Raw genomic sequence first — 60,580 nt, 5'->3', positions numbered from 1 at the left:
GCTGCAGGGAAACCAGGGCCAGAGCCCAGCCAGGAGCGGGGGAAGGATGCTCAGCCCCAAACAGGAGGGCTAGCACATGCTGCTTATTCACCATGTGGCACCTGGGCCTCTGGAAAATCCAATTTCACTCCTCAGCGCCTGGTCCTGGCAAAATAAAGAACGCATTCATTAGTTTTGGTGATTTTGCAAAGGTTAATGGTAAATTTAACGTGAATTTTCAAGTTTCCTGGTGGCTGCAGGATGCCCACATCAGCCACTGCAATGGCAGGAATGCAGCTCAGAGCCAGCAGAACACACCTGGATTTGAGCAGCCTGGGAAGGTCTCCCTGTCACTCCTTGGGTCAGCATCAGAACCTGCAATTAAACCTTCCCACTGGGGCAGGACCTGTGGGATCATTCCATCCAGCCCACACGGGAGGGAGGGGAAAACATGACTTCAAGTAACCTTTAGAAAGCACTGAAAATGGCAAACACAGGCTGGAAGTGAGAGCAGCACATTGCAGAGACGGCCAGGACTGTCTTTGGGGGAACTGTGCACAGCTCACAGAGGAGCTGGGTGGCTCCAGGGGCTCCAGGGACATTTTAACTGTGTCCCTTTGCTCTCAGCAAAATGTTGCTGTGCTCGGCTGGGTCCTGGTCAAAAGCAGAAGCCTGGGACTTCTGGGAGGTTTTTCTTTCCCCCTTTCTTTAGAACTCTCTGCAGTGAAGTCGTTTTTAACCCGCTGAGACATTAACCACCAAGTGCCTCAGGACCTTTCTGTCTGACCTGGCTCTCCGGGGCAGAACTGCAGCTATTGTGCTAAAACCCATTACAGAAGAACTTTTATTTTTTTATCCAGTGAGAAAACGAGCGGCTTGTGTGAGGCAGAGGGGAGAGGAGAGGGGCGGGAAGGCTGCAAACATCCCGAATTAGAGCGACGGCCGTGGAGCCTTCCCAGCCCTGCGCCTCTCCCACACTCCCATCTAGCGGCAGCCTGGGCTCGGGAGCGCTCCCCGCCCTCCTCATCCTCATCCTCATCCTCATCCTCATCCTCATCCTCATCCTCATCCTCATCCTCATCCTCACTCAGCCCATGTGCACCCAGTCACCGCTCACTCTGTGCCCCAGTTTATACAAGAGACGTGCAGCAACCACCACGTTCACTGAAATTACTTTATTGCTAAAATAGTTTTACATTTCAGCAAGATAACCAACCTGCCAACACGGTGCTTCTGCTCCTCCTGAAAAAGGAGCTGCAGGGGTGCCTTGAAGACGAGCTGCTGAAGTAACTGTGCTGGTCAGGAGGCAGATGTTGTCACATCATCCAGATGTTGTCACATCATCCAGATGTTGTCACATCATCCAGATGTTTGCATCCAGTGCGGTTTGGGCTGCATTAGGAACTGGGCTCTCTATAACTCACCAGCTGCATCAGAACAGAGTTTTAGAAAATGCGGTTTACAGAACCTGCTCCCCCTGGTTCCCAATGAGCTCCACAGGGGTGCAGGAACATCTCTCCTCTCATTTCCAGCGGAAGCAGCAGGACAGGGCCTGTGCTGACACTTTCTGCTCTCACCCACTCGAGGGGGGCAGGAGCCCCCAGCCCTGGGGGTCCCCAGGAGGGGCTGGGGTCCCTGGGGCTCTGACCTGCACACACAGAGGATGGAGCACCCAGGGGCCTCTTCGATCCTGCTCCTGGGAACTTCATAAACAACGGGGATTGAAGAATACAAGGAACAAACCCAAAGTGAAACAGAAAACCTCAGCTGAGCAGGGACCACCAGCCAAAGCCAGGTTTGAAACCAAGGATCATCCTCCAGGGCAGACAGAGCTTGGGATGGAACCAAACTTGTGCACAGCAGAGCCACTGTACAGAGGGAATAGCAGAGGAAATACCTGCAGCAGTGCCACCTGTAAAAGGCCAAGAGGAAACACAGGAGTTGCCTGCTGTCCTTTGGGAGGGCTGCATTACATACAGCACAGGGTATTGGGGGCACCTCAACAAACCCCTGAGCCACCAGGATGGGAGAGGAACTCCCAGAACAGGGAGCAAACCCAAAGGCTGGAAAGGGTAACAAAAACACAGAAACAAAAATGAAAATGTACTAAAATTTAATCATTCATAAAAGCTGTAATTTAATCTGTGACAGTAAAACACAAGAAGCAATATTAGAGTTGGTTTAGTATATTATATATTTTTGCTTTTAAAGCCATAGAAATCAGTTATCCCAGTTTTTTTCCTATAAAAGACCCATTTTTCCAAAGCATTATGCACAAACATTTTTAATTAGAATACAATGGCAGAATGAAAATAATGATATTCTGTAACTTTTAAATATAAAATGAAGTCAATGACTCAAAAAGTTATTTGTTGCAGTGAGTTCAAAGGGAAATTCTGGATAATATATATCTATAGTTATAGATATAAAATATAACAGTGGAACATTTTTAGTGCTTGATGGGGAGAAATTATGATAAAATGGTCAATATGAATTTTAATTATAGTAGCAATCTCTAACATTTGAAATGCATCCATGCCCCTTGGGATAATCATATGCTAGAGTCAATTATATTTATTTTCACATTTGTTAATTGCTATTGCAAAGGAGGAGGAATATTGGCTTTAATTTCCAAGAGATATACACAGAGCAACTGCTTTTTCCAGGGACTGTGTGCAAACCATTTTAAGATCTAAATTCTTCCCGCAGGATATAAAAAACAGGAGAAGCTTCTTCCGATATGTTACTCATTTCCATAAGGTTCTGAAGTTGGGAATGCTGGCACTTTCCATTTAGGCAACAGTTCTTCATTCCTGCAATCTGGAGAAGTAAAAGAAAATACAAATGGAGATGATGGGGGGACATTTCTTACTCTGCTGGGGCCAGCAGTGACCTCCAAGGCCTGAAAGCCAACGGCCCAGAGGCAGCAGAGGAGCTCCTTTTTCCCAGAACTCTGGGCTGTTCCTAGGCACAGAAAGCAGGAGACTGTGGGAGGGTAACTCTCCAAATGCTGTGTTTTATCAGGGCCAGAGCAGTGCCAGCCAAGTGGGGACATTTCTGTCCCAAACCTGGAGCCGCAGAGCTGCAGTTCCCTTCCAGAGCATGACAGAACAGCTGTGAGCACACAGAGCTCCCTGCCAAGACACACAGGAAACCCCAGCAGCCCCAGCACAGATTATTTACAGCTCTGTCCACTCTTGGTGTGCTTTTTGGTTGGGTTTGTTTTGGGGTTTTTTATGCTTGTTTTGGTTTGGGTTGTTTTATTTTTTCATTTGTGTGCCACTGAACCCCATGTCCCATCCAAAGCCATTTGCAATTGTCCCCAAAGGCCCCAGCATGGGCACAGCAGTGGCAAGAGCAACACCAACATTTCTCAGAGGATGAAAAGGCAGCACAAGCGAGCCCTGGGGCTCAGAAGAAAGCTCCTGCTCAGTCACAGCCCAGGAGCAGCAGCAGAGGGAAGGGCCCTGCTGGCAGCTGCTCTGCTCACCTGGCCCAGGTGGGACTCAGGCCCCTCTTACCTGGCTCAGAGCTGCTGCATGATGGAGCCTAAAGCAGCAGACATGATTTCTTTTTAGGCTTCTTCTTTTCCACTGGTGTTTTTCTATTTATCTGTCTGACCAGGTCATAAAAGATCTGCAAATGAAAAGCACAAGCTGAAAAACCCAAGCGATAAAACACGAGCTGTCAGAACTGAGGCAGGCCGGGGAGCTGACAACTCTGTCCTGGTGGCTGCAGTTATGTAAATTCAATTAAACTGCTTGGATTTATTACATGTTCCTCAAGCACCTGCTTATGAAGGAAGAAACCCAAAGCTCCCATCAGAACACAAGGGAGCTGGAAACTCAGTTTATCAGCACCAAAGCCTTCAGAGGAGCAGGAGCTTTGGAAAAGTGGGAGAAAATTGGGATTTACATGGGGTTTTTAAGACAGGCAGAGCATCCTCAAGGATCAGCGGCCCAGGGCACTCCCTGCAGGGAGGGGACAGCCCTGTCCCTGTCCCTGTCCCTGTCCCCGGGCTGGCCCTGCCACCAGGGCCTCCTGCAGCTGCACAGCCTGCTGAGAGCTGGGAGCTGTTTTCCCAGCAAGACTCAGCCCATTTATAGCAAAATGAGCTTTGCAAAAATGCTTGGAGCGGGGTCACAGCATTGAGGAGAAATATTTCAACCTTCAGAGGGCTCCACCCTTGTCCTTGTTTATTTTTTCCCCTTCCTGGAGTGGCTGACAGCTCACAAATTCTTGTTGATTCCAAAGAAATTCACAAGACAAAGAAGCAGTTTGTAACACACTGTAACAACTGAAATTTGAGAGTTTCCTTTCTCATAAATTAGATTATTTAGGTGCTGGTAGTGACTGTGAGTACAGCCATCTGCAACAAGGTTTCAGGAATGCCACCATCCCTAAAAAGAGTCAGCGTGCTGCAAGAGCATCTCAGAGGTCACCAGAAGGTCACCCGGATTAAAAACTTATTATCTGAAAGGTTTGGTTCACATGCAGCAAATGCATGTAGGAAGTTATCACTCTTCACCTAGATTTTAACAAATTTAGAAACTCCAAAAGTAGTGAGAAAGCAAGAACAAAGCCCAGAGGAATGCAAGTGCCTCCCCAGCGCAGGAGGCAGCAGGACAGAGTCCCAGTGCACTGAGCTGCTTCTTTCACAGTTCCTCTCTTGGATTCCCTCAGCTTTCGTACTTCTCACAGCTGGGCAATATCAGCTGGCAGGAAAGCAGGACACGAAGATCACGAGGAGAGCAGGAACTCATCCTCCAGACAAGCACATTCTCCTCCCTGCTGTGACCTCCTGGGGGCCGCACACCCAGCAGGGACAGGCAGGATCCCCCCTGAGGGCTGGGGTGGCACCCCAGGACCCCCTGGCCACGGGGGGAGGCCTGAGCAGGGTCAGTGTGCCCCCCAAGTGTGGGAATGCTCACAGCCCTGGCTCTGGCACCTCCCTGGGCATCTGCTGGAGGCTGAGCTGCTCCTTGCTGCATCCCAGCCACACACAAATCCCTGCGGGCAGCAGCCTGGCTGGCTCAGCTCTGCTGCTCCTGAGCCCTCGGCCAGGCCAATCCCAGGAGCTGCAGTTCTGTTCCTGGGGCTGCCAGCCCATCCTGAGCCCTCATCCCAGCCCCAGAGCTGCAGTTCTCAGTTCCTGGGGCTGCCAGCCCATCCTGAGCCCTCATCCCAGCCCCAGAGCTGCAGTTCTGTTCCTGGGGCTCCCAGCCCATCCTGAGCCCTCAGCCAGGCCCATCCCAGCCCCAGAGCTGCAGTTCTCAGTTCCTGGGGCTCCCAGCCCATCCTGAGCCCTCATCCCAGCCCCAGAGCTGCAGTTCTCAGTTCCTGGGGCTCCCCTCCCTCCCAGCCCACCCTGCTGGCTGCCAGGCCAGCTGGGCCCAGGCCAAGTTCCTGCTGCTCCTGCTGATCCCACAGCCCTGAACGGTCCCAGTTATCAGCTGGAACCAGCCCAGCCCTGCTGCACGAGGTCACCTCAGCCTTTGTGCCTGCAGACTCGGCCTCTGGCACAGGCAGATAGCCCCAGCACAGAACAAAACCTGGTGCCTGATGTGGAGCAGAGCTGCCCCAGGCAGCCCACGGCCCCCGGCAGCAGCAGCAGGAGCACCCAGAGCAGAGGGGCCTCAGTTAAACTCAGGGAACTGCTCAGGTCTGGGTCTGGGCATGGTTTCAGCAAGCTGGGGCTTACAGGGGCTGTGATGAGGCACCTGCAGCCAGAAATGCAAATATTCCAAAATCAACAGCCAACCCCACACAAGGCAAGGAGCACAACGGGGCATCACCCACACTGGGAATGGCAGCAGTTCTTGCGGCAAACATTCTCTCCAGATAAAGCTTATCTAAGCTGAAAGTCACCCAGCTCAGGGCCCTCTGCTGCTCATGGCCCCTGGGAGAGGCTGTAACACACCAGCCTGGGGAGGGACCCTGGCTGTGCAGAGAAAAGGGAGCCCATCCCTGGGCCAGACACAGAGTGCCTGCCACGCTGCATGCCTGCCACCCTGCATGGCTGCCACGCTGCATGCCTGCCACGCTGCATGGCTGCCACGCTGCATGGCTGCCACGCTGCATGCCTGCCACGCTGCATGCCTGCCACGCTGCATGGCTGGGATGCTGCATGGCTGCCACGCTGCATGGCTGGCACGCTGCATGGCTGCCACCCTGCATGGTTCCCTTCCCCAGCCCACCCTGGAATGCCCAGCTCAGACACACAGGGTTCAAAATGCCATGTTCATGCTGGGAACACACACAACAGGAGGTGCTCACCTCATTTACGTTGATTTTCGACTTTGCAGATGATTCTAGAAAGGCACAGTTACACCACTGTCGTGCTAAGTTCTGCCCCTGCTCTTTGCCCACGACTCGTTCTTCCTCCAGGTCACATTTATTGCCAACCAGGATCATGGGAACCTGGGGAGGAGCAACAGGGGGAGAAATCCATCAGCAAGGTCATGTGCAGGGAGCTCTGTGCTGCTGCGGCTCTCGGGATGAGCAGGGAAATGCAGGGGGGGAAATGCAGGGGGGAAATGCAGAATGGGAAATGCAGGATGGGAAATGCAGCAGGGGAAATGCAGGATGGGAAATGCAGGATGGGAAATGCAGCAGGGGAAATGCAGGATGGGTAATGCAGGGGGGGAAATGCAGGGGGGGAAATGCAGAATGGGAAATGCAGCAGGGGAAATGCAGCAGGGGAAATGCAGCAGGGGAAATGCAGCAGGGGAAATGCAGCAGGGGAAATGCAGGGGGGGAAATGCAGGGGGGGAAATGCAGGATGGGAAATGCAGCAGGGGAAATGCAGGATGGGAAATGCAGGGGGAAATGCAGGATGGGAAATGCAGCAGGGGAAATGCAGGATGGGAAATGCAGCAGGAGAAATGCAGGATGGGAAATGCAGAATGGGAAATGCAGGATGGGAAATGCAGGATGGGAAATGCAGGATGGGAAATGCAGGATGGGAAATGCAGGATGGGAAATGCAGGATGGGAAATGCAGGATGAACTATGAGCCCAATAAAAACCAGGAGACAATGGTGAAGTGGCTCTGCCCCTCTGCAGTGCCTGGCACAGCTGTGGCCCTCCCAGGTGTCCCCAACAGGCACAGAAGGAGGTGTCCCAGGCCAGTCTGGACAGGCTTGGAGCTCCCTGGGGCACTGGAGCTGTCCCTGCCCATGGAGGAGCTCTGAGGACCTTTCCAACCCACAAGCAAGGGAACAAACCGCCAAGATCTCTCCTAGCAGCCCAGGTGCCCTGCAGGTGCCAGGAGCTGCCCCAGCGCTGGCACAGCTGCAGCTCTGGCTGGCACGGCGGGGAGCAGGGCAGCACAGGAGGGCAGTGCCACAGCCCAGCACCATTTCCTGCTTCCTCACACCCAGGGGAAGCAGAACAACCCCCAAGAGCTGCTGATCAGGGAGTGCACCCGCTCCATTTCCTCCAACATTTCATTCTGTGAGCAGAAACCCAGTCCTGTCCAGCTGGGCAATAAATCACTACCCCGTTCATCTGGTGATTTACAACACACTGTGTGTTTTTAATCTGCTTCAGTGTTAATATTTGTGGTCTCTTCCTGACACAACTACACTCAAGATTAATTTTTCTCCTTAAAACTCCCAGCCATACCCATTAGAGAATGATCATATTTTTATTTTTGAGACATAAATTTTCCTTATTACATCAGGAACCTGAAGCCACAGTACAGATGAAGCAAATGCAGAAAAAGCTCATTTGAAATCAGATCTCCAGGCTCTATCAGCTTAGACAGAGCTGTAAATATCCTGTTCTTTAGAGTTTTCTAGACAGTTAAGAGAAAATTTCTCATACTGAAACATGAAAATGTGTTATGAACATGTTCAGCAAAAAACCAAAGTGTATGAAGATGCGAAATAATAGGGCAAAAAGTGATACTGAGATGAGTAAGCACTACAGGTTTGAAGACATGAAACTGTGTAAGATTATTGCAGAGGTCTTAATGGTTTATCCAAAAATGGAGTTTGGTGAGCAACTACCTTTGATCATTTGCTGTTAGGTGTAGGAGATTGGAATTTAAACTCTTCCAGATACAGATAATGTAATGATTGATGTACTGGGACTTTAGACATGTTCTGGTGTGAAAGACAGAAAGGAGAACATTTCCTAACTCAGGAAAATGCAGCTTAAACGTTCAAGAGGTTCTCAAGCTTGGCGTCAACAGGAACACACACAGCAAATAAACGCATTTTACCCATGCCCTCAGCTCCTGAGGCCCAAGGGAAAGCGGCAGTGTCTGCTGGGGATGAACCTGCCCAGCTCAGGGCACAAATTCCCCTGTGAGCCAGCCAAGCCCAGCTCAGGCTCCTGCAGCAGGGATTCACCCCACAGTAATCCCTGCCCCAAGGAAAAGCAGTTTTGCACCAACAAAAGCAGTTTTGCACCAATAAAAAGCAGTTTTGCACCAACAAAAGCAGTTTTGCACCAATAAAAGCTCAGCTTGTTAAAGCAAGGAGGGCCCAGGGCCACTGCAGCCAGGGAACAGCACAGGACCACGAGCCAGGGGACAGAGCCACCCTCACCTGAGCCTGGCACATCTTCTGTCACACCCCAAACCCCCCACAGCTGATCTGTCCTTACTTTAAAAGAGCTCCAAACACCCAAAACAGCCCAAGGCTCTGTCAGGCCCCTGATGGTTTCGCTCACGCACTGTGTGACCTCCTTGGGGGACAGATTTTGCCACAGCTTTGAACTTCCCTTTCCCACCTCTGGAACCAGCCCTGCCAGTCCCCAGTGCCAGAGAGCTGCAGAGCTACTGGGAACATCCTCACCACGACTGACTGCCCCTGGGAACATCCTCACCACGACTGCCCCTAACTCTGAGGGAAATGAAGCACAGCTAAAGCACAGAGAAAGAAAATTGCAAATCCTGGAAAGGAGTTTAAAGGAGAAAAAGTGAAGTCATGCTGCTTTCAATCAACTCCCAGCATTCCAAAAGACTGTGGCTTCCAGGACACGGGAAAATCAGATTTTGGGATGCCCCTTAGCAGGTGCTGTGCCTCAAACACCACCACTGAAAGCTGCAAGGCTCTGAAAACTCCCTCAGCACTCCCCAAGGAGATCCTCTGAAAGAAGCTTTGTATGTAAACACCCAGGCTGTGGTGGTTTGGGAGCAAAGCTCCTTAAGCACTTGCAGAAGGGAACCCAACCATGTTCTACTCACATCCTCAGTGTCCTTCACCCGTAGGATCTGTTCCCGCAGGTCCTGGAGGTCGTTGAACGTGGACTGTGCTGTGATAGAATATACTAGTGCAAACCCCTGCCCATTCTTCATGTACAGGTCCCTCATGGCTGTGAATTGCTCCTGCAAGCAAACGTTTTTTACAGGAATTAGCTGGAGAATGCAGCTAATGAGCAGTTCCAAAGGAATACTCCCATTGTACTGCAGACAAGAATGCAGTGCCACAGATGGATTTACATATTTACTGCTCACAGAAACCCACTGGAGCATGGAAATTGAATAAAAGCATTAACACTCTCTTTCCCTTTGGTTTGGGTTTGTTTCGGGTTTTGGTTTTTTTTCCCTTAATAAAGGGTTTCTTGGAAAAATGGGGAAAAGCTGAAGAGCAGCAATAAAACCATGTCTGCATGGTTTTACTGACTGAAATGCCAGAACAGGCTGGACAGTGCCAGCTCAGAGCCCCAGCAGGGCCAGGACTTTTACCAGACCCACCAGCAACAATTCCTGCCCCTGCTGCTGAGGATTTCCAGGGCTTTCTCACTAAAACCAACCTCCAGGGAGCACCAGGTGCCTGGGACGTGCTGCCAGCCCCCCAGCGATGGTTTGTTGGGCAGGGCTGTGCCAGCTGCGGGTGACACTGGAGGGACAGCAGGGCAGTGCCAGGGCAGCTCTGCTGGTGGCACCTGCTGGGGAGCAGCCCCTTGGCTGGCACTGCCTGCAGCCTCTGGCCCTGTGGCCACTGGCAAATTCATGATTCAAACCCTCCCAGAGCAGAAAGCTGACACGGGCACGGCACAGGAGGCACCAGCCCCTGTGTGCCAGCACTGGGGAGAGCTCACCAGGCACTGGCACCCACCTCACTGCTGAGGTTGTCTAACAAAATCCTGCTTTTAAATGGCTGCAGCTGATTTACCGCCTTTGCCTGGGCAGGATTTCTGCTCTTAAGGAAGGAGCTGCACAGCAATGAGATAAAGAAATGGCACTTACTGTCCCTGCTGTGTCGAGGATCTCCAGCATACACTGCTGACAGTCTACTTCCACTTGCTGGGGAAAGAGGGAACAAAAGCTCAGAATGAAGGCTCTGCAGTGGGACAGGCAAGAGGAGTCTCAGCTCCTGCTGCACCTCTGCACAAAGGGCTCTCAGCAAGGAGCACCTGCATCCCCAGGGCTGAGCAGCTCTGCTCTTAGAGGATTAACCATGCCCCAAGCCAGGCATCTGGGTCAGCTCACATGCTCCAGGACTCCCTTCATTAGCAAGGCTTAAATGAGCAGCTCACTGTAAACATCTCAACTTAAGTGAGATTGGAAATATCTCGACTTAATCCACTCCTGCAAATCAAAGCACCTTAAAACTTGAATTTTTCTTTGCTGCCCGGAGAGAAGGGAGTAAGGAAGAGAAGAAAATGCAAAATATTTCAGGATCCTCAGAATGAGACTTTGCACATCTTCCACTCTCTGAGAAATGTCTTGGCTCTAACCAGGGTAATTCCAGGAAAGTCAAGTAAATTTAACAGCAGAACTCACGGCACAATTTAATTTAATTATCACAGGCACAAATGTCACAAGTTTTTAGTGTATGTTTTGGTGCCTTTAATGTGCTGACACTTCTGCTAATCCGTGGAACAATGGCTCACTTGACATCCATGCAGGGAAGAAAGCAGCTCTGTGCCTGGATTATGTAACAGCTCAGGGACCCTGCAAGGACTTCTGCCCAGCAGCTCCAGCCCTGCACCCAAAGCAGCCCCAGGAATTCCCTCTGTGAGACTTGGAAGAAATAAAAACCATGGTGCTTTACCTTTCTGTATGAATCTTCTATTGTTGGGTCATATTTCTCAACAAAAATTCCCTGAACGAACTGTACAGTCTGGGGAGGAAGGGAAGAAAAAAATCCCAAGTGAGCTGAACACAACCAGAAACATTCACCAAAGAGCACTTCAGGAAAAAGTAACAGCAGTAAATGTGCTTTTAAAAGTCAATAGTGAGGACCAGAGAAAAAGACATACAATTTCTATTTTGAAAATAAAATTGCCCTGAGTGTGACAATCTGACTGACACGTGACACTCTTGATCTCTGGTGGACTTTATCTTCACCTATTATAGGTGAAAAGAAAGGCCCTGGGAGAAGCTGCAGATCTGGGGGTGGTTTTGGGTTCTGTGTAGATCCAAGACTTTTGGAAGTTTCCTCTGTTTGGGGGGTGCAGCCCAGCTTTAGTTTCCAGCTCTCTGCAGAGCTCTGCACCGCTGGGCACCCTTGTAAATTGTGTCACTCTGCCCCTCCAGAAGAGTTCTAGCCTCAGCAATGGGATAAAAGTGCTGTGCAGGAAACAAAGGTTGCTGAACAACTGTGGCTTTGTAACTGTGAGGGGTTTCTGCCACTCCATCACTGCCACCAGAAGCAGCATCAGCCCTGGGCTGGCACAGAACAGTTAAAGCAAGGAGGATCTGCAGTGGAACAGCCCCAGTTTGCCACTGCACCCAGGGCACACAGGGCTGGACAGGAACACCAGGCTCTTTGTTGCACAGGTCAGTCCGTGCACTTGGGAGAATGAAATTTAAAGTGACCCCAAGATTATCTTAAATCCCACCTTGTAACCTCTCCTCACTAATGCTTGTAAATAAGTACACAGACTCTGTGAAAGCTAAATATTATCCACTCCTAGCTGCTAATTGGCAATTACTGTGTGCTGCTATAAAAATAATGGATCATGAATTACCAAATTCATGCATTTGAATTACCAAATATGCTGACTTAGCACCCAGCCTGTCAAAAAGAATTTCACTTTTGTTTACCAGACTATTTGGGTATTTGCATTTCAGCTGTTCAAAAGGTCAGGGATGGTGCTGACTCAGACTTCACATCACAGAGAAGTATGTCAGATGCTGAGTAATTTTTATTTACAGCATACTACTAAGTGCCCCACTTCACCCAGTGAGTCTTTCAGTGCCACATAAGAAAATTAAGATAATCAGGGAAGTGCTGGTGGAAAAAGCAATACAGATTGCTTACACTGCTGTGGAGGAACAGAGCTTGTAAAAAAATTACACCTTGTAAACACCTTGTAGTGATTAGGATGGGATTGCTGGAAGAGTGCATAAATTTGATATACGAGTGAGTAATCTCTCCTCCTGTTCACTGGCATTCTGCAGGTGATTCACCAGGATTGTCACCTGGCTGTGCAGCAGAATAAACAACGAGGCAGGACATGAAAGCTGCTCAGCCATTATCATGCCTGTGACAAGGAACACTGCAGCTCCTTGTTGCAGATAACTCACACTTGACCAGTTCTTTGCCTCTCTGCTGGAGAGAGCTGCTTGACTGGTGAGTGATAAATGGGTGACAGGAGTGTCTCTCTCAGTGCTTCGCTATCAGCTCTGCTGTGTAAAGCTCTCCTCGGGAGCAGGACAAGCACTCCAGGAGAGCAAAGTGCTGCTCCTCCCTCTCTGCAGGGGCTGTGGATGCTGCTCTGAGCCAGCTGCTGACTCAGGATGGAAAACCCAGAGCCCTGCAGGTGTGCAGGGCTGAAGCCCAGCTCTGGGACTGATCCTGTGATGGACTGCAGCCAGATTCCTCCTGCTGTGCCACTGCCCTCGGGCCTGCAACGCTCACTGATACTCAGCTGTGCACAGCACCCGTGCAGGAGGCAGACATGACACGCTAATTAGCAGCAATTAATCACCTCTCCTGAACCATGACACAGCTCCCCAGCACTGGCACAGTGGCTAGTGAAGTCCTGGCACATTACAGAAGTGACCCCAGAGCAGCAGCGCCCTGGTGTGCCGGGAGCCAGGCAGCTGCAGGGCTGCGAGGGCTCAGGGCTGCCCCAGACTCACCAGAGCAGACTTGCCCACACCTCCTGAACCAAGGACCACCAGCTTGTACTCACGCATGGTGTGGGCTGTTCAGAGAGCAGCGACCTGCAGGGCACAGAAAGGGCAGAGTTAGAGCACAGAGCTGGGAGCTGCCCTGAAAGCAGCAGCACCCTGCACCAGTCGTCCTGAGAGTGGGAATGCCTTCGCTGCCTTTACTGCCAGCTTGGGCTTCATTTTCCTCAGCATTCAGGCTGAGAAGGCCACGCTGACAGCCCCAGGTCAGGGGAAATGGCCACAGCTGGGTCCTGCAGTGCCAGAGAGGAAGAGGATGGACAGCAGGGGACAAAGACGGGGGCTGTGCCGGGCACCACGAGCTGCCACTGCCCGTCCTCTGCTTCCTCAGCATTTCGTGGCACCAACCCGAGCACGGGACAGGAAAATCAGACCAGAAAGAAGCAAGTCAAGAGGTTTCCTTCTCCCCTCCACCCCCAGCAGGGAGGGATTTAGGTCAGTGTTTTCTCTCTGGAAAAGGTCAGGCCCAGCACACGGCTGCCAAGGCAGAGCTCTCTGCTCGCCCAGCACACACTCTGCCTTTTTATGGAAATCTCCCAACTCCCTCAACTCACTACGCAGCAGCAGCAGCAGCAAATTCTCTGCTCCTCGAGATTCCCCGACAAATAAGGCAAATGACAAAGGCAGTGATAAACACTGGCCAGAGTGTTTACAGAGCAGGCAGGCCGGGCTGTCCCTGCAGCAAACAATGAGCTCAGCACCGAGCCCCTTCCGCAGGGCTGTGCTTCCTTCCCAAGTAAGGCTGCACACACACACACACAGCAGGCTGGGAGCCCGGGCAGCCCCCACGCCCAGGCACCTCCAACCAGCCCTGCCACGGGATTGCGGGCTCCCACATACAGCCCTGGCAAAGGAAAACGCCCTCCGAGGGCTTTGGGAGAGAAATGCACCAGGAGGCTGTGAAGAACAGCGGTGTATTTTGTGTTTTCAGCTGTGCTATGTGGACAACTCCCTGCCAATCTGTCTGGTGTGATCACTGAGTCGGGGCAGGGTCTCTTCTGCCACTGGGACTCCCAAGGGGAAGATGTAAAACAGAGCCCAGAGGAGCCCCGTGTGTGCTGCTCACCCACCCCCAGCCTGAGCTGAACTGGGACCAACAGCAGCTGGGGACCCTCCCCAGACACCCCCCCAGCCTGTCCCACGGGCTGAGTGTCACCCAGGTACGGGTTTGAACAAAAACTCAAACATCCCACGGGCAGCTGGAGAGGGACACAGCTTTCTGTGATCAGTTTAGCACAACTTCAAACTCATTTGAAGGCAGAATAACAGAAGGAAAGGACTTGCCTGTGCTGAGGCTCTGCAGTCACACAGCCAAGGGAAGCTGCCCTTCCTTCCCCAAGCCTTGGACAGGGAGCAAGGCTCAAGCAATCAGCGCAGCCCCTCGTTTTAGGCACCTGGAGGAGGCTTTTCTCCAACTCCTGAAGCCCATGTGAGCTGCAGTTGCCTAACTGCAAACTGTGAAACCAACTCAGACTGAAAGGGATTTTCCAGAATCTGCCCAAAGGCAGAGCAGGCATGGCTGTGCACTCCAGGACACTGACAACAGCTCTGGCTGAATTCTGGGAACTGTAAGCTCTTCTGCTTGACCATTTCCCTCAGAAGTGACATTCACTTCCTTTCTTTCTAAAATTGTGATTTTGAATGGGAACTAGAGGGGAATTCCAATTAACAATTCTTTCCCCCTTGATCCCTAGAAATTAAAAGCTGATGCATTTTTTATAAAGCATAAATGAAACGTATTGATCCAGTTTGTCTTCATTTCCCTACAGTCCCACAGCCAGTTCCACCACAGAAAACCCAGAAAGCAATCTAGCTAAGGGTTAAATTTAGCTGTGAACTATTTCACTTCTTATTTATAGTAGAAAATACTTGTGGGAAAGTTTAAGCTGGGAGCAGTACAAGACTAACTTCTCATTTCTTCTCTACAGTATTTGCTGATTTTTTTTCAGGTGCAACAGGAAACCAAGATCCTGAAAGGCACGAGCCTTATTACTGTAAACCCCACATGCCTTAATTATCTTGTAGCTCTTTCACAAGTATGTTAATGTTATCTGTTTATACAACATGAATAGAGTGCTCAAGAAATTACTATGCTGCATCCCAGCCAACTTTTCATTTGGCAACTGCTGAAGCCCACCTAAATACAGTCAGACACAGCAGCATTCATTTCCATCCAGAGCTCTCTGTAGCAGTCACATGCTGTGAAGGAACAGCTCCATTTCCAAATGGAATTGGACTATGGCTGTTAAGTGTTCTTTAGAGTCAGGAGAAGAGTATGATCACTAAAGAGTGCAGAAAAATTAACTGTAAACGTTGTGAAACTGGTCACATTAGTTCAGAATGCTGTAGTGCAAAAATAAAGCAAAAGCTGAGTGTGTCTCCTTGCTCCCTTGGCCAGGCACAGCCCCTGAGCTGCAGCAGGACAAGAGGGGCACAGAGCTCGAGTCCCCCAGCAGGACAAGAGGGGCACAGAGCTCGAGTCCCACCCCAGCAGGACAAGAGGGGCACAGAGCATGAGTCCCCCAGCAGGACAAGAGGGGCACAGAGCTCGAGTCCCTCAGCAGGACAAGAGGGGCACAGAGCTCGAGTCCCACCCCAGCCCTGCCCTGAGCTGCAGCCCCTGTGCCACTCCATGATTCCCCAAACCACCTGCATCACCTGCAGGGCAATAAATCACAGGGTTCTGCATCTGTCATCACCAAAAAGCTCTGCTCCTGATCCACCAGAATCCAGCTGTGCTCTGCGTTCTTTAACAGCAGCATCTCTGCTGCTGCTGCTGCCACCAACAGTGCCCAGGCAGGGACAGACAGGGACTCTCAGCCAGGCACAGCAGCAGCCCCAGCTGCCGCAGAAAAGGGAAGGGCTGTGCCCTGGAGCAGACAGAGGTGAAGAGCTGCAGCTGTTTGTGTCAGTATCCAGAGGCAGCGCAGGCACAGCATCCCTGAGCAGGACCTCGGTGATGCAGACACAGCTGGAGCTCCAGCTGAAGAGTGGCTGCTCCCTGCAGCTGCACCTTGGCTCACCAGGCCCTCGTGCCCTGTCCAGCAGCACCAGGCATCCTCCCCCTCCTGCAGCAGGGCTGGCCCAGGCAGGAAGGAGCACACTTGAGGGTATTTCCCAACACAGGCTGGGGGAGGCCCTGGGGACGAGGGCTGAGGCCCCTCAGGACACAAAGCTGATGCAACAGTGAGCTGGTTCTGTTTCTAGAGTTTCAGCAGCTCATCAAGAAGTTCATAATTTGGGCAGTGGGGAGAGAGAAGCGTGAACCAAAATCAGCAAACACAGCACTGAAAGAGAGAGTGCAAGAGCTTCACTTATCAATTACTCACTCCAATGTGCACAGAAATTTCATTTAAAATATGACGAGAACATTAAAAATCTCTTACCTTGGCATAAAAGATCTCTCATCAGTGTTAGCAGCTCTACTGAAGGTTCTTCCAGGCTCCCCACGAGGAACTGAAAAAAAGAAGAATTTTAAAAAGAGTTAATAGCTTTTCAAGTGTCAGCATTTGTGAAGCATCTCTGCAGTGCTTCAGCTCCTGCACCCCCAGCACCCAGGGGCTCTGCTCTCTGCTCGGCCCCAGGAAGATGCACTGGGATAGAGGGAGAGGCAGGCAGCAAGGGCCACTCACCTGGCTGTAAGGAAGGAAAAAGGAATAACTCCTTGCTTGCTCATCACCCACACCTCCCCGTCTCTGAGTTTCACCAGGAAAGCGGAATATTGAACGTTTCCAAGGGAAGAGCGGGGTCAGCACTGTGCCCATTTGGGAGAGAAGCACAGATGTGCTGAAGGGCAGCACCTCCAGCCAGGGCTGGCAGTGCCACCCCTGTGGCCGTGCCCTTCCCATCTCCCAGATGAGAGGCAGATTCCTGGGCTGCTGCAGCCACGTGTCCTGGTTATTTTTATCCTGGCAGCTCAATGCTGAATCGTGGCTACTGTAAACAAACCTGGTTCATTCTCAACTTGGAAATGTTCTCCGTGCCAGTTTTCTTCAGTTACTATAAACTAGGCCATGGAAAGTGGTGGATTTTCCTTTTTTAAAAGTGTCAACTAAACATTGCTCAACACTCTACCAAAACCCCTCCATTACTCAGAGCCATGTTGGCAAAACAAACCCAAACCCAGCACTTGTGCAAGGGGAAGATTTACGGCGATCAAAACCACACTTGAACTGACAGATTCCCTCCAGAGTTAAAAAAGAGTGCAAACAAACAGAGAATGATGCAGCAGCAAAGGCTGGAAACACCAGGCCCAGGATCTCCCCTTGAACCAGCCCTGGCTCTGCCCAAGGACAGCTCCACTCAGCACCTGCTCCCCCATTTGTTCTACACCGTGTTCAGGGCTGCTAAATGACTCAGTGATGTCTAAAGCACATGAAATACTTGCCTAATGCTCACCAAAGCTGTCATCAATTACACAATGGCTCCAGAGCCGTGCAGAGAACAGGGATGTGCACCCCAAAGGATAAAGGGGCTTGTGGAAATCCCACAGCTCAGGAACAGGGATGTGCACCCCAAAGGGGGATTGTGGAAATCCCACAGCTCAGGAACAGGGATGTGCACCCCAAAGGATAAAGGGGCTTGTGGAAATCCCACAGCTCAGGAACAGGGATGTGCACCCCAAAGGATAAAGGGGCTTGTGGAAATCCACAGCTCAGGAACAGGGATGTGCACCCCAAAGGGGGCTTGTGGAAATCCCACACTCTTTAGCAGATACCGCCCTTGAACAGCAGCAAGGCAAACACTGCCAGAGTTTACCCTGCTAGTTAGCAAGGAGTGTTTAATTAATAAAATCACTGCCATGGACTCACTGGTTCACAAAACGAGCCCCTTCTCCAAGGCAGTCAAAGTCCCTGGCTTCAGGGCACAGGGAAACCTCCTCCACCTTTCCTGAGGCCGCCAGCACCAGAAAAATGAGAGGGAAGAGAAAAACAAAAGCCTAAAAGACCAGACTAAGCAGAAAGCAGGACTTCAATGTGACTTCAAAAGCACAGTTTGACAAACTTCCGCTCACAGACTCTGCATTTACTTTCTTCCTCATTATCACTGCGGTCTCTGACACCAAAGCAAGTGTGTTTTAGGTATTAACATTACATAAGAGGTAACATTTTATAATTTGTGCCAGAAATCTCAGCCTCAGTTTTGTAATTTTAACACCAAAATCATTATCATTTCCACTGCCTGCTTTCAGCATCAAATCAAATACCAATCAAGGCAGCCAACGTGTAATTAGCTATGCACAAGCCTGCTGTAGGATGAGTCAGGACCCCACTGAGGGGCATTCCTGATGCTGGAACACACAGGCTGTCCCTTGTCCAAATCATCAGTAACCCAAGTGTAAATGTATTTTCCTTCTGTTTTTCAGGTAACAAATAACCCCAAAAAGACCCAGCAAGAAGCACACATAGAAAATAAAGCTGGTGACAAGCCAAACATGCAAACAGGCACGTGAGAGCACAGGAGAACAACACTGGCCAGAGGTGTTATCTGAAGAGCTCCATCAGAAAAGACATGAGAGCAGCCTTCAAATCTCGCATCCATTCCAAAACCTCCTGGCCCAGGTGTGTGCAGCGCAGAGCCACATCCCCATCACCGCTCTCTGCATCACCCCACATCTCCTGGGGCCGGGCAGGCTCCTGAGCCAGGGCCATAAAGGCCTGGGCAGAGAGTAAAGTCCTCCAGCAGCAGAGCCCTGTGCTGGGCTGAGCTGGAGCTTCCAGCAAATTAACTGCAGCCCACACAAACACGGCACAGAGACAAACTCCTTGGAAAACAGCAATAATTCTGTCATTGGAAATAGTCATTTTGTGCACAAACACTCTGGGATTGATCCTCCTCAGCCAGTAATCTTTTGTGCAATCAGCTTCACACTGAACCTGCAATTTCAAATAACATAATGTTAACTTCTATGGAAGTGGCTGCCTAATTATTCACTGGAAATTGCTTTGCTATAGAAGCTCTCCAGGCAAGGAACAAGGGCTCTGGGCAGCTAAAGCCTGCCATGCTGAAACGGCTAATTTATTTTTTGTCCTATTGCTCTGCACTTGCAGAAAGTTGCTAGGGACATGTGCCAGCCAGACAAAGGCAGGGGAAAGGAAGCCAGCAGCACAACTCAGAGCCCAACACACTCTGCATCCCCAAATTAGAACAAAGCCCTACGTCAGGGGCTGGAGCTGGCAGCTCCCCTCCAGCCAGACTGCAGCACTCTGCAAATTAATGCCAACGAGAGCTGCAGGCAGGACACAGCAGTGAGCACACCGAGGCAAACACAGCCTGCTCAGTTCCCAATGCCTGCTACAGTTTGAGGGCAGGGATGGCAGGGATGGCAGGGAGGGCAGGGATGGCAGGGAGGGCAGGGAGGGCAGGGAGGGCAGGGATGGCAGGGAGGGCAGGGACTGGGAGGGCAGGGACTGGGAGGGCAGGGACTGGAAGGGATGGCAGGGGTGGCAGGGGTGGCAGGGGTGGCAGGGAGGGCAGGGACTGGGAGGGCAGGGATGGCAGGGAGGGCAGGGATGGCAGGGATAGCAGGGATGGCAGGGGTGGCAGGGAGGGCAGGGACTGGGAGGGCAGGGATGGCAGGGAGGGCAGGGATGGCAGGGATGGCAGGGAGGGCAGGGACTGGGAGGGCAGGGATGGCAGGGATAGCAGGGATGGCAGGGGTGGCAGGGAGGGCAGGGACTGGGAGGGCAGGGGTGGCAGGGAGGGCAGGGATGGCAGGGATAGCAGGGATGGCAGGGGTGGCAGGGAGGGCAGGGACTGGGAGGGCACAGCTCCTCCCAAGCAGCACCACAGCCACATTCACCATTTCTCCTTTTCATGCAGCCCCACTGGAGTAGTTCAGCAGAGGGCTTTACACCATTCAGAGTTCTCCACAGCATTTTTTTGAAAGAAAAAATAAAAAAACCACTTCCTTTCCCCCTTCCTCATCAGCCAAAGACGTGAACATTAAAGGGCAAATCTGCCATTAGACACAGCAGCCGCTCAGGGCACTTCCTCCTTTTGCTGCCTATCACATCCACAACTTGCCACTGATTTTTAAGCCCTATAAAGTTTTTCATTCCTCTCCATTTCCTTTAGTGGTAAAAATATTCTGACCTTTCATAAAACAGATTAAATTCCAGACAGACCTGAGGAGGCTCAGTCGTAGCAAAGACCAACTCCATTCTACTTGGAAGGAATAATTCGTTGTGCTGATAGTAGCTTGGCAACATTCGCCACTATTCTTCCTGGTTTATATAATAAGAGTAAATAAGTGACATGAGGTAGATAGATTGCCACTGAAAGTTCAGCCTGCACTTTAATTATTTCATTTCTGCAGCAGTAGTGACGAGACATTGCCCATAAAGCCCAGTTTGAGCTTTCTTGGTCTCCAGCATAAAAAATATAATGGAGAGAAGAAGCTTCCAGGCCACTAAGGGTTCTTTGAAACCTCTCAATGAAGTTGCAGAGGTTCCAACTGCTCTTCCCATGTATTTCAAACTGGCATTGGGTGGGTTAAGATTAGGTATTGGGAAAAAGCCTTTAAGGGCAGTGAGGCCCTGGCACGGAGCAGCTGCGGCTGCCCCTGGAGCCCTGGCAGTGCCCAAGGCCAGGCTGGACACTGGGACAGGGGAAGATGTCCTTGCCATGGCACTGGAGGGGCTTTAAGGTCCTTCCAACCCAACCCATTCCACGATTCTGTCATTTACACCCAGCAGTGATAAATCCTAAGACTAACACCAAGCCTCTAAACACGGGGCACGTCCCATCTCTTCAGGAGACCGGGCTAAGTCACAAATCCCAGAAAATACCGAGACTCTTTAAACCTGCCTGGCACAGCTGCAATAATCTGTGTTTGTACACTGGCTGTGAGCGTGCAGCCCGTTCTAAAGGTCAGCTCTGCATGTGCAGCCCAGAGATTTTCACTTGCCACAAGCAACCAGCCCCCCCATTCCCACGCAACCGCCGCTCATTAAACGCCTCTTTTAACAACAATTTCCAGAATGAAAAGCCCCACTGACCATATGGCCACTTATTAATACTACATTTGTTTATCAGTTTAAATAAACCCCCTGCAGCAATGAGTATCCGTGTAATGAGGACTTAAACACAGCTCACAAGGGATGTCCTGGCACTGCCAAGTGGGACTGCACCTCCTCAGTGCTTTTCAGGGCAGATTTCAAGGCTTGATAGGAACCTGAATGGCAGTGAGTGCACAGAATTAACTGCAAACAGAGGGGAAAGTAACAGTTTCATTACGTTTCGTAAAGAAATTAAGTTATTTAATGTGGCGCTTAATCCTCCAGTATTTAGCTCAGCCCCTTAATGCTGCTTCCTGGAACCTTGGGCCAGAGTGGGGGTGGAAACTGAATTTTCTTCTACAGAGAAAATGAAACTTTCTTCTGTGTGAAGGCTTTAACTGAAGGAATATTCAGACAGTCATTAACACTTCAGTGGCAGAGCGAGAGCTTCGAGCCAGAGGAGTTTTAACCAAACCACTGCCAGCCCTGGCCTCTGCACCAGGGCTTCTCTGAAGCTTTCTAATCCTCCTGAACCTGCTTAAAAGGGCAAAACTCCTTTGACAATTCATCCTGGAATTTCCTTTATGGTGAATAAAAGGTGACATTAAAGGAAACAGCTCTGATAGTTTAATCAGTTTTATACGAGCCATTTCAGTATTTATAGGTCAAGCTTGATTACAACCAAACCAGACAATTACAGAGCTGCCTTTAACCAGCAGCAAGGCCAGGGCTGGGGCAGCAGAGGGGCTGGATTTGACTCAGGAAGGGAGGACACATCACCCTGAGCAGCACCAGCAGCAGCCACTCCTTCCCTGCACCTCAGCAGCACTACTCCAACAGCAACCAAAAGAGCCTTATTTTTAGGATTTTTAGGATGTGCCTTTGAAATGATAAGACATAGGGTAAAAGGAAAAAAAAACATTTCTCCCACATGAGTATGTGAATTTGTCAAACACAAGGCCTGGGGACAGGAGGTTCTGCACTCTGCAGGACCTGGGCACACAGCTCACTTCATCTGAGTGCTAATTGCCATCTCCACAAGTTCTGTGCCTTCCTCGTGGTGAGAACACCTTCCACCAAAGTCAAAACTTCCTCTCATCTGTTTTCTGGAGTAAATCTGCAAACAGAGCACCAGCCCAACCCATGCCCTCAGCACAGTGCTAGCACCATGGTTTTAAAAAGTTCCCAAATCTATTTCACCTTCCACCCATGGAGATGCAGGGGATGTGAACCTGGCATGAAAAGGACAAGGGGAGTTACAGCAAGAAAAGGACAAGGGGAGCTACAGCCTGAAAAGGACAGGGAGAGTTACAGCAAGAAAAGGACAAGGGGAGTTACAGCATGAAAAGGACAGGGAGAGTTACAGCAAGAAAAGGACAAGGGGAGTTACAGCCTGAAAAGGACAAGGGGAGCTACAGCAAGAAAAGGACAAGGGGAGCTACAGCATGAAAAGGACAAGGGGAGCTACAGCATGAAAAGGACAAGGGGAGCTACAGCAAGAAAAGGACAAGGGGAGTTACAGCCTGAAAAGGACAAGGGGAGTTACAGCCTGAAAAGGACAAGGGGAGTTACAGCAAGAAAAGGACAAGGGGAGTTACAGCCTGAAAAGGACAAGGGGAGCTACAGCAAGAAAAGGACAAGGGGAGCTACAGCATGAAAAGGACAAGGGGAGCTACAGCAAGAAAAGGACAAGGGGAGTTACAGCCTGAAAAGGACAAGGGGAGTTACAGCCTGAAAAGGACAAGGGGAGTTACAGCAAGAAAAGGACAAGGGGAGTTACAGCCTGAAAAGGACAAGGGGAGCTACAGCCTGAAAAGGACAAGGGGAGTTACAGCCTGAAAAGGACAAGGGGAGCTACAGCACCCAGCTCTGCAGGTCAGCTGCATCCTCCTGACGCCTGCTAAGCCACCCAGCTCACATTTGCTCTGGTGCTGAATGGATTTGGACTCAATTATTGTGTTTGTGACAAGGGTTTGGGCAAACAGCTCATTTAACACAGGCTGCAAAGTACTGAAATCACAGAAAAAAGGACAAGACCCACTTTCTCAGAATCACACCACCCAGGAAAGTGCCCTGGAGCATTACAACATCTGTTTGATCATTTCAAATGGGATTCCTGAAAAAGCTCTGACTGCATTCTAGTGATCAATACGCCAATGCAGTGTATTCACAAAACAAGGCAAAGCCGTAATAATATTGTAACCTCCACAACTTCATAAGTGATCTGATGAGTTAAAAGCCCTAAATGCATAAATATTTCATGAGAAAGGCTGTCTGGAACCACTTCAGTCTGTATCTTGAATCTTAATGTTATTTTCAGCTACAATTAGCGTTATAATCTAAAGCAGAAAGCAACAATTGGCTAGATTTATTTTATCTTCACCCATATTTACTTCATCAATCCAGCAAGTTTTCTGTTCTTCAGGCCTGATACCCAGTAACTGTTACTCTGCACAGGACTGACAAACACATCAAATCTCAGGGTAAAGCAAGATGTGCTGGAATGAGACTGTTACACAAAAAAAGGAGAATTGCACCAGAAATAGCCTTACCCAGTGAACTATGAGTTACTTTTAACCATCACGTGGTGAGTGGCATATAAAAAGATATTATTCTGCATGTCAGCTGTCTGTAATGAAAGTTTTCCTCTTCTCAGCTGCCCCTCCCTACAACTTCAAGTTTATTTGCATGAGAGAAAAGAATATTGCATAAAAATACAACATAAAAGGCACTGCATCCAATGCATGCAGCTGAAGTGCTCCTCCCACGTCCCCGCTGCTTTCCAGACTGAGGGTCTGTTTCCAGGTGCAAATGTGGGAAATGCCTGCTTGCACCGAGGCTCCTGCCTGGGACACAGGGCATGCTCAGCCTGCGCTGCCCTCAGCTCACACGCAATGCCCCACTCCAACATGACAAGTTCACATTTTTGCAGCATTAGAACACTGCAGAACACAACATCAGTGAATCCAACAAATATTTCCACTAAAAAAAAAAAAAAAAAAAAACCCAAAACATTCCAGGCAGCCTTGAATGTGCAGTCATTGACCAGGGCAATGCAAGTGTCTGTTTTCCTGCAATGCTCCAGCAAGCAGCAGTTATGCAACACAGCCCATTGACAAACACGCTCCCAGGTGCAGAACATTCCCAAAAAGCAGGGTTCTGACAAAGCAACAATTCCTACCACAGAAACGCTCGCCCTGCTTGTTACATGGAGCACATTTCTCAGTGCATTTTGCCTTTGAATAAAGATTTGTTTCAGCCCCAACACAGCCGCTGCTGTGGCCACATCCAGACCTCTTGCTTCAGTGTCCCAGATGGATTTAAGTATTTTCCATCTTATCAATATTCACAATAAATAACAAGCCACAATGCCTCGGGCCACCTGCTCAACAGGACTGCCACTGCCTGGCTCCCCACATTTTGAGTTAAACAAAGTCAAAGAGGTGAAGAGCCAAGCCAAGCACCTGCAGCCACGGGCTGTGAGCAGCCCTGGAGATTCCTTTTGGGCTGTTTTTCCTGTTACCTGTTTCTTCCCTGGTAAAAAAGCCCAATGCAGGGTCAGAGTCCCCCTCAGACTGGTGATTCTGTTCACCAAAAGAAAGCAACCAGCAGTTTCCAAAACATACCAAGAGCATCTGGACTTCTCAACCAAAAAAATCCAACAGGCGCCTTTCCCTGGGTTCAGGTGAAGCCAGGGCAGCTGCAGTGAGGAAGTGCCTGTTCAGGTAGAGCAGGTATTTCCCAACTCCCAGTACCTGCTGGAGCACTCGCAGCAGGGAGCAGAGCACACATCAAAACATCAAAACACCGTCTTTATGTGGCCACCCGACCTGCTCCAGCAGCTGACACGCTGAGAAAGAGCCCCAGCCCTGCCCTGGGCCCTGCTGCCACAGGAGAAACAGAACCAGGCAGTTCTGAGCTCACCTTCACCCAGGGCTGCTGCCTGCACAGGCCTTTGAGCACAGCCTCAAATACAGAACTTACAGACCCAAAATGACTGCAGATCCAGTGAGGGATGGGTCCTGGTGTCCCATTTTCTCCCACACACACCCCTAAGGATCTTCCCACAGCACATGAATGCAATTTAAGTTTAAACACAGCATTTCAGATCAGGAATGTAACGCTCAGTGCCTCCTCCTTGAGCACCACCCTTCTTCCCACAGCCTCCTCATTTAAATATTGTTAAATGGCTTGCTCTACACAACTTCATTACTGCAGCATTTGCAAGGGAAGAAGTGATCTCTCAGCAACCAGTTCCTGTCCCTCTGCAGATCAAAACTTGTTTCATAGCAGACCTGGGAGTGAAATGGCACCAGAGGTGCAGCACAGAGTGCTTCAGTGTAGAAACCTGGTACCAAGAGCTGAGCAGGCCCACGTGTGCCCTGACTGATGCTCTGCTGTCACTGGGTCCCCTTTTCTTCAGAGGGGAGCTCAGAAAACAGGCACTAATTAACAAAATTATGCTATCACAGGAAATAACAGGAAGCTTCTCATAATGAGCCATTTAGCTCTGAAGGGTTTCAGCCAGACATGTCAAACCAGCTCACAGAGGATGTCAACAGGCACCAGCACAGCTGAAAAACAACCAGCAGAGACCCTCAATCTGCTGCAAGAGAGAGGCAGCTCCAGGTAACTCTCATGAACACGGGCTGGTCCTTGCAGGTAACAACCTGGTACCTCTGAGACCCAATGTCACCTATCTGGAACTACTCTGGCACCAGAGTGAGGCGCAGGGCACGCTCCTGCCAGCTGTGCCAGCCCAGCAGAGTCACCACAGCGCCCTGCTGCAGCACCAGGCTGAAGGACCCTGCCCTGCTCAGGCCTGGCAGCAGCTGCAGGTTCCTGCTCTCTCCTCCACTGGCACAATTAACGTCTATCTTCTCACAGCTCTTTAACCCCTTCTGCTCTGCTGTCACAGTCCAGCAGGGCTTCACTCACCCAGCGCAGACAGTTTTTCACTCTGATGTTGGTGCTGGAGACCTGAACTGCAGCAGCTGGGTTCCCACTGGGCTCTTGCTTCCAAGAGGCTCTGAGTGCTCAGCAATGAAGGTTCCACAGTGGGAAACAGAGGATTCAGCGTCTGCCTTGCCTTCCTCCCCTCCCAGGGGTGAGTAACCCACCACAGCTCCATCCCACCACCTCCACTGAAACCTCCTGAGCCTCATGCTGCCTTCCAGGACCTGCAGGGAGCCCAGGGGAAGGATGGAGAGGGACTGTTCACATCTCACACAAGGTCTAACATCTGAGACAGGCTGGACCAAGCAGGAGAGCTCAGCAAGATGAACTGCTCTTTCTTCTTTCCAAGAAGACTTTGGGACATCCTTACTCATCTCTGCCATTAGATGTCATGTTTCCAGCAGCAGCAACTTTCCTGAAGAGCAAACACAAATGCCTACAGGAAAATTTCACCCTGGGATTTAGAAACACCCTTTAAAGAAGACACTTTCATTACAATTCTGTTTCAATTCTAATTAACTATTAAATAAAAAAGAAAATAAATAACTACTTCAGCGCTCAACATAAAATGAACTGAGGCTATACTTAACCACCATCCTCACTACCTCGTCTTCAAAAAATAAACCAACAACCCCCAAAACCAAGGCCAAAAAATCCAAACAGCACCCTTGGACTTGACCAAGTTTCAAATGTTGTGTCTCTCTTGAATCTGCTTCTGCAGAATTAAATACACAAAGTTATAAGAAGTGACTGATGTTCAACACTAATGTGGCTCATCAGAAATGAAAAGAAAGTGATAAAATAGTAAGTCTCCCATATTACCCTAAAACCCAAAAGTTTTGATCAGGATCCACAGCCAGAGCCAGCTAAGCTGATTTTGGCAAGGTTGAAAGTAACACTGGATCAAGGATAATTCTGAACTTCAAACAGCTACACAGAAAAAACACTTCCAATATAAAGCCTAAAGGTTTGACCTTATGTATGTTCAAAAGATACACTTTGTTTTCTCTAGGAAAACAGATAACAGGTTCCTGTTGTCAGAGCGTTAGGATTCCTCTTGAAGATGATTTTTTAAAGTCTGCAGAGCTGCACAGAAGCAATCTGTTCTCTAAACACTGAGCACGAGTTCAAAGTGCCACTGAGCGCGCTGTGCACGTGCAGGGTACAAGAAAAAGCACTGCAATATAAAGTACAAACAAATGCTTGGAGTTGTTTATGCCCAGGATGATGATTCAATATACAATTAAAACGTTAATGTTCAAGTACATCCACGTTACCCTCCTGCCATTTAATTACTTTACAGTTTTTTTAAGAACAGTCCTCAGACTGGCTGAGCAGCCACGAAATGTATCACTAATAACCCATGTCTGTATATTTGCAACTTATGGCTTCAAATATAAACTGCTGCAACGCTCTGTGTAAACACGAGCCTCCAAACAAAAGCATTAACCTGTCACTGGACTTGCGCTGTGCGAGTAATTCAGCCCGTTTGGCAGGAGATCCTCTCAAACCTCCAGCAAAGCTACTTACCCTGAAAACAGCCACGCCAGGGCCAGGACACGTGCTGGCAGGATCCTTCCTGGGAGCCCTGGGTGCCAGCCTGGCTGGGACAGCGCTGGGCCTGGGCTGGCACCGAGGGTCCCCCAGCCCTGCAGTGCTGGGCATCCCCAGGCACAGGCTGGGAGCGGGAGCTGGGCATCCTCACACACAGGCTGTGAGCAGGAGCTGGGCATCATCCTCACACACAGGCTGTGAGCAGGAGCTGGGCATCATCCTCACACACAGGCTGTGAGCAGGAGCTGGGCATCCTCACACACAAGCTGGGAGCAGGAGCTGGGCATCCTCACACACAGGCTGTGAGCAGGAGCTGGGCATCATCCCCAGGCACAGGCTGTGAGCAGGAGCTGGGCATGCCCAGGCACAGGCTGGGAGCAGGAGCTGGGCATCATCCTCACACACAGGCTGGGAGCAGGAGCTGGGCATCCTCACACACAGGCTGGGAGCAGGAGCTGGGCATCATCCCCAGGCACAGGCTGTGAGCAGGAGCTGGGCATCATCCTCACACACAGGCTGGGAGCAGGAGCTGGGCATCATCCCCAGGCACAGGCTGTGAGCAGGAGCTGAGCATCCCCAGGCACAGGCTGGGAGCAGGAGCTGGGCATCCTCACACACAAGCTGCCCTATAGTACTGGGCATCCCCAAGCACAGGCTGTGAGCAGGAGCTGGGCATGCCCAGGCACACGCTGCCCCACAACTGCTGGGCATCTCCACACACAGGCTGCCCTGAGCAGGAGCTGCTCTGGAGCAGCTCTGGAGCGATAACTCTGCTCCCCACCAGGATCAGGCAGTGCCAGCACTGCGCATGAAAACAGATTTTTATTTTTAGAAGCGGTGCGAGCACAGCACTTCCTGCCGGCTCCACCTTGAAGAATGACAGACGCTCTGTCACCCTCCATTCCAAAAGCAGCATTTCACAACTTCTGCTACCTGCCACAACACAGGGAGGCAAGGGACAATCTGCCGAGAGCGGCAAGTGACAGCTTCCCAGTTTGTAACTTGGCACTAAGAACTTCTGTTGGAATATGTTGCCAGTCTTCGCTCACGTCAATAAATCGATGCCTTTTTTCCTGCCACGGGGATGAACAGAACATTAAATGTTTTTATTTATGACACTGATTTTTTCCATAGCAACCGGATGTGAACACGGCATTCCCAGAGCAATGAAGTCACTATAGCAACATGATAATGATGTCAGAATAATCAGACAGCATTTCATACTTGTGAAATACGTGGCTTCTGTGAATTCAGAAAGTTGCAGAGACCACAAGAGCAAGAGTGCTCCATCTGGAACTTCCCTTTAACTTGCCTGGTTTTGGATAACTTCTCATTAAAGGCACAGAGCTTTGCTAATGCACCATTTTCTGTTTCTCCAAGCTTCATCCATTACTTCCTGAAACTCTCACAAATTCCCGCATTAAAACCCAAGGATCCGCTACACCAGGGAGAATTACTGGCACACCATTTCAGCATGAGAAAAGCAATGACACAAATCACAACAGTGAAACATTTCACAGCAGACAGGCACTGTCAGCTGAACAGACGCTCTCCTCAACTCATCAAATAATCTGGTGTCTCTTTGCGGGGAGCAACACAACTGCTCAGAGAGAATTACAGCAGCAACAGAAATTACAGAGTGCCGATACAATACTCTGAAGGCAGACAGGCGTTTTCAAGTCAAACAACTATTTTAAGAAATATTATCTCCCCTGTCAAGCTACTGAAAGGAAAAAACCCAGAGTTTTCATGGTTTGCCCTTCCTGTTTGCAGCTCTTTCCAAGCTGTGCGGAAAGCAAGACCCAACTGCAGCTCCGCGTCAGTCGGAACTGGCTCGCTGTGTCCAAACCCCAACCCTCCCAGAGGAGGAATCCCTGCACCAAACTCACCCGTTCTGGACCTCAAATATCGCCAGCAAAGACACCAATTAACGAGACGTACCTAAACACCAAAGTTTCTCTATGCAGAGAACAGTTTCTCTTTAAAGCGACTGAACAAAGTGCAAGAACCCTTTTCAGAGCTGAGGTGGTCTGAGACAACCGGTCCTTGGGAGTGGAGGAGAATGATGGGCTGGGAGGATGGAACGGAGGGTGAGGATGGGCTGGGAGAATGAGGACGGAGCGGAGGATGAGGACGGAGTGGAGGATGAGGATGGAGCGGAGGATGTGGACGGAGCGGAGGATGAGGACGGAGCGGAGGATGAGGATGGAGTGGAGGATGAGGATGGAGCGGAGGATGAGGATGGAGCGGAGGATGTGGACGGAGCGGAGGATGAGGACGGAGCGGAGGATGAGGATGGAGCGGAGGATGTGGACGGAGCGGAGGATGAGGACGGAGCGGAGGATGAGGACGGACCAGCCCGCTGCTCCACGTGGCTCACGGGGTCTCCCCCTTGGCTTGTCCCACCTGCTCAAACCTCCTGCCGCCCATCCGGGCCGCGAAGCGGAGCGGCTCCTGCAGCCTGTCCCCTGTCCTGCCGTGCCCTGTGCCCGGTCCTGCCGTGCCCTGTGCCAGCCCACCGTCCGTGCCTCCGGCCCCGCTGTCCCTTCACCTCCGCACAAGCCCCTCGCCCCTTCCCAGCGCGGGGAGCGCGGGCCGCCCCGCACGCACCTGACCGCAGGAGCACCGCGACAATTCCGCTGACCGCCCGCCCGGTGCCGCACAAGATGGATGTCCGGCGGGGCTGGGACGGGACCGGCCGGCCAGGACGGGGCCGGGGCCGGGCCAAGCCGCCTCCCCCGCGCTCCGGCCGGGCCGCGGGCAGGGAGCGCCCGGCGCGGCCCCGCTGCCACCGCCCGGCCCCGCCGGACTCCGGCCCGGCCCCGGCCCCGGCCCCTGCCCCGCTCCGCCCGGCCCGCGGCCTCGCCAGGCCCCGCCGGGACACCCGCGGCCGCCGCTTCCCCGGCGCTGCCCCGGCCCGGCCCCGGCCCCCGCCGCCTTCCCCGCTCACCGCCGCCCCCGCGCCGCCTCCCGCCGCCGCTCCGCCGCCGCTGCGGGCCGGGGCTGCCGCTGGCGCTCGGCTGCTGCCGCGGCCGCTGCTGCTGCTCTGCGCGGCGGCGGCGCCGCTCCGCTCCGCCCTCCGCCCTCCGCGGCCCGGGGAGGAGCCAGCGGCGGGCGGGGACGGACGGGCCCGCAAAAGTTCCGGGAGGCCGGGGCAGGTGCGGGGAGCCCGGCGGGAGCGGCTCCGGGCCGGGGATGCGCACCCGGCGGGACCGGGCCGGGCCCCTGGTGCGGGACTGGAGCGTGTCCGGGGCAGGGCGCGGAGCTGTACCCCCTTTAAATTGCCCTTAATTCGCTTCAGTAGCGTTCGTGGGTTTTCCTTGGAGAAGAACTTGGAAGGGGCTGGAGCGCCGGGAGCGGCTGGGAAGGGGCTCAGCCGGAAAAAAGGATGCTCCGGGGGACCCTGTGGCTCTGCACAGCTCCTGCCGGGCAGGGACAGCCGGGGGGATTTGGGGTCTCATCCCAGGGAACAGGGACAGGAGGAGGGGGAACGGCCTCAGGCTGGGCTGGGGAGGGGCAGGGTGGATTTGGGGGGGAATTTCCCCATGGGAAGGGCGGACAGGAAGCAGGGTGACTGCGCTGAGGGTGTTTCCATAGGGAAATGATGCTGCATCGCTCACATGGGACAGGACAAGAGTCACCAGGAGGTCACTGAGCGCTACCACACCGCAGGGCTCAGGAACAGCACCACACCACCTTCATCCCTTAAAAAGCTTCTCTTGAAACACAACACTTCAAACACTTTATTTGTTTAGAAAAGCGTGAAAAGACAGAACTGTAACATTGACGTGAAGTACACATGCAATTGACAAGAAACAGGCAAAGCGCGGGAAGGGGAAACGGCGCATGAATGGAAACAGCACGAGAATGTCCTGATGGTGTTTTTGTCACAGGTTTGTAAGTGACACACGGGGAGGATCAGGTCAGGAGTCCAGCGCAGTCACTGATCGCTTCATCTGCCCCAACTTCAACTACAATTCAGCTCGGCACACTCCAGAAAAGCTAATGTCAACAGTCAATAAATTTCAGGGCTTTCTTTCCTCATGAGGAATGTACAAATACCCCAGGAGGAGCTGTAGTCGCTTCCATGGTTGGAGTGCCCGGCTCCCCATGAGGTGCAGAGGGATCTCTTGTGTTTCCAGGCACTGTCACCTCTCACATAACCAGGGACAGGAGCAGGGCTGGCTCTGGGGATGCTCCTGGTGAGGCTGCAGAGGACAGTGCCCCAGCAGCAGCAGCAGCACACACCCACGGGCCTCCCCACACTCCTCCATCGCTGCTTGCAAAACTTCAGGGACACGAGCGCATTCACTGAGGTCTGAGGCTACAGCAACAATAATTTAGCAGTCATGCTGTCTTTCATCCAGAACGCCAACAAAAATGCTAAATATTATTTGTCTGGCTGTACAGAAAACAAAGATTGAATGACTTATCCAAAATCCCCAGCAGTGAGCAGCCAGGAGAGCTCAGAGTCCCCACTCACCCTCTGTAACTGCACCTGCTGCAGTTCTCCCTCTCACAGCTTTGTGTGTGCAGCAGAAATAAACACCCAGCGCAGGATTTTGCTTCCAGGTACAATTTGTGGCTGCTGATAGCGATCTGTAAGTCCCTGTTTTTATGGCTGAAGAGGTGTCTCCCTCCCTGGGGACCACCGTGAGCAGGTGAATCTCTGTTTGATGGGAATCTCTGGAGGCAGGGTGATGTCAGTGAAGGATTTCCACATTTGTCCCTGCAGGCCTTGGCAGCCCCAGCAGTGAGAGGCTCGGGCACAGGGGGACAGTCGGGGTGACAAAAGCATCTGCCTTCAAGGATGCTCAGCACTCGTGGTTGAGCAACTCGTTTCTTCAGAGCACAGACGTTATCGTGAAATCTGTGAACTTAGGAAGTTACTGCTCAATGTTTAAAAACATGAGGTGTGTCTGGCAAACAGGTAGGGGCAAAATATCAGCAGTAACTTCTGTTTTAAAAGCTGTGTAAAAACATATTCCTGTGGGCAGAAACTGCAAGGGATGCAATTCCCTTAACAGGCTCAGGGTACATGGAAATGTTTGAGCATTCTGCAAGGCTTTACCCCAAATTTCCTTGGAAATTAAAGCTTTAACAACCTTTGCCCCAAATATCAACACATTTGCAGCTTTTCCCACTGAGCACTGGCTGAAGAGTTTTATTGTATCCAAGAAATCACACACTTATCTCTTTCATGGCTTGTGGAGCATCTTCCAAGTTTCAGAACAATAAGGGTCCGGGCACACTGAGGGCCTGACTCAGCAGGACACAACTCCTATTTGATGTGAGTTCTGGGAAGGGTGACTTTTCCCCCCATTTTCTGCAGGTTTGAGTGGAAGCTGATAACATTTATTGCTGAGTCAGACTTTGCAAGTACATGAAATTAGATCTGGATGAATGTGAACCTGGTTGTGAAATGATCAGAAGAGGAGAAGCAGGTCCAAGTTCAGCTGAAATCAGAGGCACTTTTCCTAGTGGCTCCAGCAGGGAATAAACGTGGATCTCTGTTCCTCCCAGCCCCAGTCCTGCCCTCCTTCAGGCAGAGCTGTTTCACTCCTGCCTGCTGCTCTTATCTCCCATCCAGCAGTGGGTTCTGGTCAGCAGACCCAGGCTGTCAGCAGGCTGTTACCTCCCGTGTCCACACCTTGGCTGTCCGGGGGCATTTCCCCATTTCTAACAAATCCCATCCTTGCAGGGACAGCCCCAGGGAGGGTGACAGCCCTGGCAGCTGCCTGGAGGGGCAGAGCCTGCTGACAGCCCCGGACCAGGGCTTTCCACTCCGCACCAACAGCAGCAGCGCGGGGTTATGAGGCAAAGAGAATCGATTCTCTGCATCCTGTCACACACAGGACACAGCCTGGAATGTCCTGGACACAGCCCAAGAAATCCAGTGACCCTCCACACTGCAGTTTTATTGGAAAATGGTGTCATTTATCACAGCCCATCTATTTATACAAAACAGGAGTTGCCACAATAACTTCTTTCCCACACTCTGCAGTATAAATCCATTTATATTAAATTACATCAAGATTTCTCTCCCCTTTTCCTGCTATATGGCAGCAGTAAAAGACTGAAAGGAAAACACTTATTTATCCCAGAATCTGCAGCAGGATTGCAATTTTTCACCTGCTTTTGCAGCTGAGTTGCAGAGCTTGCACTGAGGCTTCTGCAGGCAAATTAATATGAAGCAGAATCCCTCAGGACTTCTTTTATTCCAAAACAATAATTGCCCAATTGGATAAATTATCACAAGTTCAGCTGATGTAAATATGTAGCTAAGGCCCATTTGCTGATTTAATGAAATTCAGAAACAATTTGTGATTGCATAATGACCTTGGATTCCTGGCTGATAGAATCAGAGGGCTGGCAGTAAATGAAAGTGGGTTTGACACCATGCAGGCTAATAACACATTATCCTTTTGCTCTGGCTGTCAGAAGGGAAGGTGCTGCCTCCATCCTGGGCCTGTCCTCAGTGCCTGAGCTGAAGCTGCACGAGGAAGGAGCTGGTGCCCTCTAAACTTACCAAAACCATTCTTTAGACTCCAGTCAAGGAAGAATCAAGAGAAAAACGCTCACTCCAAAGACCTCAGCACAAGCCTTTGAAGTGCAAGCATAATATTTTCTTTACAGATGAGATTGCAGTGTATCATTATGAATAATGACTTAATGATGTAATTAACAGTGAGCACCCACATGGCTGCCAGCAGCTGCCCTGGCTGAGGGTCACAGAGCTCACACCTCACCTCCCACGCTGCCCTTGGCAGGGCTCTGAGCAGAAAGGATCATTTAGCAGAGCCCAGCACCCCAAGCTCTGTAGGGCAGAAAGGATCATTTAGGAGAGCCCAGCACCCCAAGCTCTGTAGGGCAGAAAGGATCACTTAGCAGAGCCCAGCACCCCAAGCTCTGTAGGGCAGAAAGGATCATTTAGGAGAGCCCAGCACCCCAAGCTCTGTAGGGCAGAAAGGATCATTTAGGAGAGCCCAGAACCCCAAGCTCTGTAGGGCACGAGAGGCCCAAGCCCTGAGCCTGTGCCCAGGGCACACAGGAGCAGATTCCCTGCACAGCCCATCCCTGCTCCCACTGCAGGTCTGTTCCAAGCCCACTGCCCGCCTGGCTGCAGCTCCCAGGTAATTAGGCAGATGAGCTGGGAGCTGTGGGATCTGGGGAGGGATCCGAGGTCCCGAGCAGGGCTCTGCCAAGGTTCCAGCAGGTTTGCAAAGGGAAAGCCTGGACTGGCCCTGGGCAGCCACAGCAGGAGAGGCCCAAGCAGGAAAAACTGGGACAGCAGAGCTCAACACGAGCAGTAACAAGTGTTATTCCTTCAGCTGACAAACGTTGCTCACTGCTCAAAGGCAGCTGCAACCACACATTTTGTATTACCCAACTCCTTCCTGTGCAGCCCTGTGGAGCCAGGCACCGCTCACCTCGTGTGCCTCCTCCATTTCTGGGTACCAAACCTCCTCCTCCTCCTCTGCTGCCTTCACCCATTTCACCTGTTTCAGCTGCAGCTGCCTTTTCCCTCTTCTATTCTGTAAAATCCAGGCAGTAGAGTGGGGGCAAGTTGGGGGAAAGGAAAGAAAAAACCAAAGATAAAATGAAAGTTAACATGTAACTGCAAGAGGAAGTCAGAGACACCCTTTGACTGGGTTTGTGGAACCCACACATTGAGACAAACATTGCCTTGAAATAAAATGTCATATATATATTGAAATGAGAGAGTGCCTAACTCAGTAAGTAATCCTTCCCATGTCTCCTTTCATGAGGTTTCAACACTTGTTTTCTTTAAACAGTCACACAAGGACTGTATTGTAGCCAAGGGGCAATTTTTGATTAGCAGCTAAAAGCAGCAATCCAGGCATTTGTCTATCAGCTCCTGGAGCCCTGCAAGACCCTTGGAGGTTCTGCATTCCCTGTCCCAGTTAATGAGTGGTTCCACTCGGGGTCAGGGCCAGCCTCACCCAGGGGTCAGCCCTGCTCGTGCCCCAGGCCAGCAGCACAGGGCTGCAGGACAGGGTTTGTAAAGGCGTCAGTGAGGGAATGACGAACTCACCTGTACCTGGAGAGGAGATGTGTGCTTCCAATTAGTGCTGCTCTGCTGTCCTAAGAGGACTGAATCATGGCCCGCCTTGGAGACCCTCCAGCACCTTCATTCCTGCTGCTGCCAGGGGTGAGCCTGTCCAAAAGCAGCTGTGCCAGAGGCAGCTCCTGGGCTCCCTTTAATAGCTGCTCCAGTCTAATTATGATTGCAGTAACACTTAGACTTTTGACAGCACTCTTTGTCTTCCGATTACTTCCTGAGCTCAAGTGAATGACCCTGGCTTTGAGCCCCTTTCTCGGGAAGAGCAGGTATTTTCCTTGGGGAGGCTGAACCAAGCAGAGCTGAACGGGAGGGAGCACGGGGCACCTGTGTCTGCTCCCAGCTGAGCTTCCCCTGCCCCCAGTGCCGGCCTGGGTCCCAGGGCAGCAGCAGTGCCACAGCCCGAGCCCAGCTCTGCAGTCGGCTGTCGCCTCCTCCGCGGATCCTGAGTCACTTCCACTCCTGCAGTGACTCAGAGGCTGTGCCTGGAAAGGCTGGATGTCCTGCGTGCCTCCCACCCTGCCCTGTCCCCCCGGGCAGGGGGCAGCGGTGCCAGTGCACTCGGGGATCTCCTTGGGGCACCCTGGGGCACCCTGGACACACTCGGGGATCCCTTGGGGCACTGGGCACACTCGGGGATCTCCTTGGGGCACCCTGGGGCACCCTGGGCACACTCGGGGATCTCCTTGGGGCACCCTGGGGCACTGGGCACACTCGGGGATCTCCTTGGGGCACCCTGGGGCACCCTGGGCACACTCGGGGATCCCTTGGGGCACTGGGCACACTCAGGGATCTCCTTGGGGCACCTGGGCACACTCGGGGATCTCCTTGGGGCACCCTGGGGCTGTGGAGGGAGCTCCCCAGGAGCTGTCAGTGCTGTCTGTGCGTGGCTGCAGCCCAGCTGAAATCCCAGTGACATCCTCGAGACGTTCGGGTGTGCTTTGGCTCCCAGCACTTCCCTGTGTTGCCCTTTGAGAAGGGAGTGTTTGCATAAATAGCAGCTGATGCATTTGCAAATCGCCCGTCTCGCAGCCCAGCGCAGCGCTGGCAGCGAGCAGCGATGGAGCAGTTGCGTCTGGAGTGAGAAATGCAGCAGATGGGGCTGCAGGCCGGGCAGGGAGGGTTGTGCCTCACGGGCTGGGGGTGTCCCAGCGCTGTGGCAGGGATGGGAAAAGCCCGAACCCCTGAGAGCGGAGCTGCCAGGCCAGCGGTGTCCCAGCGCTGTGGCAGGGATGGGAAAAGCCCGAACCCCCGAGAGCGGAGCTGCCAGCCCAGCAAGACCTGAGCAGGGGGGACAGCCCAGCCGTGGTGCCCCTGGGGCTGGGTCCTGCCCGTCGGGCAGAGCCCACTGGGAGCCCCAGCTCTGCACCCAGGGCTTGGTGGGAGGGCTGGCATGAGGCTCCAGGGCTGTTTCCCAGCCAACAAACCTGCCAGGGATGAGGGCACTTATCTGCCGGATCTCACGTTTACCCTAAACAAAAAGTGTCCAGGAGCTGCTGCCCCGTTTGATAGATCAGGATGGGAGCTGAGCTCCCGGGCTGGCGGGGGCCGGCTCCTACGTTTGCCTTAATGACAGAAATCTCCACTTGTCTTTCCAGAGTTACAGAAACCGCAGAGGTATCAGAGCATTTCATCGCTTGTTTTACTGCCTGGGCTGTGTGTTGTGGCGAGGAGCTGCATTCCAGACTGACGGCTTCTCCCGATGGCTCCTGTCACCGCCCCGATGGCTCCTGTCACCCTCCGATGGCTCCTGTCACCGCCGTGCGCTGCTGCGGGCACCTCCCTGTCCCAATAGCTCCTTGGACATCTCAGCAAGTCTTTGGGCACCCCGGCAGCTCCTCGGACACCCCAGCAGCTCTTTGGGCACCTCCCCAGCCCAGCAGCTCTCTGCCCACGCTCCCTGCTCCGTGCTCGGTCCCTGGGCAGGATGCGGGGCAGCCCAGCCCAGCCCAGCCCAGCCCAGCCCAGCCCAGCCCAGCCCAGCCCAGCCCAGCCCAGCCCAGCCCGGCCCAGCCCAGCCCAGCCCAGCCCTGCCCGGTGCCCGCAGCCTCGGGCCGGGCTGGCCGGGACCCGCGGGCTGTTCTCCGCCTCCTGAGACCCTGCAGGCACCCACTGCTGCCTCTGCCGCGCCCACGGGGCTCCCGGGCTCCGGCTGTCCCGGGATGGGTCACTCCCTGCCCTGTCCCTCCCCTCCCGTTCCCGTGTCCCGGGATGGGTCACTCCCTGCCCTGTCCCTCCCGTTCCCGTGTCCCGGGATGGGTCACTCCCTGCCCTGTCCCTCCCGTTCCCGTTCCCGTGTCCCGGGATGGGTCACTCCCTGCCCTGTCCCTCCCGTTCCCGTGTCCCGGGATGGGTCACTCCCTGCCCTGTCCCTCCCGTTCCCGTGTCCCGGGATGGGTCACTCCCTGCCCTGTCCCTCCCGTTCCCGTTCCCGTGTCCCGGGATGGGTCACTCCCTGCCCTCCCCTCCCGTTCCCCCTGCTCGCGCGCTCTCCGTGCCCCAGCCCCGCATGGAAACCTGGGGCCGGCGGAGCTTTCCTTGCTGCCGGAGGAGCCAAGGCCAGCTCAGCAGTTTCACCCGCCGTGTTTGGGTGGGATGGAAGGGACGGCAGCTGAGCAGATGGAAACAATGACATTTTATCTCTGTCCCGTCCTTCCCCACGCGCGGTTCCCATGCAGAGCCCGCAGGGGCTGTGCCAGCCCAGGGCTGCACAAGGGCAGAGCTGCATCCCCTCACCCCAGGAACACGCTTCTGGGGTTATTATTTACCTGGGAACACGCTCCCTTTAAATTCCCTTCCACTGCAGCGCTGGGATTCCTTCAGACAAACCTTAACTCCAGGTACGTCACGGTGAGGCTCCAAAACTTGCAGCCAATGTTTCAGAATACTTTATTTCCCTCAAATCAGGGCAGCAATCCTGGCAAGAAGTGTCATTAACAAAATAATTTTCTACAGCAATGAGAGCTCTGTGTGTGTGTTTTGTTGTAAGGAAAAAGAAATTCCTTTTTTTTCACTAAGGAACCAAAAAACATCTCTGAGTTAATTGTAGAACAAAAGAGGCCTTGATTTCTGCCATCCATCATGGGAAAGGTTGGATCCAAATACACATACATTAAAAATAAAAAGGTATGAACAACGCTTCCTTCCTAAAGAGCTTCCCTGGCAAACCTGGCCCGTGCTGGCCCCCAGAGCCCGGCTGCCTCCAGCTCATCTTCCTGTGGCGGAGCCGAGCTCCCGGGGCACCCCAGGCACCTCTCAGGAGCTCTTCCCTGGAAAATGGTTTGTTTTCAGCCCATCCTTGATCAAAGAAGGGCCCACAGGCTGTCCTGGCTGCCCTCGGTGCTGCGTCACCCTCGGTGTGGGGTGGCACTGAGCCTCCTCCTTCCTTCTCTGCCCCTTCAGACAGCCCTGACCTTCCCTGCGGAGCCCAGGGCGCAGGCAGCGAGCCGGGGGAGCCTGGGTGGGATCAGCCTGGCCGCTGGGACCCCTCTCCTCTCTGGTTTGGGGCCAGCAGCTCCTTCCCCTCCCCAAAGGGCCCGCGGGGTTTCATTTGTCCATTTGGAATTGCAGCTCCTCGGGGGAAATCCTCTGCTTCCACCTCCCAGGGGATTAGAGCAGCCACAGGGCCAAATCCCCTGCTCATTACCCGGGTTAGGCTGGGTAAATAAATCCTGTTAAGCCATTGGGGCCACTCCGGGCTTACCCAGACAGAAACGGCAGCACTATAAATAAGGTCTTGCTTTGATTAGGGAAATAAAGGCAGGAAAAAAGCACTTAAAAGATATCCAGAGGAAATATGAGCTCTGCCCCCCCAGTCATGCTGACAGTGATGAATTAGTCCACGAATGCCAGTCAGAGAGTGAGTCATGATTCATAAATAAATTACAACAGATATTCATAGAAACATAGAATATCCTGAGCTGGGAGGGACCCACAAGGATCATCAATCCAACTCCTGGCCCTGCACAGGATGACCCAAAATCTTAGGAAATACCTTGGTAATATTCATTTAATCTGGGACATCTGTGGCCTGAGATGCCGCTAAACACTCGAAATTCAGAGTAACTCAGTGATCCTGCATCAAGCACACATACTTACTGTAGGTGATAGAGCTGATTGCTGGCAATGTCCACTCCAGCCTTGTTGGAGACACACTGCTTTGGAGGAGCTGCTGAATGGGTTTTACAGCCCCTGTTCGCAATCCCTGACAGGCAGGGCAGTGGCAGCGGGTGCTGCCTGTGCCAGGTGAGCTGTCCCCTCCTGAGGATGCTCACTGGTGAGAGAATGGCCCTTTCCTCCCTTTCTCTTCAGAGAGAGGCTGCCTGTGCAGTGCTTTGCAGCTGAACAGTTTCCTGGTGTTCAGAAATAGGAGCTGGGAAGGGAGCTCAGGGCCTTGGCTTGGTTGTTTCATCCCGTCCTGCCTCCCCCAGCCTTGCTGCAAAATTTTGACACGCAAAATTATCAGTGGAAGAGTTTATAAAATGTCAAAGCAGTTTCTCTCCTGTCAGCCAGACAATTTGTGCAAATAGAGCCTCTCTAAAGAGCCTCCTGCCACTCCAAGCTCCCTTTCATCTCCCCAGGATTTATTGTATGCCATTTCCATGGAATTTCAAACCAGTCTCCAGTGAAGAGCGAGGATGGAAAGTTCTGTGCTGTGCAGTGGGATCCTGGGTCTGCTGTCACTGGCAGGGCTGGGCAGGGGCTGTGGGGCACAAACCCGGCTGATTTCCTCCCACAGGGGCTGTGGGGCACAAACCCAGCTGATTTCCTCCCCTCGCACGCAGGAGGTGGCTCTGCACGGCTCTGCATGGCTCTGCATGGCTCTGCATGGCTCTGCACGGCTCTGCATGGTTCTGCACGGCTCTGCACGGCTCTGCATGGTTCTGCATGGCTCTGCAGAGGGCTCTGCACGGCTCTGCATGGCTCTGCACGGCTCTGCATGGCTCTGCATGGCTCTGCACGGCTCTGCAGAGGGCTCTGCATGGCTCTGCATGGCTCTGCATGGCTCTGCATGGCTCTGCAGAGGGCTCTGCATGGCTCTGCATGGCTCTGCATGGCTCTGCACGGCTCTGCATGGCTCTGCATGGCTCTGCACGGCTCTGCACGGCTCTGCACGGCTCTGCATGGCTCTGCACGGCTCTGCAGAGGGCTCTGCACGGCTCTGCATGGCTCTGCACGGCTCTGCGCCAGGCTGGGAGGGCAGCTGTGGGAATGGAACGTTCCAGGCAGTCCCCGGTGAGCCAGGGCAGCCGTGGCACCCCGGTGATGCCAGCCTGGGTGCTGGGCAGGATGGACGGGATAACCCTGGCACGCTGCTGCCCGGGCTGGCACGGATCTGCCTGTGCAGAGAGGGGCTGGCATCAAACAGGGCCCTGTGCCGGCTGCTCTGCCCCCACCCCACAGCCGCACCCTGAGAGAGCCCTAAAAACTCCGTTACAGTGCAGGTAATTTTAAAAACACACCAAAATTGAATGAGTCCAAGCCTGTCCTGCGGCCCTGCCCTGTTTGCACCCGGATGGAGCTCCAGGCGCGGCCGGGGGAGCCGGGTGGAATCCCTCCCAGCAAAGGCCTGGGCTGCGCTGGTTTGGCAGCCGCAGCTCCTCCCACACGGGCCCGGCAGCACCGGCGAGCTCAGCTGCCCCCCGGCTCTGGGGCTTTGAGACCCAAATCCTCGGGAGAGCCCGAGCCCAGCACGGCTCAGGCTCGGGGAATGGCATGTGGAGGGGAAGAGCTTTCCAGATCTGATTCTCCTCTGACCATTTGCTCTTGACAGCAGCTGAAATCATCTTTGGAACCAGCCCTGCACTCTAAGGACAGTGAACTCTGCCTTTCAGCACAGCTCTGTGCCAGAGGAGGGCTTCCTTCAGGTTTTTGCATCTGTGAGAAAAGCCAGCAGCGGTTCTCCAACACCACTGTGCCCCCATTGGAGGGGCAGGGGAATAAATCCCAGACGGGGAGTTTCAGAGGGAAGCCCAAAGGGCTCTACTCCTGTCCGGCCCTCCCAGCTCTGTGTAGAGCAGATTGACCCCCCTGTTACCATGGATGGGGAAACTGAGGCACAGTGACAGGGCGCTGTCCCCCACGCCAGGCTCCAGCCTCTCACTCTGGTTCATAATGCAGCAGCCCACAGTCCCCGAGCTGTGACTCTGCTCCACACTCACATCCTCCCCCTGCCTGCCTTCCACTTCCTTCCCAGGCAGGGAAGAGCCAGGACAGAACTCTCCACTCACCACTGCTTGCTTTAGGAGTCGCTTGAGATTTTCCCCTATAAAGTAAACACTACATTTTGAAATCCAGAAAAAACCTCCTGCACACCTCCTGGCACAGGAGCAGGAGCTGCTGGGATGCGAGGAAGGAGGGGCACAGGTGTCCCCAGGCAGGGAGGGTGGCTGTGGCACTGCGTGAGCGGGGACCCCGAGCCCCCCGTGCCAGGCAGGGCCTCCCGAGGGGCTCAGCCTGGGGGAGGCTGCCCTGGCCTCCCTCCAGGGCTCCAACCCCCCAGAACAAAGGCAGACGGGGCTGTTGTTGACTCACAGGATAAGATCATTGTTGTGGGACATTTTTTTTTCTGTGTGTCACTTAGACATGATTTTTTTCTAGCAAATTTGCTCTCCTCCCCTCCGCCCCCAAAGTGAAAAGGGAATCTGTGCTCAAAGCCGCAGCTGAGATTGCAGAGACCTTCCCTTCCTGATCCTTATCTCAGCAGGATGTAGGAGGATCCCTCGGGAGTAGCTGGAAACCTTTCGCTGGAGCCATCCAAGAACCGAGCACAGCCTTTAAATGGCAAAACCATCGAGTGCTGGGGGATCCGAGAGCTTTAACCCCATCTCAGGGTGACATCCCCGGGGCTCTCCCGATCCCAGCCTGCCCGGCACGGGCTGCTCCTGGAGCCGCCTCAGTCGATAATAAAAACACCCCTTGGAACCCCAACTTTGGAACCCCAGCCTTGGAACCCCAACCTTGGAACCCCAGCCTTGGGACCCCAGCCTTGGAACCCCAGCCTTGGGACCCCAGCCTTGGAACCCCAGCCTTGGAACCCCAACCTTGGAACCCCAACCTTGGAACCCCAGCCTTGGAACCCCAGCCTTGGGACCCCAGCCTTGGAACCCCAACCTTGGAACCCCAGCCTTGGGACCCCAGCTTTGGAACCCCAGCCTTGGGACCCCAGCTTTGGAACCCCAACCTTGGAACCCCAGCCTTGGGACCCCAGCCTTGGAACCCCAACCTTGGAACCCCAGCCTTGGGACCCCAGCTTTGGAACCCCAGCCTTGGGACCCCAGCCTTGGAACCCCAACCTTGGAACCCCAGCCTTGGAACCCCAACCTTGGAACCCCAGCCTTGGGACCCCAGCCTTGGGACCCCAGCTTTGGAACCCCAGCCTGCACCAAGCCTCCCCCTGCTGTCCCCAGCCCCGCTCCCGCCCCGGGCTGGGTCACAGCGGGCTGCTCCTCCCTGCAGGGACGTTCAATCGCTCTGGCAGCTGTAAAACCTCCAGGCCTGCGTGTCCTGAGCTGGGGCGGAGGAGGGCAGCGGGAGAAGGGCCCCGGGGTGAGGATGCAGGGCCCGAGGAAGGGATGCTGCACCCCAGGGCAGAGGGAAAGCCCTGCCCGTGCGGAGACAGCAGAGGGCACAGCTCATCCTCCTCCGGGGACACAGGAGTCACAGCAGCCGGGCTCTGTCATGGTTAGCGCAGGAAACAGATGCTGCCTGCTGAGGAAGCACCTGAGGAGCATCAGAGCACCTTGTGCCCGCCCCGGCAGGAACCTGGAGGGAACAGGGGGTGCTGGGTGGAACCCCCCGGCCTGGCCCCATCTGGGCTCGGTGGCATCGCCCTCGGACACTGTGTCCCCACAGAAAAGCGCCTGCCTTGGAGGAAAAGGCAGGGGCAGAGGCAGAGCTGTTGAACCTGAGCTGCAGGAGCAGATCCGTGAGCCCCCTGTGCAGGGGCTGCTCCATCCTCCGGCTCCGCTGCCCGGTCCAGCTGGGCCAGGGTGGAGCCTCTGCTCCAGCACCTGCCCTCTGCCTCTGCAACTTGCTTTTCTTTCTCGTTATCCTGCTCTGATTTGATTGGGAATTAATTTTTCCCCAGGTCCAGTCTGTTTTCCCCATGTTGGTAACAGCAGAGTGACTTCTCCTGGTCCTTACCTTCACCCTTTGGTTTTTAAATGCAGCCCCTTCGCCACCCCGGAGCTGAGCTGCCTCAGTGTGACTGACAGTGACTGACAGATTCACTGCACTGATAAGTGGCTGAGCTGCCTCAGTGTGACACTGACAGAGAGATAAAGCTGCACTGATAAATGTCCCCTTTGCAGCCAGCTGCTGTTGCCATTTTTGCACCTCTAAAAGCGCTTGAAAGAGGAACCTGTAGAACGATTTCTTTATAAGTTGCTGGTAAGGACTGTGGGAGGACAGTTCTCCCTTCCACACAGCTTCCCAAGGCACTGGGAGGCTGCGGGAGGGATGCAGTGAGCTCCAGGAGGGGTCTGCAGAGAGGGGAACAGCTCCCGGTGCTGAGATAGCAGCAGGTATCTGATTTGCTGCTGGGGACATGAGATAGCCCAGAGGTGTGGGTGTCTGTCAGAGAGCCCCGGAACGGGCGAGCACAGCCTGAGGATCCCCGCGTGGCCGTCGATGCTCTCACGTTTCTGCAGCTGCAGAGCTCGGGATGCCCAACAGCAGCCTGGCCCTGGGCAGCCTGGACGGGATTTACATCGGCGCCGAGTGCCTGCTGGCCCTGTTTGCCACGCTGGGCAATGCCCTGGTGATCTGGGCAGTGAGGCTGAACGTGGCTTTCCAGAACACCACGCTCTGTTTCATCGCATCCCTGGCGCTGGCCGACGCTGCCATGGGGCTGCTGGTGATGCCCCTGGCCATCGTGGTGAGCCTGGGCACGGCCATGCCCACCTACGGCTGCCTCTTCATGTGCTGCCTGATGCTGGTGTTCAGCAACGCCTCCATCCTGTCCCTGCTGGCCATCGCCATCGACAGGTACCTGCGAGTCAAGCTGCCCACCAGGTGAGGCTGCCCCACCCCGCCTCCTCTGCCCTCCTTTCCAACCCTTCATTACTTTGATTACTTGAAATGGATGCTTGTGCCTCAGAGCCCACCTGGGATGAGCTTTCCAGAGAGCTGGGGGTGCTCATGGAGCAGCTTTTCATGAGCTGGATAGATAACCAGCTCAGCTCGGTTATCCTCGATCAGAGTGCGGCCACAGGATGCATCTGTGGGCAAATTGTTATATTTTCAGCACTTTTGGTAATTGCACAGGATGCTGAGTGTGTTATAGGGTTTTTTTTTAGGTTTCTGAGGCTCGTCTTTTAAATAAAATTCCTTTAAATATTTGCTGAAAATACAAAAGTGGTAACAAACTTATTAACAGTTAACTCACTGTTAATTGTTGTCACTCACTGTTTACATTTAAATGAAAAGTACACAAGCTAGAAAAGCAAAGCATGACCTCAAGCATCCAAGAAGTCATGTTTTATAATGGGAAAGGACCTGTGAAGCTGAGGAATTAATTTTAGCCCTACAAATGGCATAAGCCAGATAAAAAGAGGAAGGTACACCCAAGGAAGCCAAGAAATAAGATAGGACTTCCAACAAGAGCAAAGCAATATCCTGGCAAGAGGAGAACTAGGATCATAATGAAACAAGAAATAAAATAGGTTAAACATCCAATTTTAAACATGGGAACTCAAGCACAGTTCCTACTGATGCTGCAAAGTAAGTGCTTCAAATGAAGAGGTGGGCCTTGTCTCAAGATAAAATTTGGGTTCCTGCAGTACCTGAACAGGTGAGTTCATCCTTAACTACCTTAAAACACTTCTCTTTAACATGACCTGGGATTTCTTCCCCTACAGATATAAAATAATCATCACAGAGAGGAGAATTTGGTGGGCCCTGGGGCTGTGCTGGTCCCTGTCCCTGCTGGGAGGGCTCGTGCCCATGTTTGGCTGGAACAAGGCAGGCCCCAGGAGCTCCAGCTTCCTCAGGTGCAGGTTCATCTCCGTGATGAGGATGGATTACATGGTGTATTTCTGCTTCTTCCTGTGGACCCTCATGCCCCTGTTCATCATGTGTGCTCTGTATGCTGAGATCTTCTACATCATCCGCACCAAGCTTGGCCAAGGTGTCAGAGGGGCTGGGGCTTTCTATGGCCACGAGTTCAGGACAGCCAAGTCTCTTGCACTTGTTCTCCTCCTGTTTGCAATCTCCTGGCTGCCTCTGTGCACTATAAACTGTGTTTGCTATTTTCACCCTGAGTCTCAGATCCCCCCATATTTGATTTACTTGGCGATCCTCTTATCCCATGCCAATTCTGTCATGAACCCCATCGTCTATGCCTACAAGATAAAGAAGTTCAGAACCTCATACCTTTTAATTTTAAGGACCTACATTCTGTGCAAAAAACCAGAGCCAGCTCTTACAGGGCAAACAACAGACCCAGAGTCATGAACAGAGGCTGAAGCAGCCAGTAAGCACCAGAGCATTGATAAAGCACCTGGCTTTGCCAAGAAGCTCTTGGGAAACTGCAGCAACCTGTGGGTCTGAGGCTGCTCTAAATCTCCATGTGAATATATCTCTTTATGTAATATAATTTCTAAACACAGAAGATGGAAACTTTGTCTGGTTGGGGGTTTGGGGTTTTTTAACATGAGGATTGGTTGAATTGATTGAAAGACAGGATATGTTCTTTGCTGTTCATAATCCAGCAGCTCACAAGCTCACTGACCATTCTTGTCTGTCTGTTCAGACTAAACTTGAGTCTGACCAGCTTCTGCTTCAGCCAGTGTTGTCATGTTTTCATGAGTAATAATAAATAGTAGATGGATTTTATATTAATTCTGCCTGCTGATTCCTCCCATGACAAAAAAAAACCTGCCCAGTTTCAACGTCCTGCCTGGGATGGCACAGAAGTTGCAGCAATTGTTACACCACAGCTGACACTGCCCATGTTTAGGGAACATGGGTCAGACTGAAAAGAGGTTGTTAAAGGCCAGGCTCTTTTTTTTCTCCATCCTCAAATAATAAAAGTGGTCTAGGAAAAGCAGAAAGGTAGTGCACCCGAGGGACTCCAGCCCACAGCTCACCTACTAATGAGGGAGGGAGATGCTCTCCTTATTTTCTCTATTAAATAGAGCTGGAAGGAGCTGCCAGGACTGAGGTGAGAGCAGAGCACAGCAGAACAAAGAGCACGAGTTGTTCTGCTGACCCTGTGACAGTCTGTGGCCAAACCCAGCACACCAAATTTCAGAGCCCCGGAGCATCAGGTGCCGCTTTGCAGCAGGGCCCAGGGCTCAGCAGCTGCTGGGACGAGAGGGCAGCACAGCCAGAGGGGCTGGGGGAGCCGGAGCAGGCTGGGTGTGCGGGGCTGGAGGCACAGGGCACCCCGGCAGCCCCAGCCCAGCCTGCTGCTGCCATCAGGTGGCACCTCCAGCCCTGCTCTGACACTGCCACCCCGGAAAATCATCCCCGTCCACGCACAGGGAACGATTTTCACACTGCACTTAGAACACCGTGGGTGACAGCACCTGAATGAACATTCCCAGGGATTTTGGTTGTCACACTGTGACTGTGTATTTCTTTTATGCGAGCCAACCAGGAAGCAGAGATTTGCATCCAAACGTTTCATGATCATCATTTCAATAACAGAAAATAACTAAGCAGAACACTTGGCAATCAAACAAAAATACAGAAAATGTTGGAGTTGGTGACAGAAAAGGGAAACACGAGGGCACAGATATGGATAGATGCAGAGAAACATTTTCATTTCTCACTTCTCTCTGGTAGTTCTCACAAACGGAAACTTTACAAGGCACGGAGATTTCTACAGATGAGGAAATCCTGTACAGAAACTCTCTATTTGTCCACAGCAGTTGGCAGCCAGTTTGAACAGGAGACAATTTCCTGTCATAACTACAAAAAGAGCTGTGTTACAGAGGGCATGGGGGCATTCCCAGGGCATTCCCTCGGTGTGACATCCTCGTGGCTTTTGATGTCCAGAAAGTGGGATCGTTTTTATTTCGTTTGGAGCTTCCTCATCACACAGGCAGTGGTGTCCTGCCCCGCTGGAAGACCAGAGTGCTGTAGGTCACTTCATTCTGGGGATGTGAGAGAAGCCAGACATTAGAGAGTGCTGCATGTCAGCAGGGATTTCCCACTTGTGACTTGTCCTCAACACCACAGCCCATTAGCAGCCTGTCCCTGCATGGGGAAATTGGTAAATGCTGGTTCATCCCAGTCTGGCTCAGGGTAATGTCTCCTTTAGGGGCTTCCAAAGAATTCATATCACAGAGCAAAACTGCAGAAATGCTTCCCTTTAAAAAGATTTCTCCTAAGCTGCCTCATCAGTGGTTCAGCCCCAGAACCCCTGAAGTTGTCGAAAGAACTGCTGAGTATCAGTTGAGTCTCAAAGGTGACTTTTCTCCCCCCCACCCCAAATTAATATTTACCACACTCAAGAATGTGAAATATCTGCATGAAGCATTAGAAATGACAGTTGTGACATTTACCTGGGTGTTCCTAACAGATTCCTCAGCTGCCATCTGGGAGAAAGTTTCCTCTTGTAAATTTTGGTGGGATCTTTTAGAGCCTAGGAAGGAAAGGGAGTCTCAGGTGTTTGCAAGGGAGGCTGCAGAGGGTGACAGACAGGTGATGTGTAACCTGCACAGCAAAGTGGCACTTTGGTCTACCCAGTCCCTGCCCACCTGTTGGAAGTGGCCAGGGTGAATTCAGTGCAGCCAGGATTAGGATGAGAAAAGCCCACAACCAACAGAAAGCCCCAGAACTCATCAGTGGCAAAGTTAATTCTTTCCTGAAAACACTGCTGGGACAGTTCACAAGGAGTTACTGCCAGGGTTGAGCTGTTCACCAACACACAATTATTCAAGGCAGACATTATTTGAGCCACTTTCTAAGTAACTTCTGCAGCCACCGTCAGTCTGCTATGCCCTCAACTGTGTCACTCACTTTTCCTGAAGAGGAAGACGATAGCAAAAACCAGGACAGTCAGGAAGATGCCAGAGATGAAGGCCAGTGACATGTACAGTATTTCACGGCTGTTGATACACAGGAAATCCTGTCAGAATCCCCAGTTTCAGCAGAGGGATTGAAGCTTCAGCAATGCTCAAATTCACCAAACTTTATGGAGTGTAACATTTATCCCCAGCCCCATGAGACTAATGTGTGTGTCCGCACTGAGCATCTCTAGGAACACCCACCCAGTGCACAGAGCAGGCAATTCTAACCAAATTTAAACCCCCCAAGATGTTAAATATGTGACATAGAAGCCTTCCCTTGCAGGAGGCGGCTGTCTCAGGGAACTGTGGGTTTTAAATCAGGAAATAAAGGTGCAGTATTTACTTATTAATCCCACATCTGACTTCTGCAGCTCTGAAATCATCTGTAGGGGTGTGGGCAGTGGTGGGGACAGTGGTAGTAGGGCAAATGGGTTCTGGTGCAACTGCAATAGAAAAAAAAGTCACAAGCTTGTTTTAAAATGTGCAAATTTCTCCAGTAGTACTACAAGCAACTAGAAGCAGATGGGGGGCTGTGTCTGTGCAGTCTGTCTGAAAGTGGAACCAGCAGACAGGAAAATTCTGCTGCTCAGATGATGACTGTGGCAGGCAGCCTCTGGCAGCCATGCAGTTCTCCCCCAACCACCCCCAGGGCTGAGCCTCCCCAGAGCAGCCCCTGGGCAGGACATCATTTCAGTCAGCAACACTGCAGCTAAGGAAATTCCTTAAAAAATAAAATACCTGGAGCTGCTTTTGAGGAAAAGCCTCCCATTCTCTCAGAGCATTAACTGACAGGAAGAGAAGCTGAAAGAAAGAGAGTTATATTTATGTACACATACACATAAGCAAAACAAACTTGTTATCCTCCTCAAACTCAAAAGACTTGGTTTAGTTTTTATCTATTGGAAATCTTGTAGAAGTGACACAAAGCCACTCAAACGTGGCAGTTCCTCAGCACCAGCCCCTGCCCAGTGTCTTGTTCCTGAACAGGAGTTCACTGGTCCCTGACGGTGCCTTCTCCACCCAGAAAATGCAGGATATTCAAGAACTAAAAAGTACTCACAGAATTATTTTCGCAGCAGTTAAAATCCTATGAACATTTTCATAATCAGAAGCAGCTTTGCAAAGTTCCTCCCTTGATGTTTTTCAGTTAAATTGGCTTTTCCCACCAGAACAGGAACAGTAACTTTCTTTACAAATTTGTGTGTGGAATCTTAAAGATAGGGATTCTAAAAAATATTCCACTACAAAATCCCTGCACTGGCATTTCTCACCACATGCTTTGCAAACTGTGGACCGTGAACAATGTGAAAATATTACAACATGAAAACAAACACCCTGTTCTCTGCTGCTGCCACTTTTCCTCCTGCATCCCATTGTTGCCACATTCCAGAGGAGTCAAACATGAAACCTCCCAGTTTCCCACACCAAACCTCACAGGGTGCTGTGTGTGCAAGAATAAAAGAAACAAGAAATGATACAGCTCCATCTTACCTCCCACCATGGAAGTGCTGCTGGAAAACTCCCCAAGTGTCAGCACACCACTTTAACCACTTGCCTTGTGAGAAGAATCTGTCACACCAGTTAAAAACTCAAATGTCAATCAGACGTGGGCTTACACAATTGTGGAAGTTAAGCAACTTCACTTTATTTAAATTGACAAAAAACAGGAAACCATGAAAGACACCTGCATTCTCTGGAACTGTTAGTCTAAAAAAAGAAAGGCAGCTTCAGCTTAGGTTGGGTTGAAGTCAGGTTCTTGCCTCTAAAGAACACCGTTTTGGTGAACTGATGTACTGGAAGTGAAGGAAAACCATGTTTCTTAACCCCACAGAGAAATGGGATTGCAGGCAGCCCCAGTCTGCCCACTTGGGTTTATGGACTACATAAATCACAGCACACACAGGAGGAGTTTATCTGTGTGTGTGCTTTGCTGGGATTTTTGAGTTTTAACAAATTCCTTCAGGGAAAAGTTTCCCATAAAACGAACAGATCTATGAAAGTCCAGAAAACCCTTTTGGAATAAACGTGCCCATGTCCCTGTTTTAGACTGAGTACACACACATGGCCAGCTGAGGGCGAGCTTTTCAGGAGCTTTTGACACATTTCCTGCCTGATCTCTTTTCCCAGAACCCAGACTCTCAACACTTCACGAGGCTTTATGGTGAAAGGGGGTTTCCAGCTCCTTTGGAGAACAAGAACATTTCACCCAGAGCCCCTCCCAGCCCGGGGCATGGTGAATGGCAGCACAAATCATCCTGATTTTAGAACATGTGTCCAGCAGGTATGTGGGGCTGCTATCACTCAAAATTCTAACACAGGGATCAGCTCCAGCACCAGGATTTTTCTCTGTATCTTTGGAAGTGTTCCTGACCAAACAGGGAATCTAACAGGATCTCACACACTGGTTCCAACTCATCCCCCACCATAAACCAGCTGTAGTGGTTGCTGTGACCATCCAGTGACTTCAAACACAGACAGGCAGGGACTGTTGCTACTGAAAGACAGCAGAGGGCTTGTTTTGTCTGTTTAATGATATTTTAGAGTCATACAGTTTCCAAGAGGAGGTATTGGGACATGTCAGTGGGCTCAGACTGCTCACACAGCTGCATGGGCACTCTTGGACAGCGCCTTCAGGTCCAGGATGCACTTGGCAATGCTTTCCTTCTGCTGCAAGAGACAGGAAACAGCCTTCAGGGGGCATTTCAACAAGAAAATAGACATCGAAGTGCATTTTAGATAAACCTTTTTAGACCTATAAGGTACTGATCAAGAAGGATGCCATTATAGCTCACGAAGTCAGAGATTCACATCCACTAAAGCACAGATTTCTGGAATCCCAGAAGGTTTGAGTTGGAAGGGACCTCAAAGCTCACCCAGTCCCACCCATGGCCAAGGTCACCCATCACCTCACAAGTCAAGATCCCTGAACAGCAAATCTTTATGCAGGCTAAAACGTAAAGCAGGTAAAACCCAGCAAGTACCTGCTGAGGTGTGATGCTCTGAACAACGTTCTTCTCCACCCACTGGATCATGTGGTCCTGCTCCTTCTGCCGCTTCAGGTTCTGCAGGGCCACCTGGTAGTCCAGCCTCTTCTTCACCTCGCTGTACACGGTCAGCAGGCGCTCGCGGTAGTTGGCTTCCAGCAGCATTGCAATGTTGTTCTGCAACACAGCAGCACCCAGGAGGCTGAAGGCTGGCACAGAGCATGGTGTGTGCAGGGGCGCCAGGGGCCCAGCAGGGCAGGCTGCCCTGGCACTGCAGCAATGCTCACCCGTTTGGCATTGAAGAGGTAACTGTGGCCCTCTGCCCTCCACTGCTCCTTCTTCTCCTCCTCGATGGCCGTCTGCAGCGTCTGGATGGTGTCGTTCTTCATGGCCAGAGCTGAGGCCATTTTCTCCTGCAGGAAAGAGAGGACTCCATGCTTCAGAGTCAGATACAAGGAAAACAAGTGGTCTGCAGTTAATGCTGAACTGCTGCACTGAGCTGTGAGAAACGTCTGTGCCAACTGCCCTGGGCCAGGGCTGAGGTTATGCCAGAGGAGAACAAGAGCTCACAACCAGTCATGGAATCCCAGACTGGTTTGGGTTGGAAGGAGCTTAAATCTCATCCAATCCCAGCCCTGCCATGTTAGGGACACCTTCCGCTGTCCCAGGCTGCTCCAAGCCCCAGTGTCCAGCCTGGCCTTGGGCACTGCCAGGGACCCAGGGGCAGCCCCAGCTGCTCTGGGCACCCTGTGCCAGGGCTGCCCACCCTCACAGGGAACAATTCCTGCCCAACATCCCATCCATCCCTGCCCTCTGGCAGTTGGATGCCATGTGTACTTCAACAAAACCCTTCTTTACTAACAGCTGCACAGTCAAGCTGCCGTTTTTTCATCACCTCGTTAAGTTTGTCAGCAAAAGCTGCCACATCAGGCCCAAACTTCTTGATGGCATAAACGATGACTGTCAGTATGCAGGCAGCTGCTGCTGTCTCATGGTTCACCACGTAGATCTCCTTGGAAAGAAGGTAGAGCAGGAGGCCAGTGCCCAACATGTAGGGCCCTACAGGAGAAATGAAGCAGCACTACTTGTATAAAGCACAACGAGCACCAATAAACTCAAATACCTAAGAAGGACATACTTTAAAGGCTCACAAGGTCAGGAAGAAGTGTTCTATTTTACCAGGACAAAAAGCAGAGCCACAATTCCACCTGAGAAAGGTGCCACAAGGAAGCTCACTACAAGTGGGAGCAGCTTGCACCTGACATGGGACTAGCTGCTTCTGCTCATTCAGAAACATGCAAAATTTACATTTTTTAAGGATCAACAGGCAACTAAATCTTTCTATAAAATCAAGCTCATAGAATTCTTTCAACCATTAGGTGTCTAATTTTAGAGCTAGGAGTGCTACAGTGGCTTGTTCTTTACAACCTGCACATGCAAAATACTCATTTTCAGTATTATTTTACCTTTTCAGCAGCCAGAACTGGTGAACAGAACCACGTAAGCATAGCTAAAAATGGTAAAATCTATATTAACCTGTCACTCCTGTTTTAGGGTAGAGAAACTGGAAAAACTCCTCAGGGATCAAACCATGACGAACTTCTCCTCCCTTCTCAGGTAGAGGTGGCACAGGAGCCAAACTCTGCTGAGTTGTGTGCAGTGGTCTTGTGGTGTGCAACACCCTGTGAACAAAGACAACATCTCAATTATGATTCTTACTTTAAAAACAGACAGAAACAGTCCCCCAAACCACTCTTAAACGGCGCTCAAGCACATTTCCAATGAAATAAGCAGTAACTGGTGAGGCCGGGCACAAGGTGCCCCATCCCTGGCAGTGTCCAAGGCCAGCCTGGCCCTGCTCTAGGGAAATGCGTCCCTGTCCATGCAGGCGGTGGAACTGGATGAGCTTTAAGGTCCTTTCCGCCCCAAACCCGTCCGCGATTCGAAGAAGGAGGCACGGACAGGACACACCTCCCCTCAGAAGTGGGTGGGACTAGATAACCTCCACAAGCTCCTTCCACCGTCCCTGCTCCGCACTCCCGCAACATCAATAAGAAAAACGCGACACAAAACCCCAGAATAACGCTGTTTAAGCCCAAATCCCGGCCGGTGTCCGAGGGGCTCCCCGGTACTCACCCCACGGCGACGGGCGGCGGCAGCGCCCTGAGGGCGGCGGGGGCTGAGGGGACAAGAGGGCAGAGAGCGCGTCAGGACAGGGCTGGGCCGGCACCCCCCGCCCGCCACCCGCTCCCCCCGAGCGGCGGCACTGCCCGGGCTCACCGGCGCGCAGGACGAGGCGGGACAGCATGGCAGGGCAGGGAGCGGCCGTGAGGAGCGGCGGGGCAGGAGGAGCAGCGGCGCCGAGCTCGTCCCGGTCGGTGACCGCCGCCGCCGGGCGCTGAGATGGCGGCGCGGCTCTCGCGAGAGCGCGGGCAGGGCGGGCGCGGGGCGGGCGCTCTCGCGAGAGGAGGCGGCGGCGGGAGACACGTGGGGGCACGGCCGGCCCCGCCGCCGCCGCCATGGAGGAGCCGCTGCCGCCGCCGCCGCCGCCGCTGGCTGCCCCAGGCGGCCCCGCCGCCCGCCCCGCCCGACAGCGCGGCCCCCGCCGGCCCGCTGGATGGGGAGCTCGCGGCCGAGCCCGCCGCCGAGTGGAACATCCCGCCCAGCGCGCCCGCCTGCATGGAGCGGCACCTGGAGCGCGCGCACTACCGCGCAGGTAGCGGGGCGGGGGGCGCGGCGGGCCCGGCACCGGGGAGCGCTCCGGGGCGCTGCCCGCGCCTCTCCCCGCGCCTCCCCTCGTGTCTCTCCCGCAGACGGGGCCCTGCTGCTGGGCGCCTCCGGGCTGAACGGGCGCTGCTGGACCGGCTCGCTGTGGGTGTTCGCCGAGCCCCGGCGCGCCCCCAGCGAGGGCTTCTGCACCGCCGGCGTGCAGACCGAGGCGGGGGTGGCCGACCTGTGCTGGCTGGCTGACAGGGGCATCCTGGTGGCCTCCGACTCCGGTAAGCCATGGGCATGGCCCCATCCTTCCTGGGGGCGCGTGTCCCCTCTGCTGAGCTGGGGGTCCCCCGCTCCCTCCCCTGAGGTGTGCGGCCCCCTCCTCTGCTCAAAGGTGGGTGTCCCTGTCCATCACTCGGGTGGGTGTCCTTGTCACTGTTGTGGGTGTCCCTGTCACTGAGATGGGTGTCCCTGTCACTCAGGTGAGTGTCCCTGTCCATCACTCGGGTGGGTGTCCCTGTCACTGGGATGGGTGTCCCTGTCACTCGGGTGGGTGTCCCTGTCCATCACTCAGGTGGGTGTCCCTGTCACTGAGATGGGTGTCCCTGTCACTGGGGTGGGTGTCCCTGTCCATCACTCAGGTGGGTGTCCCTGTCACTGAGATGGGTGCCCCTGTCCATCACTCAGGTGAGTGTTCCCCTGCATCCCCCAGGTGCAGTGGAGCTGTGGGAGCTGGAGGAGAACGAGAGCCTCATCGTGAACAAGTTCTGTAAATACGAGCACGATGACATTGTCACCTCGGTGTCGGTGCTGGCCGGCAGCAGCCAGGCTGTCAGCGGGGGCAGGGACTGCTGGTGAGTGTGCCCAGCCTGGCAGCCCTGTGCCTGGCCTGGCATCCGTGTGCCCAGGCTGTGCTGGGCACTCACTGCTCCCTCTCATCCACAGTGTGAAGGTCTGGGACATCCCAGAGCAAACGGTGCTGCACTCCTACAGAGGTGAGTGCCAGCACACCCCTGTCTCCCTTTTATAATCCCCTTTATGTCCCACTTTGACCCTTTCCCCCTGAGCCCTTGTCTGGCTCCCTCAAGCTCGGGGCTGTCACAAGGACTCTGGCCATGCTTGGATTGGGCAGCTCATCTCTTTGGTAGGAGGCAGTTGCTGCTGCTGAGCAGGAGTTATCCCATGTCTGGGCAAAACTGTTAAACTGTGGGCCTTGGGAATATGTGGGAAGGTTGGATACAATCTTTGAGGCTCTTTATCCTTTTGTGCTTTTGGTAGCTCACTCCGATGCAGTGACATGTGTGGCTTCCTGTCCTGGTAAGGACACTGTGTTCCTGTCCTGTGCTGAGGTAAAGCTCACTCTATTCTCTAAATCTACCCCATGTAAACGAGATTTAACTTTAGGTATTTACAGTTTAATGCACTTAGAAACCACCTCTCGTGTTGCAACCTGCCTCCCTGTGTTATTGCAGTGTTCCAGTCTGATAAATTTATAATCAGTTTGCCAAGCTGGTTCCTACAGGTTTGTATCAAATTTTGGGAGCTTCTAGGTCTGTCCTGGGGCTGACTGAAGGCTGCACTTAGTGACAGCATCATTTTAAACCAGAGGAAAGCACAGGGTCATTTTGTCTGTGAGTCAGCAGTGAATCTGAATTTATGCCACAAAGAATTTGTAAAATTCTTCTCATTCCTTTTGGATTTCTAGGACAACAGAACTTTACTCTGGGACACCAGATGCCCCAAACCAGCTACCCGAATTGGTATGTCTCTGTGTGCAGTCACTGCTTCTGCATGAGTGTGTTGGAAGAAATAAATTATTGTATGCCTTTTAACTCCAAACCTAGTGATTGGAGTGCCTGTTAAAACCGTGAGGAGGTCTAACACTGTCACAGAAGTACAGTAAGCTTAAAACACTTGTCCTGCTGCAGTGGCAGCACTAAAGGAGATAGATGAGGAATGTCTTTGTGCTGCCTCCTTCCAGTCTCACCCCAGTTTGTTCCCTTGCAGTTTGCAGTGCCTGTAATTACCTCCCTACCTCAGTCATGTGGCATCCACAGAAAAGTGACATCTTCGTCTTGGGTAAGAGCCTGCACTCGCACCAGGCAGACCAAGGTGGCCGTTTGCACAGGACGGTTTGTGCTGTAAGCTCAGTGCCCCTCTCTCGCAGGTGATGAAAGTGGAACAGTTGCACTGGTGGACACAAAGAATCCTGACTCTGCCCTCAGCGCTGCCGTGCACACCCGAGGCATCACAGGCTTTGCTTTCTCTGCACACAGGTACTGATGATTGTGGCACACAACGTGGCTCTGCCTCCCCTCAAAACCTTAGTTATTCTGAGTAAAACCTATGAGAGTGCCAGTTTTGGTCTCGTCCAGGAGATTGTAGCAGAGAATAGAGTAAACCAAGCACTGTCTCACTTCTGTGTGTGAATGTCCACAACACGAATTCTGCAGCTCCAGAATTACTGACCCACACACTGCAGGGACTTTTCTAATTACAGTCACCTCTGATTAAAGAAGGATCACTTGTTTTCAGGCTCTAATTGAGTATTCCCACTCAGTGTATTGGCACCCTGCCAAATAATGATGAAAACATTTCTGTAAGATTTTTGTGAGCTCATTTGCTGAACCTGGGTCTGGATCACTAAGAATTCTGCTGTTCACAAGTTTATCCCTAAAAGTTCTTGTATTTGCTTGTTCTAACTGTGCTCTCGTTTCTCTCTAGTTCACCCTTACTGGCTTCCATCAGTGAAGACTGTTCAGTTGCTGTTCTTGACTCAGACCTCTCAGAGGTGTAAGTACAGACAGAATACTCACTGCTGTTGTCTTCTTGGGGTAATTATTAATACACAGGATGGTTTGGGGTGGAAGGCACCTTAAAGATCATTCATCCCACCCCCTGCCATGGGCAGGGCACCTTCCACTGTCCCAAGGTGCTCCAAGCCCCATCCAGCCTGGCCTTGGGCACTTCTAGGGCTGGGGCAGCCACAGCTGCTCTGGGCAGCCTGGAGGTGAAAATGTTCCTAAATAGAGGAGCATGATCCTAACAAGCCAGCAGTTAGGGATTGCACAAGCCCGGTACTCTCTAATGATGGTTAATGGAGTGTTGGTGTTTTCCAGGTTCAGAAACCATTCTCATCGAGACTTTGTAAAAGGCTTGTCCTGGTCTCCTTCAGATGATGCCTTGCTCACTACAGTTGGATGGGATCATCAGGTTTTACATCACACTGTCCCCCTACCAGCTGGTGAAGCTTCTGGAATCAACTGTGTAAAAGAATAGTTTTATAAACTCGTGGTGCAAGTTCCTTGCTGGCATCACTTTGATTCTGCTGAAGTCGCAGGTGTGTGAGCTGGAGTGGGGTCTGGTGTCTGCCTCCAGGCTTGTGGCTAAGAAGGTTCCTGTAGTAATTTTGAATTAGGCATAAGTTAGTTACAAACCAAGCTTTACCCTCTCTTCAGGAGCGGCTTCTCCTGTAATAAAAGACTTTGGTTTTACTCAGAAAAAAACTGACTTCAGGCACAGAGGAGACTTGGAGAGACAGAGAATTAGGTGTAATGAAAAAAGAAATAAAGTTAAAAAGACTTGATTCTTTCCTCAGTTCTCCAGACTACCCATGGAATTCATAGAAGCTTCTGGGGGAAGTTTCCAACACGCCTCTTGTTGGGTAGATGTGAGAGCCTCACCCTAGAACCAAGTTCTTTGCTCTGTAAATCAGGTGGAATGAAAATACCTGTTGGGATCCAGGGGCTGGAAGGGTTCCAGGTTGTCCTTACTGCAGCTCGTGGTGGGTGGAGAGGATTCAGCCTCAGTGCCAGTGGGGAGCCTCTGGTGAGCACTGCTCGTGCACTGGTGTAGAATACCAGTGTTTGGTGTAAAATTCCAGTGTTTGGTGTAGAATACCAGTGTTTGGTGTCAGGTTGTAAAGTGAGGATCCCAGCTGGAGCCCTGCAGTTCAACACTGGGATGGTGCTGGGATCCTGGCGTGCCAGGGGGCACTGGCAGCAGGAGGGAGCAAGTGCTGTGCTCTTTGACACCAGGGTTCATCTCCTCTGTGCTGAAGGCAACTCGCTCGAGGGTAAGAGCTGTGAACAGAAGGTTTATGTGGGGTAAAACTGGACTAAGGACTTCGGCTGTCATTTGCTTGCTCCTGTACCAGACTGTGCTTAGTGATAGCCCAGATCCACGCACTTGTGACAAGTGACTTCTTGTGCTGGCACTGAGGGGACAGGACACTGCCCCACCCCAGGCCAGCCTGCACAGAACCCACAGAGCTGTTTTTGTCAAATACTACATCCATTTCCAACTCAGCTGCTTACCTGGAGAAAGTCACTGCTCTGCATGCATTGCTGCTGCTCTAGGTATGGCTTGGTCTGGCCCAGTATTTCCTAGACAGAATTAAGCAAGTCCTGAATGATGAAACAAAAATACCATTGAAGTGAATGTTACCCCTGGTTCTTTAGCATGATAGCAGCACTTAAATGTACACTGCTTCCAGCTTTTACCTCTGCATCCACATAGGTTTAGTTGTGCAAAGCCCACAATTAATTTTGAGGCAGACTAAGCTTTCCCAGGCTCTGTACTTCTCTCATACTCTGTAAACCTCACTTGCTGCTTTTTAAATTCCCATGTCATACAGGTGTTCACAGCAACTGCCTGTTCTAGAGCAGGGTATGACAAGAAATGGTAAATGATGATAAAAACAGACACATTTCCTGAGAAATACCCCTTGAACCACAAAGTCCTCTCTTGGGGAGATGCTGTACTGAAACAGGTCTTGTGCTGGTTCTGAAAATGTCTTGGAAGATGGTTTTCATTTGTAACTGGGGCTAACTTTCACTGGGCCACTTCTGTAGCACTGAAGAGCCAGCTGAGATCATCCACACAGTTCAAGTTGTGATTTCAGTCCCTGATATTAAAACTGTTCTTAAATAAATGTTCACCGTATTCCTGTTCAATGCCAGGGTACTGCAGTTCTTCAGCACTGGTGCCAGGTAGGCTCTGGCTCCTGCTGCTTTCAGGAAGTTGTTCTTGCCAGAACTCTGAACTTGGGGTTCCATCATGTACAGCTAAAAATAAATGTTCAAATGTCAGACATTAAGCCACATTAGGTTCCTCATATTGCCACACCTGAGCAAAACACAACAGTCCGTGGCAAAAGACTCGTGGTGGGTGCTGAAGCCTGTGGGGAGAGCAGCTCATTGGTGATATAGTAACTCCTTTTTACAATTAAAGACCAAACAACTCTCGATGCTTCAGCGTCTGGCAGGTGCTTGTGGTGCCACAGGATGGCAGCAGCTGCCCTTGACAAGGGCAGGGCACGGCCCCAGCCCTGCTCCTTGCCTGAAGGAGTGGAGTGTCTGCTTTTGGGGTGTCAGGCTCTTGCACCCGGGGTTTTTCACTCGTAAACACAGAGGAGCAGCAATTCAGGAGTCACTGTTAGGATGCAGCTCGGCTCAGAGCTGGACCAGTGGCTCAGAGTTGCTGTACCAGAGCTGGCAGTGAAATCCCAGGGACAGCAGCAGTCCCACGTAGTCCTGGCTGGCTCTGCAGCTCCCTAAGGAATGGGGGCAATGCTGTGGGGTTTGTGCCTTGCTCAGCTGTCCCTGCCCCACCACACACAGTTCAGGTTTGGGGACACTTGGGGACATAGACTGTGGCTCCAGTAAAGCTTCAGGGCACACATTGCACCCTTCCCTCCCTCACAGAGCCTGCTTCTGTGGCCAGAGCTGGCTGAAGGAGGTGAGAATGCAAATCAGTTTAATTCTTGAGTGCAGAGGAGCAGCCACACTGCAGACAAGCCTTTTATGCTGCCTGCATTGCTCACACTGTGCTTGCAGTTCTGGGCATTCCAGTTGGGACTTGCAGCAGGCAGGAGAGTTTCATCCCTGCCGAGCAGCTCCAGCCCAAGCACCATTTATAGAGGCTGCTCCTCTGCCAGCCTGCCCAGCCTGCTGGGTGTGAGTGACAGAGCTCCTGGGGCTCAGCTGCCCCTTCCTCCCTGCCTGGGCTTCTGGAAACACTGACACGGCCACAGGCTTCGGATGAGCCTCAGAGAAACTGGACCAAGCCCTGGGTAAGCTGAAATTCAAACCTTTCCCCATCCTTTCAGGGATGTGCAAACTTCCCAATCCTCCAGCAGACAGACCATCTAAGCAACATTAAAAAAAGTCAGACCACACATGTAATAAAACATCC

General features: G+C 52.3%; 4 protein-coding genes across 6 annotated transcripts; 2 read left to right on the top strand and 2 right to left on the bottom strand.

The window, feature by feature from the left end:
* Positions 1-2,075: 2,075 nt before the first annotated feature.
* RAP1A (RAP1A, member of RAS oncogene family) lies at positions 2,076-30,658 on the bottom strand. Of its 3 annotated transcripts, none has more exons than XM_030965691.1 (9): positions 30,535-30,658; positions 16,461-16,530; positions 13,024-13,107; positions 10,988-11,056; positions 10,180-10,236; positions 9,175-9,315; positions 6,256-6,399; positions 3,501-3,615; positions 2,076-2,799 (listed from the first exon to the last, which is right to left on the bottom strand). In XM_030965691.1, the coding sequence occupies exons 3-8, from the start codon at positions 13,078-13,080 to the stop codon at positions 3,529-3,531; spliced, it is 555 nt and encodes a 184-aa protein (XP_030821551.1). In that variant the 5' UTR covers positions 13,081-13,107; positions 16,461-16,530; positions 30,535-30,658; the 3' UTR covers positions 2,076-2,799; positions 3,501-3,528. The 3 variants fall into 3 exon arrangements, with proteins under 3 accessions (XP_030821551.1, XP_030821552.1, XP_030821553.1); XM_030965692.1 differs by lacking the exon at positions 30,535-30,658 and adding an exon at positions 16,707-16,748; XM_030965693.1 differs by lacking the exon at positions 30,535-30,658 and adding an exon at positions 16,707-16,721 and having other exon boundaries at positions 13,077-13,107.
* Positions 30,659-44,332: 13,674 nt separating this feature from the next.
* On the top strand, positions 44,333-46,122 carry ADORA3 (adenosine A3 receptor). The gene is made up of 2 exons (XM_030965909.1): positions 44,333-44,682; positions 45,528-46,122. Exons 1-2 carry the CDS (start codon positions 44,333-44,335, stop codon positions 46,120-46,122), a joined length of 945 nt encoding a protein of 314 aa, XP_030821769.1.
* A 5,077-nt stretch (positions 46,123-51,199) lies between these two features.
* On the bottom strand, positions 51,200-54,095 carry ATP5PB (ATP synthase peripheral stalk-membrane subunit b). The gene is made up of 7 exons (XM_030965992.1): positions 53,951-54,095; positions 53,807-53,849; positions 53,207-53,352; positions 52,566-52,729; positions 51,958-52,083; positions 51,668-51,847; positions 51,200-51,353 (listed from the first exon to the last, which is right to left on the bottom strand). Exons 1-7 carry the CDS (start codon positions 53,976-53,978, stop codon positions 51,282-51,284), a joined length of 759 nt encoding a protein of 252 aa, XP_030821852.1. The 5' UTR covers positions 53,979-54,095; the 3' UTR covers positions 51,200-51,281.
* Positions 54,096-54,189: 94 nt separating this feature from the next.
* WDR77 (WD repeat domain 77) lies at positions 54,190-57,995 on the top strand. Its single transcript, XM_030965994.1, is given in 11 exon segments — positions 54,190-54,225; positions 54,227-54,386; positions 54,484-54,669; positions 55,098-55,239; positions 55,331-55,380; positions 55,664-55,734; positions 56,091-56,145; positions 56,393-56,464; positions 56,553-56,661; positions 57,110-57,178; positions 57,505-57,995. Coding segments are annotated over 11 exon segments (1,110 nt in total). The 3' UTR covers positions 57,665-57,995.
* The last annotated feature ends 2,585 nt before the right edge of the window (positions 57,996-60,580 follow it).

The sequence above is a fragment of the Camarhynchus parvulus genome, chromosome 26 (assembly GCF_901933205.1).
Source record: "Camarhynchus parvulus chromosome 26, STF_HiC, whole genome shotgun sequence".
NCBI classification, from domain to species: domain Eukaryota; kingdom Metazoa; phylum Chordata; class Aves; order Passeriformes; family Thraupidae; genus Camarhynchus; species Camarhynchus parvulus.
Note: the sequence above shows the minus strand (reverse complement) of the source record. Positions and strands in the feature narration are given on the sequence as shown.

Bases quoted from the DNA above. Each gene is read 5' to 3' on its own strand.
- ADORA3 (XM_030965909.1), top strand. From the start codon at position 44,333: ATGCCCAACAGCAGCCTGGCCCTGGGCAGCCTGGACGGGATTTACATC. The intron at 44,683-45,527 runs GTGAGGCTGCCC...CTTCCCCTACAG, and splicing joins CGAGTCAAGCTGCCCACCAG to ATATAAAATAATCATCACAG.
- RAP1A (XM_030965691.1), bottom strand. From the start codon at position 13,080: ATGCGTGAGTACAAGCTGGTGGTCCTTGGTTCAGGAGGTGTGGGCAAG. The intron at 11,057-13,023 runs GTGAGTCTGGGG...CTTCCTCCCCAG, and splicing joins GTGTGGGCAAGTCTGCTCTG to ACTGTACAGTTCGTTCAGGG. The intron at 9,316-10,179 runs GTAAGTGCCATT...GTTTGCTTGCAG, and splicing joins TCCTCGACACAGCAGGGACA to GAGCAATTCACAGCCATGAG.
- ATP5PB (XM_030965992.1), bottom strand. From the start codon at position 53,978: ATGCTGTCCCGCCTCGTCCTGCGCGCCG. The intron at 52,730-53,206 runs GTTAATATAGAT...TTTCTCCTGTAG, and splicing joins CCCTAAAACAGGAGTGACAG to GGCCCTACATGTTGGGCACT. The intron at 51,354-51,667 runs GTACTTGCTGGG...TGTCTCTTGCAG, and splicing joins AGAGCATCACACCTCAGCAG to CAGAAGGAAAGCATTGCCAA.